This window comes from Gavia stellata, chromosome 24 (genome assembly GCF_030936135.1).
Source record: "Gavia stellata isolate bGavSte3 chromosome 24, bGavSte3.hap2, whole genome shotgun sequence".
NCBI lineage: Eukaryota > Metazoa > Chordata > Aves > Gaviiformes > Gaviidae > Gavia > Gavia stellata.
The window spans coordinates 11842497-11914585 of record NC_082617.1 but is presented as its reverse complement, the minus strand read 5'-3'; the positions used below and the strand labels follow the sequence as shown (position 1 = coordinate 11914585).

The following is a 72089-nucleotide window of genomic DNA, read 5'->3' as shown; positions in this document are numbered from 1 at the left end:
AGAGATCAATTAGCGAGTACAGAATAGAGAAGCAGTGTTGACTGCATTCTGCCTGTCCCTTGGGAAGAGCAGCTGTGCTTCAGAGTACAAGCAGCATAAGCCTGGAAGATTGTTATCCAGTGGGAGTGCTGATACGCAGGTTGGTTACTAACTGCAAGATGCACAATGCAGCAGAACTGAAAGGAAACAGGAAAACCTCCTTTTTCCTTTGACTTCCACATTTAAAATTTTCCAGCAATTTAAAAACATTTTAATTTTGCACACAATGAAACCTTATTACACTAAATTATATCTACAACAAATACACCATGCTGACTTCAAACATATAAATTATGAACGTTTGTTAGTACTCTTCCTATTGAAGTGCCCCATAGGAACTTATCCTTTAAAAATACTGCATACTGTTCACATATCCCATTCAGTCACTTATCAACATTGGGAAAAGTTTTTCTGTAAAGATTAATTGGGAATATGCAAAATAAATTAGAAGAAACCCTTACTGAATCTCAGAAAAGGTTTCCTGGCTTTTATTAGCAAAAGAAGAGAAACATCGTAAGTAACATTTAAGGATGATCAAAACACCTACCATCTTCAACATACCTTAGAAAAGCATGTTGCTTTTCCTTGAAAGAAAAATGCAGTACAGAGAGTGGAAATTCTTAAAGGGGGATGGGGGGCGAGGGGAAAGAAAGTAGTTTGCACCAGCTGTACTAAGTCCTGAAACCAGACAGATCATTATTCTTCTCTATGATGTGGACTGGTTTGGAATATGTTACCCAAAAAGTTACAGCAAGCATTTTTAAGCAAGCTCTATAAACCCTCAGTAGATCACCACTATCCCCCATTTCATATACAGGATGAACCAAAACACAAAAGACCTTGGAGATTTTACATGTCTTTCTTACACACCAAACTACAGTGACAGAGAAGGATAATAGCCCCAGCACCTTAACTTCCAGCTGCATATCTGAACTACCACACAAGTTAGAGAGGATAGTGTCCTTCCTTCCTGACACCTCCAGAGAAGCAGCAGTGTGTACCCTCTACTGCCCCAACGATGCACGACTCTTTCCAATTCACTTCAGACAGAGTTCTTGCACACGCTGCAATCTCCATTTTCTCTTTCACACAGAAGACTAACATAACGAATTTGGAATTACAGGAGTTAGGTGCCATCTCTGCATCTACCAAAAGCTACTGCTGCCTAATTTGTCTGGCTTGTGCTTCTATGCCAAAGTAAAAGGTGAAATAAAACATAAAAGAGATTTTTACAAATGTCAGGGGATAGGGAAAATGGTACTTAGTATTTTGGAATCACAGAAGACTACTGAAATTATTTATCCCATGCAATGCGATCTCATTTTGCCCAGATCTTGACTAAATTATTAGTTACTGGTCTCCGTCTCACACCCTGCAGTACAGACTACCTGGACCACAGAGCAGTGTCTTGAATAACAAAACTATCAAAATTTTAAGTTCTAACTTAACTTGTCTATTAGATCAAGCGATGTAAACAGAACTTCAGAAGAAAGTCTCCCCCCAGGAGATATCAGGAGCACTTATTTATGTATTTCAGTCCCCATTTCCCGTGACCCTCATGGTGTTCAGAAACAAATCAGATTAGCCACTTGTCTCTTGTCAAGGAAAGAGGACCCATTTGCAAGTCAGCAGGAACATCCCAACACTCAGTCTCAGTAAAATTGTTTCACAGCACCTTATTAGAGACTTGATGGGGGTCATGTAGCACTATCTGCAAAAGCTGACGACATCAAACACAGAACATTTTGGGACACGGAACAGGAAAATTTCAAAGATCAGCCCTACAGAACCATATATGTTAGGTTTTCTTAATTTTAAATATGAGCATTTTAAATACTATCCTGAAAAAGTTATCAGGAAACACAATGAATGATGATGACCACATGTTAATTCTCAATGCTACAAGATTTCTGTACCTACTAAATTTCACAGTCGTCTTGTTATCTTTCTCCTGTGACTACACCAGCACTCCAGGAATGGAAAGCCAAGGACAGTGACTCAGACTTCTGTGGTTCCTAGCAAAGGGCCCTAACTGCCGAATGTCTTTAGAACATAATTGCGGGGCTTTCCAGTAGGAAGATGCAACTGCGGACCGACATATAGCTGTATTCTCAGTACTGCATGAACTCCAGCTCTTTAGTATTTAAATCAGTACATAAATATTTCACATAGAACTTAGCCTCAAATAAGCCACCTGCCTGGTTACTACAATGTTACAACAATCTGCCTGCTTGCCTTAATTTGCAGGCAACTCTAATGCTATTTGTGTGATATACTATTCTGTAAGGCCTCCCAGAAGAAACCTGAGAGATCAATAGTCCTTAAATAAGTAATTAGAAGAGCTGAAATAATTTAGATCATCAAATAGCAAGTGGGATAAATAAAAACTCATAGCTCTGTGAACACCTGCATTTAATAGAATTTTTACATTTATTTGTTGAGTTAAATGATAGAAAGGCTGCACAACAAAGCATAAGAGGCAGAATTGATGAACAGCATCTATAGTGGAAAAGCAAAATAGGATAACAATACATACCTGCATTAAAATTATTTGGCGGCTTAATAAAAAAAACACAGAAACAAGATACATCAACAGCCTTCAACTTCCCATTCCTAATGCAAGACAGTTCAGGTCAAAAATTCAAAGGGAACTTTCCAATCTAAGGCATGAAGCAAAGACAACACACAGAATGAGGCATTTCTACACTCATAGACATGTTACGCTAAACATGAGAAAACGTATGTAAAATATACTCTCCCAAAAATACAGGTACATTTCTGTTCAAATGTCTCAGGTTTAATCTATGTTGCCACATCTACCCTAATCCAGTACAATACCCTGTCATACCCGGAGTAGGTACCTGCCTCCTGCCTTACCCTATTATAAAGGCCACTTGCTATCTTACTTTAAAATCCTTTACTGTCTGTCCTTGAGGAGGCCTCCAACCTGCAGCTCCTTCAGTCTTAGCATGGACATTAGTCTTCTATGTTTTCAAACATTTCATTCATTAATTTCTAGACTCCTACCGATCCCTAGGTATTACAGAATGGCTCCACCCTCCAGATCTGTATAGGCTCCTGCTTCCTCAAAATGGATTAGGGGAATAAAGTTTGCTACCTTCCTTACCATATTTGGTTTTAAGACTCTCTAAATTATAGCTGATTACAGCCTTCTGAAACTACTGCCCTAACTTGACCATTTTGGACTTGCACTTGGGCAAGCAAACACTGGGAGATTCTTTCCTGGTATATGGTCGTCACAAGGAAATCTGTTCTACCAAACACTTGGGCTGTCCAGGGGACCATCTTTACAGACTAGGCTCAATTTTCCCTTAAAGGGGAAATCTGATATACTTCAAAATTGATAGTCAGCATTTCAGTCTACGTATCTCATATGACACAGACATCCAAATCTTTCACAGTGTTTCAGCAGCACACACAACTCATTCGCTAGTCGCGGCTTACTGAAATCTCCAACTACTAAATATCCTACATTTAGATAACGTCTTGGCATACCAAAGTTTATGAAATTTTGAGGTACACACCTAATGTCTGGAATACGACCCGTATCTGTTGCAGATCTGTTTCCCATTTATCACTTTATATGGCAATACTAGTTAGTTAAGCAGCAGCATACTGGGTACACGGAGTAAAAAGTCTCAACTATTGAAAGGTTACTTCTAGTTTATGCAATGCAAGGAACACAGCACATTATTACAGAAGAGACAAAACAGATTTCGACGAGTAAGCCTTCTACTGCGATTCTGGTTAGAGGGACGTGCCAACACCCTTTTGGCAGATCTAGGTTTTAGTGTACTGGACCGTATCTGTTCGCTCTAAAACTTCAACTACCTTGAGATGAATAGACATCAGAATTACAACTCCTCTGACCCCATGTTGCGATACCGGGTTTGGGTACCAGTACATTCAGTAAACACTCGCACCAGCTTCAACAAGGTCAGTATTTTATCCCAAGCATTTTCCAAATGCCATTGAATTCTGGCTGTAGTCTCACAAAATTTTTTAATGAAGTTATAAAGCTACTTCATTATAACCAAAATTCTCATTATAGCAAGATTTTTTAGACCAGATTTCTGACCACAGTTCAAAGCATTTTATTGCTATCTAACAATTGCTATTATTCCTAAGAGTTCTCCACTTTCTGTTGATGAAAATGAATCTTGGTAAAGCTTCTTTTAAATTATTATTATTATGACTGTACTGCCAGCTGCACTCAGACAAACTCTGATTCAAGTTCTAGGCTTCAGGGTCATCAATAGACACTCAGCTATTGCTTCCATCAAAAAAATACAGATCGCCGTAGACAAAAACAGATATGGGAAGGAGAAAACATGCAGTTAAAAAAACCAAAGGAAAAAAAAAAACAAATACCACTGAAAACAAAAACTTTCTGTACCAGAAACAGATTGAAAACAGAAAGAATATTAGCATTTAGGAATGAAAAAGCCTATTCACTGTTGATGTTAAATACAACACCCGCAGAGATGGAAGCTGGGTTTATTTTCGATAGCAGCATAAACATTAAAGATAAGCCAAAAGCATTTAGAAAATATGGGTGCAGTACAAAGGCTCGTGTGATGAGAGATATTTTGCTTTTAATCTTGACCTGGAAAACCTCTTGTATGACAGAGCCTCTTTTCAGTGGAGTCACAGTCCTGCCTAGTTACTCTGCCTATTAGTGATAAAAAGGCCACCCAAGCTGTTTCTACTTTGGAATGATGGCAGGTTTTCAATCCTAAACTTGAAAAGGAAAAAAACCAAACCCTAATATCTATCTATGTAAGGACCTGCACTAAACTCCTGTCTTCCCTTATCTGGTCCAATCACACTCTTTTCTAGAACAATAACCCTTACGCCTGTATCATTGTTTTTCTAGAAAGGACATACATATTTCCCCAAATATTTATCTACTTGCCACTCGTATGTATGAAAATACTTATCTCATATTGATAGGAGATAAACATGCATCATAGCCTACCCACACAACGGAAAACCCAGCTAATCTCCAGATTGGTTCACTGTGTCTACAATCCCAGTAATATGTAAGTGCTAACCACATCAACCACAATCATTGTGAGGGTTAAGCGATCACAGGATCAATTCTCCAATGTGTATTATCAAGACTGAAAACTGTGGACACCACTGTGAAGTTCAGTCCTACTTTGGATGTCTGTTCATACAGCCCAGGCTTCCCTAGGGAGCAGAGTTGCAGACTCACTGTCAGTCTTTGGAACTTTATACCGTTAAATTGCAATGAGAAACCTGCTGCATAAGACACCGCCAACCCCACACGCTCAGCTACTACATGACTGTAGAACCTTCTTTCTGCCACCTTTCCTTGCACAGACCACACAGGCAGAGATGCCCTGTAACCAGCTGCAGTCCCTCATTCCCATGCGCACAACAGGTAAAAGCACTTCTGTTCACAAGAAAAGAAAAACATTAAAGTCCAGACGATTTATCAACACCCCATTTCCCAAAGGAGAGATGTTAAGGATCAGGAGACTTCAGATGATCATTTAGGTCCCCACCTTTATTAGAAATTTTAATTAAATGCTTATTGAAGGTTGGCAATATTATTTGTTTCCAGGCCTTCCTATTGCATAAGGAATGCTCTATCGGGTCAGATCAATGCTCCTGTGTAACCTGCTATTGTGTCTCTGAAAGCAGCAACGGGAGATACCACTTCGAGAAAGCCCGTGAGCTTTGCCACTTCCCATCGTCTGTTCTCTCTGTTTTTCCCCAGGGTCCACAATTGTTGCATTAGTGATGTTAGCAAGTATGAAGTTAGTAACTACTGCTACATCTCACTTCCCCTTCTGTAGGGACTGACATCATACCATCAACAAGAGTTTGTTAGATTCCACCAACCTGCAGAAAGACTTTGAGACAGAAATTAAAATTACTTCTTTTTTTCCTCCACACTGACAGGAGTGATCATGTGCCCTCTCCTACGTCAGTGATGAGCAGTATGGCAGCAGTCCTCTGAAGGAGTTAATTCTCTTTCCCGTTTGGGTAATGCAATCCCTATTTTGAAGAAAACATTAAATTAACTACAAAGTTTTAATTTCTCAGGAAACACTCCTGGGACACATGCGACAATGAAATAATCTCAGCAGAAAACATGTCGGCACATGCACAGTCACATTTTAAAGAAGCCTGTTTACTGCTATGAGCTTTGTTATGGCCACTAGTGGAAAAGTTGTAATTACACATTCAGCAGTTGCCAGATGGGGGTGAGAATACAACTAGTGGACTGAGGACAGTACAAGTCTACAAAACAATTTAGATGTTAGGATGGCCGAGGCTAGCTACGTTACTCTGCCCTAAACAGCACCTATAAAAGTAAGGTTAAATCACTTCTGTTTACAAATGGTTCAGGAAGCTGCTGATTTGGAGGTTCACTGTAGACAACTTCACTTGGGCCGGTTCTAGCCAAAGTAAGGAAGGGATGCAGTGACAGGGTCATACCAAAGGGACCGTAATGCTGAGCGCCAGTACAACGTACAGCAATTCACTTGCTAGCGTAAGGAACACTCTGTGCCATGACAGTCTGCAAAGCTAAGATACATCAAAAATGTGAAATCAGAAAATTAACAAGTAAAGCAGCACATATTGAGATATGCACTTTTTTTTTTAACCTAGACCTTTGTTGTTTTTAATAATTGATATAAAGTAGCAAATGACTCACTAATTGCACTTCTAAATTGTAACCCAACCTGGAATCAATCACACGTGGCATAACTTCTGTTCTTATTTGAAGCTAAATCCACCACAGTGCATACAGTAGCCTCTCTAATAATTGCATTAGTCATAACCTGAAAGTATTTCCCACTTACTTCGTTCCAGTTTTGCTTGCTTTTCAAGCTGATCCTCATCCCTATCGCTAAAAAGATCTCTGAAATGTTACCCCACAGAGCCTGCTCTGGGACTTGAAGAGCACTGTAGTACATTTCATGGTGTGATTCCTCCTCTTTCAGTGTCTAATTTTCCTCCAGCACCATTTTATCTCCTTTGCTCCAGTCCAAAGTCAAACAACTATCATTCAGGATTGCACCAGATATTAGCAAGTACTCTGTAAAACTCCTAGTGATGAGTTACGTACACAAAGAACTGCTAGATTTATGCGTGTCATCTTTTGTTTTGCAGCACAGATTCTAGATTTTTACCTATCCTCTACACTGGTAGATTGTCTCCCTTTTATGCCTGAGGTATACTTTTTTTAAAAACAAATACAAATCTTGTAAGCATTTTTTAGAATAAAACTCTTGGCTACATCATGCCACAGATTAAACAGCTAGTAGCTGTGGGCCAAACAAAAATGAAGGCAGAATGGAATGAAACGAAACAATAAAAGCTGGGATCAAATATACACAAAACGAGGTAAATTCTGACACCTAGAACGATGTGGGATGCTTGAGGAACAGCAAGATGGCTACCAAACATGAACTCAGTTAATAAACTTTTGCAGGATCCTTACTAGGAAACAGACATGTTAGAGCCCATGTTAAAGTAAAACTCAACAGTACTCGCACTCCCAGCCATGTGGTGAGAACTCAGGCGTCCCAGCATAAACAGGGTGCAAGGAGAGTTGCTTGGTTAAGACTTGGATACGCTTTCAGAAGATCAATACCCACACACAGTTACACCTACCACAAGCAATGCTTATCTACCCTAGCAAAGACTATTCTAGTACTGATATCATCTCACGTTTCTTCTCCCCCCACTGTGAATCTTCTGCCCACATCCTGCAGAGAAACAGATTCAATTAAAATCTGCCAAGTTTTCACTGTTGATTTCCCTTCCCGCACCCCCCAGACCACTCCCAGCAATTGACTACTCAAATATTTAGCCTTTGATTTTAATGCAGATTTGCAGAAACATTTTTATTGACTCTCGGTTTTAATACTTGCACAGTCACCCTGGAAAGACAGGGGATTTTAAAAAAAAAAGTTCAGCCTTTCTGAATGCAGCTTTAATCCGCTCAACATCTATTTTAATGCTGCTTATATTATAACCCTTTAACTTTCACCTTCTGCTCTCTATGTTGTTGGGGTTTTTTTGTAGAAGCCAGATGACATCATGACTTTCCACTTTGCTTTCTGTATCCCTTGGCATTCTACCTCCCTCCTTTTCTCATGACTTCTCTCCACACAAGCAAATACACCAAGAGAGAAGAGTGGCTCTGGACACTGTTTTATGTTGTCTAGAATTGTTTCCGACTTCATTCTTGTCATTAAAGATTAGTTGCTTTTTCGAACATCAAGATTTTCTTCAAAACACTTCACTTTTGCAGGTCATCTTCTTAGCTTATCACCTTTCTAAATCCAAGCCTCCTGTGTGGAAAGTATTCAAACGCTGACAAATTTCAAAGCATGCAAACAGCCACATTAAATGTGTGATTAGTCCCACTGAAATTAAAGTTAAGATTTAAAAGATGTAAAGTCAAACAAGTTCCTTTTCAAATTCTTCAGTTTTTTGTTATTTTTAAGTTCTCATGAAGCTTATGAGACTAATGTCACATGTAAAGATAGCTTTTTCTATAAAGATTTTTAAAATACACGCCTCATACAAAGTTCTTTTTTTCCAATTCAAAGTCTGTCCTCAGATACCTTTGCACAAATCCCATTAACTTTAGTACATCTCTAAAGGCAGAATTTGAAACCTGTAAAGAACTGGGTCACTGGACAATGGTAAGTCTCAAACAGAGATTTCTTTTCTGAGTTGTAACGAGAAAAAATACCTCTTCCCTCAGGCACTAAGTGAACATTCCCATTTGTCTGTAAACAATACCAAACACTTGAAATTTGATAGGTTACATTTCATCCCTGCTCACTTAGGATTTTTCCCTTTACTATAGCTAATAGCCATTTAGTCCTTAGCGTAGTATTTGTGGCTGATGCTAGATCATCCAAGTACACCATCCCGTAGGGCTGCCTCACTGCAGATTTCAGTGCCTAGTTCACTCTGAGCTTAAAACCAGTAGCTATTAACAACTTTTTGTAAAGGGTCCCTCTGTTTTTCTGGGGTTTTTTGGTCCCCAGGAAAACTGCTTTCACATGCTGGTCATATATGCTAGCTCCTGCCTTGCCTCTATTTTTTATGTAATACTGGTAATAAAATTTCTTTATCACATTTATAGAATATGGCATAATCGCGTATGAGATCTACAAGCAGGGAAATCAATCCAGAAACAGAGATTTTTTTTATTTTTTTTTTACACACTAATTCTACATTTATTGTGTCAGTAAACATCAGTGAAAGAGTCTTAGAAGACTTCAGTCACTGTGACTGTTCTCTGAATTAGCATCTCAGATCTGTATACTGTTCTCACATGATTGGTTTTATTCCATTATCTGCACTTGTTACAGCACAAAACCTACACAGTACTTAAAGTCAGACCATCCTAACCTAATCTGGCCAGTCAGGAGATAACAAAGAGACAGGACAAGCCACTATGCAGTATTCAGAAGTTAACTATGAGTTCCCTTTCCACACTCATTTTTCCTGGAAAGTTTAGATTTGCCGGAATCATTTAGACCATCAACTTATTGGAAAAAAAAATAATAAAAAAAACCCCTCCACATTACACACTAATGACATACACTTTGTATTTTCAAAGATACTATCACCCTTTAGATTTGCTTCTGCTCATGACTGTGAGGACAGCCTACTGGAATGAGCACAAGTCTTGGAGTTCTAATCCAGACTAGGCTACTTGTATGTGTGACCTCCGGCAAAGTGTTTCACCTAACTTAGACTCTGCATCTCTACAGCCTTTGTGATTCCCTCAGTTGTCTAGGGGATGCTGCTAACATTCAAGAATACATGTCTTAAATATTTCTATGGAAAGATCTGCAGGAAACACACATTATTTCCATCATAGTGATATATTTTTTAGAAAATATCTTTCTATGCCAGTATTTTGTCCCAAGAAAGAGCATAATTATTGTTAAATTACTTTAATTTTCATCAAGGTAACTCTAATTCCAAGTTGCTTTTGGCACAATTCAAGTCCCCATCTCTTATTGAGTATACTTAGAGCTATAAATTCAATTTTCTTCCTTTTTATCCATGGAGCCTGAAGACAGATATTAACTTTTTTTCCAAACCTCAGATGTTCTTTTCCTTGTTAAATTTATATCCTTGTACTGCAGCGCCAAAGCTCTTCCAATCCCCTGTAGTCTAAATTAATCCATCAATCCCCTTTCCTCTGTGTTGTTGCCCTTGGCAAATCATTAGCCCAAGGGAGAACTCAACAGAAAAATTCAAGATTTCATTAAGACCACAGCTGAAAATATCTTTCTTCTGCCTCTGCAAAAGCTTTGTTATCTGAGATGCCATCTCTGGCAGATTTTTCTCTCCCTACTACACTTCCAGCTACACTGCATAGCCACCACTTTTTCACAGCTGCCCTTACCCATTCCACTATCTCCTCCAGCAGCCTTCCGCTGGGCTATATTTGTACTGCATCTCTATTTGCTGTAATCAATTTCAAATAAAAATGTTCTCACATTAAGTCCTTGGACCAGTCCCTGATTTTCTAGCTATCATCTTCTTGCTCATTCTCAAGGCCTACACTAATATTTTAAGGCCACACAGGAGATTTAGCTAAACTCATTCAATGTTTTGAAATCCCTCGATTCTAGACCTGAAAGCAATAATTGAGATACCTCAGATTTTTTCTCCTTTCAATCCTTTAACATCATGAGATAAAAGTTTGTTACAAAAGTCAAGCTACGGCTGACTGTTCAGAATGAGGGTGACACTTTAGCCACAGGCTTGCAAAGAAGTATGCAAAATGTAAGTTTAATTTGAACAAGCTGGACCTCTCACTACATGTAAAGTTATTCATGCACACGTGTTTTCTACTTCCACTCTAATGCTGCAAATCGCTCTTTTGAATGACAGTTACTGTTTCACTTCACCACTGCAAATCTCCTGATCCTACTGCCTTTTGCCAAAGTTCCCTCATAGGCTGCTTCAGCACAGCATGTTGTGTAAAGATTATTTCGGCACAGAGCTCCCCAGTCACCTGTCTTTCATCTTTACAGCCTATATAAAATTAGTTTTGAAAAATGTAAAAAGTTATATTAAATATGATTGCCACAGACTTACACATTGAAAGCTGAGTTTGAAAAGGCACTTAACCTAGAAAACCTGGCAGAATTTTTTAAGCGCTCATGTGAAGAAATCGGCCATTTGAATGTTGAAGCAAAACCATAAAGGTTCTACAGAACACACATCCAAAGAAGAAAAAACCCACCAGACTCACCCCTCCCTCCTCGTACCTAAAGGTTCTGGCACGCTAGCACTCCTGTGAAGAGTGTGATGAACAATAGTGCTTGGAGCTCTCTCTTCAGCTTCACTGCAGTGCCCATCTGCTCTAGGACAGTCAGATGTTTGCGATTAGGAAGAATTATCACAGCGCAGCTGAAAGCTAATTTGAACCCATTTGTCTTGATTTCTAGAAGAGAAAGATGGAGATCACTGAATGCCATATTCCTTGTGCAGCCCGACCTGCCTAAACAGAACACAAAGCTGCCTTGATTTTAACGTCCTCAGACAACCACCGAGGATTCCGTACGGAGAACAACTACTCGCACAGAAACACTACTTCTCAGCTCAATTTTGGAAACTACTCTCTGTAGATTTCGCAGCGGGATGTAAAACCCCATCAAGGACGTGCACTGCCCTGGTACGGGGTGCCAGGGCCCTGCCTCACACCTCACCCGCGCCCCCTCCCCTCAGCCTTGCCCCATCCCTCCCTCCGGCCGCGCCCCGGGCCCAGCACCCCCTGCCCCTTCAGCCGGCGGGGACGGGTTTGCCTGTGGTGACTATTTACACTCACGGCCCTGGGCCGCCGCAAGCGGGGTCGGGTGACGGTGAAACCACACGCCCAGTCTCCGCCGAGGTGCCCCGGGGCGGCGGCGGCTCCTCCCCGCCCTGAGCGGAGACGGGGCAGGGACGGTCCTCCCCACACACACACCTGCCCGCCGCCAGGCCCGGCCGCCCCTCAGCCAGGGATGGGGAGGACCCTACCGCGCCGCTTACGCACTCTGCGCCCGACACGCTAGCACCTACGGCATTTGCGCAACGGGAGCCCTCTCAGGTGCAGCGCCCGCGTCGACGACGTTACGGAGAATTCGTAAGAAACACTAACCTCTTTGAGGGCCTTTACGTAAGTGACGTTCCTAGGTGCAGGCTCGGCCGCTCCTAACCCACGTAGCTGCAAGAGCTCGCTGAGCTGCAGAGAGCCCTCTCCCCGGGCGGCGGGTGGGATTACGCAGTTTACGCAAAGGGTAGCGGCTCCAGGTAGGAAACCGGACGGGCCGAGCCGAGAAGCTCTACGTCAATTCCGTAAGGCGGCGCTGGCCTGCCGCGAGGAGGGAGGAAACGGACGGTTCCGCGCCGCTACGGAATTGGCGCGGCGGCCCGGCATCCCCCTACGCAGCTGGCGTAAGGCTCTCTCTCAGGTGCAGGGAGGGGGCGGGCTCACGTTGCCCGGCAGCCCCAGCCTATGGGGGCGCTGGGCGCTGTCACGTGCCGGAGCCCCGCTCGCCGCTGCGGAGCCGGAGGAGCTGGACGGGGCCACGGAGCCGGGACGGGGCCGGGGGGCTGCGCCGGGGCCGGCGGCGAGCGGGGTGAGGCGGGCGAGCGGCGGGGCCGGCGGCGGGGCGGCGGCGGGGCGGCAGACAGCCCTCCCTGCGCGCCCCTGAGGGGAGGCGGGCGCCGGGCACCGCTCCTCCCACTGCACCGGGCACTGCGGGCAGGAGGCAAGGGCAGGACACGGCGCGGGGGGCGGCGCGGGGGGATGGGAGGCGGTGCGTGAGGGGCGGGGGGGGGGGGCGCTGCTGCGCGCGCGGAGGGGCGCGGCGGCCGTTGGGGCGGGGGGGGGGGGGGGTGGTCTCCGCGCCCTGAGGGGCCGCCAGCCCGCGGGCGGAGGCGGAGATGAGGGGCTCGGCGCCGCGGTGCGCGCAGGCGGCCGCCCTTCCGCCGGCCGCGCGGCGCGTACCTGTCCGCGGGCGCGCAGGTGCCGGCGGGCGGGCTGGAGCTGCGGCCGGGTCCGGACGGTGCGGCCCCGCGGGGGTGGGGCGGGAACTGGCTGGGCGTTGCGGTGCGCGGGGGTCCCCGGCCGGGCAGGGCGAGCGGTCCCGTCCCTGACAGGCGCCATCGCCCGCCCGCGCCGCGGCCAGGTGCCGTGAGGGGGGCGGCGCGAGCCGCGGCTCGCCAGCAAAAGTTTGCTGCCGCTCGGGGGTTGCGCGCGTCGCGCTGTCCGCTCCGCCCGCCCGGCGCTGCGAGCGGCCGTGCTCGGGACCCCCTCAGCGGGCGCGGTGCTCGGGGCACCCGCCTGCCTCTGGTACCTCTGCAGGCCTGCTGGGTTTGAGGGAAGCGTCGTCAGCGTTTTGGGTCTTTGGTGTTTTGTGTTTTTCTTTTATTTTCTCTTTCATTCTGGACTTGTTTTGCACCGGGTTTTGTTAACCATTAACCCACTAATTTTTCTGGAAGTGAGAGCTTAAAAGGGATAACCGGGGAGTCATATGCAGGCTAGTGAGTAGAGTAAAACTTGAGTTTTGAATCAGAACGGAAATACACATTCTCTAGCTAAATGTCTTATTATTTATTCACGTGGCTCTGAAAATGGTGCCGTGTGATTTACAGAAAGTAAGACGAAAATGCCCTGCTCCAGAGAGCGTGCATTCCAAACATCTCATGCACCGAATACGGCAGTACAAAAAACTTGTAAAATGGGGGGGGTCCTAGAGGTGTCTGAATTTTTTGTTTTCTTTAGTTGTATACTATAGTTTGTTAACATTTTTTTAACAGTTTTATCATACTTTGTCCTGAAAATGTAGACATTCTAAGTGTGGTTGAAGTAAAGAAAGACTGCAGTGGGCATTGTTGTCAGGAACATAAGGTATTTCAAATCTCCAGTTCGGAAAAAAGTTTGCTCAACTTTAACTTAAATTAAAATAGCTGGGCTATTTGACTTAAATTAAAATAGCTGTGTGTTCTAGGGAGCGTTTGAAACCTGGCCTTCTAGGGTAAAGACAGAAAATGAAAATAATTTCCTTCATTCATGCAGAATAATTTAACATCCTTGGAAAGAATGGAGAAGGAAAGACTGTTTGCAAAACTTGGTCTTATTTTATTTTTAAAGATATGGTAACCATTTTTGAGACCCAAGGGAAGCAACTGTGGAGGCAAAGAGGGCCTAATGTTTGCAGCAAGTAAGGAAGGTGGAAAAGTGCTGTCTATACTTGGAGGGGAGACCCTAAAAACAAACTCTTGGAGCAGAGGGGAGGAAGGCCTGACAGTGTCTCTATTATAGAGGTTGTATTGCTGTATTCCTTTCTCTGTGCAGGGTGGTTGCTCGTAGTCTCTGAAAAGCAAAAGTGTTTTCCAAGAATTTAAATAGTCCACCTCTTAGATGGGCCATCAAAAACTTGTAGAAGATAAGTTATAGTTGTTTCCTGCCAGTGTAGAGAGGAGGAAGAAATCAGTGTCAGCAGACTGCGGCTGGCTGTAGCTTCTACTAAATTCCTGGTCATTTCTAGGAAGTTGGACTCGCTGCTGGAAGTTCTTGGCATGTGTCATTTTCTTCTCTCTGGAATTTTCCAATCTTTTTCTTCTGCTTCATGTTGGTGTAGAATGAAGGCAGAGGTGGGAAAAAGAGTGGGTAAGGGTTGCTAATAGTAAGGTTTTAATGTTTTCAGTTTTCTGTTTCTCAGAATCTTGTCATTAAAGGTACAAGTCTAGCGGTGCTTTGGCATTCCTAGCAGAATCATTAGTCCTTGCTGATTTTCTTATGCCCGCTTTTGTAAAGGGATTTTATTGCGTAGGCTGTTCATCCAAACTAATCATTATTATTGAACTACTGACAATATTGTCATCTCTCCACAAAGAAGATGTGATGAAGTGCCAGTTTTGCTCCTAGTAGTTTCCAGGCTAACCACAAGGCAGAAATCTAGGACTTAATTTCTTGGGGAACTGGAGGAAGGTTCTATCTAGAAAGACTTGTATGTTGGGGGCTGAGGGAAACCCCAGGTGATAACTGGTGTGAATGTTGCTGAAGAAGTGACTGAATCCAGCCTTGTGGTTTGTCCTAGAAGAAGGAATTTCAGATACGATTGATTTCACACCAAAGGTTTGGAAGCAAATGGAAAGATATCAGAAGATGGCAAAAGGCATGCCATGCCTAAACATTAGAGAAGTAGTTTAAACCCCGGTGGATACGCAGACTTTGGCAACCCTTGTTTCTGAGTTGTAAGCAGTTTTTTCCATGGATGTTCATTCAGTAACATGATGCATAAGGTTGCAGAGCTCTCTTCTTTTGAAGCCCCTCAGTTAGTGTTCCTCAAAGGCCTGTGGGTGGACTGAGATTTTTTTTGAACTGTGAAATCCTGTTTGGAAATAAGAAAAAAAAAAAAGTAGTGTAAGAAGCTGCTTCATGTTGTGAAAAACCTCACTGTAGAATCATAAAAGCTGCACTTTTTCCACGTTGCTTTGGAAGCAGCTGAACTTTGTAACTTGGCATGTAAATAAGGCTCTTTGAAGAGCAGGTCCATGGCTGGAAAGAGGGGAGAGGAAAATGCCCTGGCTGGTTAACAAGCTTAGGAGTGTGTGAAAAGCCACTGTGAGCATGCTCGTTGAAGTATCCGTTAAAACATACAAGAGAAGTTTGCAGAGTCTTGTCCTTAACTGTGGTGATATACATACACCTAGAAGTGGCCAACACATCTAAGTGTAAATATGAAACAGTAGAAAAGTGACAGTTTGTGTATTTCTGTAGACTGGGCTGGGTGAGGGAGAGTACTGGGAGCAGTTGAGAAGAGGAAGGTACCCTGGAATGTGTTGGTCATTTGAGGGAGACGCTAGGTGAGTGAGAATGCAGGGGTTCAATCTGCACCTCGCTAGGCTAACTTCCAGCTCTTGGTGAGTTAGGATTTATGATAAGTCTCGCCGTGCCAACGGAGGTCTTTAGCATAGCATTTTGATTTCTGTAACTTCGTATTGAGGTTGGGGGAGGGAGGACTTTTCTGTTCTAACAACAAACACATGAGGAGCACTTGGCTGATGTAGTGTCCTGGATTTGCTATAAACTGAGCAATATTGGCAAGTAAAGATTGCTTTACTGCTGTATATGCTGCAGTGATGAAATCAAAAGGAAAATTCCTGTTTAAATCAACATGAAGAACAGTTACAGATTTAAATGTCAGAAAAATGCAAGTCTCAAACATTTCTGTAGAAATTATAGTTTGAGTACCTTTTTTGTACTTGCAGTGTGATTTGACAGGTCGAAACTTTGTACTTCATGTTTAACGAAACAGAAGCGTAAGCTGCCCTACCTGAAAATACTTGCTTATTTTTTTTTATTAAAAGTGAGAATGGATACAAGCTGCAAGACCAGAGACGGTATTTTTTCAGTTGTACTTCTGCATTTCTTGGCACTTGTGTAGTTTTTCCTTCTTATGTCCAAGTCTTTCACTGAGCAATGGTGACAGAAAACATAGGTAGTGGCACATACACTGTGTCAACTCACAGTAGGATAGTGTTCCTGTTTAACTTTTTTGAAAACCTTAATTCATGTCCCTTGAAGAAAAAGCATGCATAGGAATTCTTACGAATTATATGGCTGAGTTAACATAAACTTCTTGCACTTCGGGTTTTTGGACTTTATTTTGCAGCTAAATTGCCTTATGTTTCTGGTCCTCTCACTCTAAACATCATGGAATAGAAGAGGACTGAGAGAATTCTTGGGCCCCACTCCATGTTGGTCTGTTGCCTTGTATTCATACTTCTGCTTCGCAATGCATATACTGACCTTTCTGTTCATTTTCTATGCAGTATAGGAATGTAGACAAGGTGCTGGTTATAGGAGAAACGTAAGGCAAAATTCAGGGTATGTAATTTGTTCTGCTGTTACTGAAAGGTATGTAAAGCCTGGTACTGAGCTGCTCTGTCCCTCCTTCTCTGCTGGCTAAACCCAAGAGCTCTGAGACTAATCCGTGCAGCTGAGTGATGCTCCTGTATTACTGGGCCACCTGCACATTTGCTCATTGGCTTCTCAAGTAGTAAAGGCCGTGGGTTATTAAAACCCATGGCCATGTTGTTTTACTTAATTGATTTTTCTATAACTATGCAAAACATTATAACTCTTTTGTAGTAAAGTATTTTCATAACATGCTGGTAAATTAAAGGTATAAATGGATGTTGACGGGGAATAATCTTGTGAAATCCGATTGCTAACTCATTTTAGGGGATCTTTTGGATTGTGGAAACTTCAGTGATCCTGCCGCATGGGTTGATTTAAACTAGTTCTCTTATGTTGTGGTTTGGCATAGTATTTAAGAGCCTCAAGATGCTACTTGTGATTGACATAACAAAATGTAAATTATATGCTGTTTCACTAGGCTCTAATTTATCTGTCGTAAGGTTTGTGTACCAATAGTACTAAGCTTTTCCTTCAGTAACATTTCTCTTTCATGTAATATCTACATAGGGGAATTAAATTACTCTTAATTGTATGCTTAAAAATAAAATAAAATTGGGGTGTGTCTGACTGTCACAGTAAATTAACTTTTGCTGTTTCTTTTTGTGGATTTACTTTAAATTGACTATCGAAAAATTAAATGTTTGACTATCTGGTTGGGAAGAACACTCTTACTAGTGGGTAATCATGAGATGTCATAGAATTTGCAGAAATCTTAGAAAACATAATCGATTAAGATTTTAGACCTTAAACTTTGATGTGGTGGGTGCTGAAGAAGTGAAACAATGATTGAAGCAGGTGTTGGCATTTGGCTTGGCAGTAAATGAACTCAATGGTGAGAAGGTGATGTTGCCTCTTAGAAATCACCCTGTAATAGGAGCAGAAAAGGGCAAGTTGATTTTTAGAGGCCTTTGCTTGTCTATTTCCTCCGATTCTTGGGGGGGAGACACTTTCATTAAACACATTTCTTGTTTGACTTGTAATACAGCCAATTTGAGTGTTAGCATAGTGTTTTAAGTATTAGGCCTTGAAGTGCTTTTGGTATTCTCTGAGACACAGGTGTGATGTTACATGTGGAAATGCTTCTCCAAAGCTATTGGCTTGAGTTAAGACCCTGAACAGAATCTTCCCCTAATCATATTTCTCAGCTGCCTGCCCTCCTGGAAAGCATAAACAGACTACAGGTGTGTGTGTGTGAAGCCCAGACGCACAAGCTCTTTGAAGCTGGTTTGAAAACAAGTGTTGCGTGTTTCTAGAAATGAGCTTTGGCAAAGCAATCACCATGCAGGCTGAGGAGACTTGAGGCTTGGGAGCAGGATCTTCTAGGGCACGCAATGCTGCTAAGTTCCCCCAGTGAGATTTTGGCACAAAATGGTTTATCCTAGTGCCAATGATGTATTTTAAAGGGGGTGGGTCCTGTAAGAGTGGATTGTGATAAATCATGGTTAATCTTGGAGGAGGCATAAAAAATTTCATTACTTGTTGCAGGGCATTGGGTGGCTCTGTTTTTTGTTATGGTGTAGCAGCCAAAGCAATGTTACTGTGAGCCTGTTTAACACTTTCTGTAAACATGATCTCTCTCTTGAATGTCCTTATATTTGCTCCTTAAAAAGAGTGTACAAAATTCAGCAAGGAAGCAAGCCAGCATGCTGCACCCCACTGAATTTAGTTGCCATTGTTGAAATAGGTGACAGTCTTAAAATTGCTGGCTGGTATATACCTGAATAAAAGTGTTTAACTTAAATGGTCTTTTTACAGCCTGCTTAGCAAAACATTAAATTGTTGCACTAAACATATCACCTGGAGACTGGGTGAAAGCCTATAGTTAAGATAGTATAAATCAGCCCATTTAAAAAACAGATTACAGTTTGTATTATAAAGAAAAAAAAAGGCATATGAGTTCTCTGTCCTATGGGAGCCAGCTGTCAGGAGGGAAGCTGTACTGTGTTTCTGTTATAGTATGTAGCATGATCATAAAGGGTCCAACGGTGTAACTTTGTGTAGATAAGATGAATGGGATTGGGTTGCGGATGTTTTTGTTAACCATAGAAACAAATAACATGTTATTGGTGGATCTGAAAGTGCTGACTAATATGTGTTAACATTTAATCAATTTTGGAGTTGAATTTAAATATCAGCTATTTATGTGGTGTTAATTACCCAGTCCTGGGCATGGCGAGGAACTGGTGAGAAGTGCAGCCTGGCTATGGTGCTTCTGCAGCTCTGAGCCGATGGGGAGTGGTGGCAGTCAGCACAACCTGCATGGCTGGTTTTTCCAGCTACGCTGTGAGGAAGCTGTGTGATATTCTGGTAGGTGTGTATCTGGTGCTGAATCTGGGTGAAGACCTCAATTTTCCAGTATGAAAGCAAGAAGAAAAATTAGTCATTTATTCCTATATTTTGATACTGCTGTGCTGAAGGGGCAGCTCTTTGCATATGGAAACTTGCTCTTTTTCTCTGGTTATGGGGTGCTGCAGTTTGCTCTCTGACCCTCTATGCGCTTAATGCTTTCCTGCTTTCCTTATCTACTTTGCTTGATTTCCATATGATAATATGACAATTTTTGAATATTTGCTTTAATGGAAAAGACTCTGGAATAGAAGGGGGAGCTGTAGATGTACAACGTGTGTCTTCAGGGATTGAAGTACCAGAGAATACATGCAGCCACTGGAAAGCTGAGGTATGATGGGATGAGTAGAGAACATGGAGCTCCAGGGAAGATAGTTGAAAGGAAGGGGTTGCGAGGAATCCATAAAGGACGATATGGAGGACTATAAAGTTCTTGTAGAGAAAATTGAGGACTGGAAGGTACCCATAAAAATCTGGGAAGTGTTTAGCCTGGTAAATCATATATTGCAGTAGCTGTGCACGCCAGAGCCAAGCCTGGACTGACCGTACAGTAGATCAGTAAGAGAAATTTCAGGTTGGATTGTACTTTACTATGGAGGTAGATTCTAGAAATCTGACTGGCTAATTTTTTTCTTTTTATATAGAGACATAAAAAGTGTGCCTAGGTGGGGTCTTCTGTTAATGTAAATTAGCAATACTTCAGATGAATGTTAGTTATGTAACTCTTCGCCCTGAAACAAAGAGGAAAAAAAAATGTGTATGGTCATAGATTCTTAGTGATTGTCATCTTTCAAGAGCTAAAAGTGTTTAGTAAGCAGCTATTCAACAACCTAGTGCTTCATGATCTCTTGATTTGATGTCTAGATAATTGGACTTAACAAATAGATGAGGGCTTCTTTGTTTACCCAGTCACGCTGTCCAAGTCTTTAATCATATAAGAGACTTTAATCGGTTTCTTTAAAGTCATCAGCTGTGCCATTTGGATGACCTTAAAGAGGGGTGGGTGCATCGCTGGGCTTCTGTAGACTTGAAATGTAGTGTTTCTTATGCATGGTAACTGGGGATGTTGTGTTGTGTGCGTCACAATCAAGCCCAGAGTAATTGTCAGCATTCCTTCTAAGCCTGGAAACTGGTAAAAAGCCTAGTGAGTAAACTCCTCAACACATGGCACAGAGCAACATGAAGGTCTGGTGATTAAACTGAAAGTATCGATGAGGGGACCATTTGGCACCTTTTCAGGTTCTGCCACTGATTTACTGCACAATTTCATTTCTTCATGTCTGAAGTTCCCCTATGAAGACCTGAAATGTTTCCCTCTGTTACAAAACCTGCTATTTTAAAACCAGTAATAAATGTACTCTGGTAAATATGGTGACAAGTGTTCTAGAAAAGCCAGGAGGAAAGGCAAATACTGGGACGGTGGGGGGGAGACCAAGCTGATAACTTCTTTGCTTCTGGTGGGTGAGGGTGAAATTGGTGACTGCCAAAAATATGAGCTCAGAGAAGTAGCTTGTTCTGCTCTAAGCCCACATCTGTACACACCTCCTCATTTCTACAGATGGCCAGGAGGCTGAAGAGAGAACACAGTAGACTAAATTTGTGTAAGAGAAAAGAATCATGACTCCCACCTTGGAGGCGAACAAGAACCTCCTGTAACTGGGGTATTTCTGACAATTTTAAAAATTTGGTTGAATTTTCAGTCTTAGCAAATTATGTGAAACCTGACACTGTTCACAGTTGCTAAATACTTTCTTTTATATTACTTTGTATTAAAAGATGGTTGGCTGGAACTGTACTCTTTATTCCTTCAAAACTAGTCTCCTAAGGAATAAATTTGATCTAGAAGTCTTCTTTGCATGCTTATACTTTAACAACTTATAAGATACTTTTCCACTTTAGATTTCATAGTACTTCACGTTTTAGAACAACTACTGTCTAAATAGTGAGGGTACTATTTGAATCAATCATGATAAAAGGCATAAAAATAAAACCAAAATATTTTCGTCTTTATGTTTCTTTTCTCCTAACATTAGTGTGGGAATAAGATTGTCTTTTGCGGGTTGATTATTTCCATACAGTCTGCTTTATCTTTTGGGGGAATTCAGGCATTTTCCTTTTGTTAGCCCATGAGGTAAAGGATATTGTTTAAAGCAGGTAGCTGGCAGTCAGCATTATGTAAGTAGCGAACTCTTGACCAAACATGTTTTTGTGGATGTGGCCTCATGGTAATAAACCAATAATAAGAGCAGTTTACAAAGTGTATCTTTGGCAGTTCTGTGATTAACCCCTGTTCTTTGCAGATGGGTTGAATACTGAATGTTCCTGAATTGTGACTGTATATATTGCTCCCTTCCACCCCAAACACTGAAGAACCTGAAACTGGAGACTTCCTGACCCTTTTAAAAACAAATGAGCAGTGTTGTTTAACTTCTTGCTATGGGTCAGGAGCCTGAGCTTCATGCCAAGTTTCAGTGTGAAACAAAGTAAGACTGCAGAGTTAAGAAAAAACTCTTGCAAAGAGCGCTTATATGGAACTACTGCTAAAGCTATGACTGTTGAGGCACTGTGACTTACTAAGGCAGATTAAGGCCTGCCTTAAACATTCTTCAATAAATTACAGTTCTTAGCTGAAAAACTTAGCAAATGCATAGGTGCAATATTTTATGTTCCTTAATATGGATTCTGCATTAGTGTTAAAATAACCGCATGTTACAAATGGATCTGCTCTTTTCTGTGTAGTTGGGTAGTAACATACCTCTGTTTTGCTTCCTGTTGAGATGCTTCCAAGTGTGCTTTTAGTAACGCAACATAAGCGTAGTGTCATTGTCATAACAGCATTCCAGCCTCGGTGAGAAGTTGCAGCAGCACCATACAAAGATGCAGTTGGTCTCTCCCTTACAGGATGATGTCGGTAATCCTTCCAGCACCACGTGTACAAAACTTTCTGTGATGGCTGTGTTGAGTTCCATGAAATTTTGGAGGGGAACAAGTGTACTGAAAGAATGTTAAGGGTAAAGAGGATTCGGAAGAGTTTGCAGAGAATCAGGCAAATTAGTTGAGCTAAGCTGATTGGAATAAATGAGTTGCCCAGTGAGGTAAGAGTCCAGATGAAACTGTCAAATGTTCCTTCAGTATTTGGAGTATCCATTTACTGATGCTTCTGCAGTTACTGCAGGGTTTGCATATCATTGTACTGGTGCTTCTGTAGTTGCTGTAGAAACTGTTGGCTCAGGCTGTCTCCTTGCAGTTCTCCTTCAGAGGAAGGACTGCTCGACAAGACCTTGTCTGGGCATGGGACTCGGTGGTACGTTTATTGTTTTCTTTCACACTATGATCTGTAATCTTTATTTTAATATAAATCGCTTGGCTAGCTTCTTTTCTTTTGCATGTAAATGTTTGATCTGTGTGTGGTACTTGCAGTAAAGGAGTTCTCTTGTGCCAGAAGAACAAAGACCTGCTTTCTGTTTGCAGTGGGCTCTACTGATTTGCAGTAGTTGTGTGGTTTTACTGCCAGTTTTAGCAGGTGCACCTTGTCTCAATGAGTTCTCTTTGCCCTCATCACACAGTACAGTAGCAAGCCTCATGCACAGAATGTAGAAGTTTGAATTTTGGCTGAGAGCTGAGGAGTACAGGGATTTGCTGTACTTGCCCTCTCTTCCCTTTTCCTTGCGCTGTTTCCATTATTTGTGCTCCTCTCATGTTGCAGTTGGACTAGATGATCGTCATAGGTCCCTTCCAACTGAAAACATTCTAACAAAGTTTGGAATATCTCCTGAAAAGATTTTTTTGTGTGCATGTGTAGCATTTGTGTTGATAGATTAGATAGTAGTTCGATAATACACATGCACCAAATATAGTCTTAAGTTTTCTTCATACTTCAGAATGTTGGAACAGATCAGAAAACTTGACAGTCTTTATACTGTGAAAGGACTCTGTACTGTTCATACGTAGAAGTGTGCAGAGAGAAGGTTGTTGGTGTGGAAAAGATTGAAAAATGGGTTTTGGCCACTCTTGTTGAGAAAGAAAAATATCGTCGAAGTTTGTCACGAGGCTGCAAAAACTTGCTGTTCTCTTCCTTCCACGTAAAGAATGGGGAGGTTGGAGGGAGGGGGAGAGCAGGCAAAACTCATGCAGGGTTGGTTGGTGGGGCCTTCTGTGCTCTTCTTCCACATTGCAGTGCTTCCAGGCTGCTGTAGCGCAAAACTGGGTTTCCTCTCGCCAGTCTTTCTGTAGCAGTTGAGCACTGCAGCACAAGAACAGTTTGCAGGTATTCCAGCACAGAAGTGATTAAACAGGCTAGCTGTTAAGACTAATATGGGGGGAAGGAGAAGAGCCGGTAGCTTTTAGACCCCTCTGTGTTTCCTGTATAGGAGACAAAATTGCTTGGCTGGAGATCCAAATATCCAGAATGCATGAAGCCCAAGGGAAGCAGTGCATGTTTGTTACATGTGTGCATTTGCTTTTCTTTTGTTTGTTTCTTAGGAGCCTAAGAGAAGATGGGGTTAGAAGGAGGAAAAAGTAGCACCAATAGGGATGAGAAGTGGCCTTTTGGCAGAGTTGGGCTTGTTGGTAGGGATCATCATATTGAAGTACACACTCTGTAGTCTTCTTGTCGACAGATGTAGGATCAATGTGGCCATCCTGAATGAACTCACAGGAGTTATAAACTGCTATTAGATGGCTGGAGCTTAGTGTGGAGAAGATTGAAGTGGTACTGTTTGAGGTGTGAGATTTGGGTACAGTAGGGGAAGTGATGACATGGTCACTCCTGGTCATCTAGGAGTTGCCAATTCTTTTTCTGATCTGTAAGAGAGATGTTGTTAGACCCTCCATCCTTTTTGTTTGTTTTGGCATGTTTTAGATGGGTATCTAATATGTAGTGTGAAGGCTGGTTTTTTTGATTGTTTTTTTTTGTCAGGTTTTTTTGAGAGAGAGAAGAATGAACTCCCTTATCCCTCATAGTCTGCTCCTATGCCATGTAGAGCTTTAGAAATGCCAAGTGGTGAAGACAACTGCCTTTTTTTTTTCTTCAAAACCAAACGATATGCTAGAGTTTGGTGTCCAGTGTGAGATGCTTGATGCTGAGGAGTGGGCTGCTTTATAAAGTGGGGCTGCAAAGCTTCCCCTAATCTTGTAGAATGGCTCAGGTCCCTTGCTAGTGTCCTGAAATGTTCTTATTTTTCTGGCTCCTGTTCTTTCTGAGAACAGACTATGTGTTTCCTGCTGCCTAACAGAAGAGGGACTCCATTGTCCTCTTTTGAAAAAGACACAGAAGGTTCCCGAGTCCACGTCAGTTTGACTTTCAGAAGAGTGGAATGCTCAAAAAATTTGATGCCTGAAAATAGGACACCTTCTGAATTAGATTCCTGAGTTTAATCACATGATATTCAGATATTGAATTGCTAATTTGAATCTCATGAATCTACAGGTAATTGTTGTCAAGCATTTACTGTGACAGTTTGCTAGGCTGGCCTGTGAAGGATGGCTGTGGCCCAGTGAGGGAGAGATTGAATAGCAAAAGCAGCCAGCAATGCAGTGTCTGTTCAAATTAAACTAAAGAACCTAAGTAAAGCGTGGAAAGCTAAAAGTAGGGAAGAGAGCATGCTCCATGCTTGGTGTGTATAGTAAATGAAAAACTATGGAAAAGAAAGGAAACACTTTTCTGAGTCCTACCACTGATTTACTATGGCATTGGGCAAGTCACTTAAGTCATTGGGCAGTCTGGTCTCTGCTAAATGCAAACAGCATGACGTTTACACCTATTACAGCAATTGGAGAAGTAATATTTATGAAGTGTTGTGAAATTCTTGTGTGTGTAGCTGAGGTCTGATATTTTTTTGCTAATAAAAGCACGTTGGGGCTTGATACTGCAATCAAAATGGAAGAGACGGAGTAATGTTTCTTAGTGTCTGCTGTTAAGTCCAGCCTAAAGATTGCTATCTCCCACAGGTTAGCAATGGAAGGTTGGGTAGTACTGTCTGTTTACCGGTAGATGGAGAAGTAGTTTCCCAGATTTCTTTGGTTTGTAACCTCTGAGCTGTTTCATTCAATTTGCTGTTCATGGATGCAAAAAACCTTAGTCTCTTGATTGGCTGCAGAGACAGTGCTAGTGAACTTCCAGGGATTGCTAGTTGCTTCTACAAAAGTTTGGTGACACCTGCATATTTCGGTGAGTATCTAGTTGCAGTATTTAAGAATTGGATCAGAGAGTCGAGAAATGTGATATGTTCTCCCCGTGGTAAATGGGAAAAAAGTACCACAACCACTTTGAATTAATACAGTTATGTAAGTAGTGTTATTCAGCAAACTACGCTTATTCTCCAATGGAGATAACTTTGATTACTCTATTAGCTTTTAATTTTCATGGCAATATTCCAAGAGGAAAAAACACTACTTAAGTTTTGTTCTTAGCACAGAGAGAAATGGAATGTCTCTGTCACTTGTCTGAAACCATGTGTTGAAAGGCATGATGTTTTTTCCTAACAGTTTTGCAGAGTAATAGGACAGAATATGATTTGGATTACAGAAGACACATGCTGGGTCAGTTTAAAGTCTGCCAAGTTCTAATTTGCAATTTCTAGAAGACTTAGAACAGAAACATCTGAGTGCCTGCAGAAATCATCATTCTAAATTTAACTTGTGGATTTTGTCTCGGTAAAGCATGAAACAGTCTGGTAGTATTTGTCCACTGAATTGCAGGGACAGTCTTTTCTTGTGTTGAGAGTTCTGCACTGGTGGTTCTGGCATTATTTTCCTGGTCCTGCAGTATATGAGTTCTAAATGCTTTAGAGCAAAATGCTAAGTGAAAAAGTGTGAGCTAGGTTTGATTACTTCTTTTTGAGAGAAGCAAAAAGCCTTTGGAAGAATGTTCTTTCACCTTGCCATTATTTTCTTTAATGTATTTCTGCAGTTAACTAACGAACTAACTTTTAAAAACAGTTCTTATTGGCCTCTGAATGCTCTGTTGCAGTAAGTGTAGGAGTTTCCAAGTATCCTGAGAAGGCCCAATACAGAGACTTTTGTTTCCACAGTAGAGGAGCCATGCAAAATGAATAGAAGAAGTCATAAAACAGCAGAAGCAAGTTCTCTTTCAGTGCACAAAGCAACTCATCTATGTACTTCAAAAAAAAAAAAAGGGATTTTTCTCATTAACACAAAAGTTTCAATTTTTAGAGTTGAATTTTGTTAGAACTGTGGAATGAGCTAGATTGATGACACTATAATCTGACATTCTTTTGTCACTAAAAGTATAGTTTTAAACTGTAAAAACCAAGCAGGTTTCTTGTGTTGTCAAGAGCAGAGTTCAATGTTCATGTCCCTTTGGTTCTTGTTCTCCTTGCTGTGGTATCCTGTAATAATGATGGTGGTGTGACATAGACACAGATTTACATAGGTGGCTAAGCAGGCAGTAAAAACATGAAGACTCTAATCTAGCTTCCTCATAACTTTTCACTGAGAGATGAAAGGTTTTATATTCTATTGCCCAGCTTAGGAGAATACTGTCAATTTGTATAGGAGTTGGTTTTTAATTCTGGTTTTGATCTTGCCCTCTGCATCTTGAACTGTGCACTCCCTACCCTGACAGGTTGTGGCTTTCCAAGTGCACCTTCTTTTGAAAAATAAAATAAAATAAATCCCATCAATGTTGCTTTTAGGAACAGCAGGTTTCCTCTTATCGGGGGAACTGAAGTGGCTAGACACAAAATGCAGTTTATGGCCCAAAATAAACCAACTTAGATTGTTTTTCTTTATTGTTTCCCCTGATAGTAATTTTAAGTGTTACTTTTAGCAACTATAGTGTATGAAGTGAGCTTTGGGGGGAAAGTGAGATTTTTGTTGTTGTAAATCGATCTCCCTGCAAAGCTGAGAGCATTTTGAATGCTGCTATTGATTGCACAGTCTGTTTGCTTCCCTCAGAGAAAAACAGGTATGCACCCCCTTTTACTTTGGAGTTGCAGCAGCTTGCTATCACACGCTTCTGTTTCCTAACCTGGATGTCATGTTATTAACCTCAACAAATTCACTAAAAAGCAGGTTCTTGTGACCTGTGGCAAGCATGTTGCCTCCAGGACACTGGCGTTGGTCATAGGCTTACATTTTGCTCTTCAGAGATGTGTTGCTTAATGTTGACATGGAGAACAAGGTATGGTGTTGATTACTTGATCTAATGAAAACAGTGATGAATGGCAAAGACTAAGGAAGCCTTCTGTAAACAAATGAAGAACTAAAGGTGTCTTTCATGCTGTTGTGAGTAAAGTGGCACATTAGAGATGACATTGTTGTCTATGAAGGGAGATTAATCTAATTCATAGCCCTATATGAAATTTAAAGAAAAGAGACCAAACCAACAGAGCAGTGTCCATGTTCTTAAAATGACACCCCAGAGGGATTGGCAGATTTATGCTGACAGTTTCTTTTTTCCCCCAGATTTTATTATTTGAAATACAAATATTAAAAAAAGATTGAATGTAACTTCGCAAGTTCAAGATAAATTACTTACACAGTTGTGTTCTCCAAAGACATTGGAGGATATAGTGCTACAGACACCTGAACATAATTTTGCTAACTTTTTTTATTTCGGTATCATGTTAAAAATAAGCAAACAAAATCGGCTGTGTAATTCATTACACATCTCAGGAAGTTCCTAAGGATGAGACTGACAGAACTACACTGAGAAATTAATTTTGCAACCTAGCTTGTGGTCTTCAAACTGAACATTGCCACCACTGATGGTCCTTGCTAAATTTGTCTTTTTTTCCTTTTACATAGCTGTACTGTACTGTGCTAACTGGAGGGAAGAATAATAGATGAGTTTTGCAGCTGAAGTTGGCAGATCTGACAGCACATACATGCAGGGTAGATCTGCTGAGGCAAGAAGATGCTGGATTAAGCCAATTTAAAATATTTTTAGACCTTTACAGTTTTCCAGGGAAATAGGATTTTTTTATATATATTAGTTTTGTAAATCTCCAAATCTGTTTGTGGCTTTTTTCTTCCTCTTAGTCAAGCTAAGGCTTTCTGCTACAAAATCTTGTTCAAGACATAAATAGTGGACTTAAGTCACTAATGTCAGACCAACAGTTCTTTCTCTGCCGTCTAACACATTGATGTGGCGTTGTTTTTTTAGTTTCATTATGGATATTGTTGCTAGCTTTCATGCCTAAATAAACTAATTCAAATCTTTTGGTAGGATTATCACGCATTTGAAGTAAATAATTGCCTTCTGAGGCTGAAAATGACAGCCAGGATACTCTTCCCTAGAGAGATGTCCCCATTGCTTCTGTTGTAGGGGTTCCTGCACTATATTCTGAATCAAATTTGGTAGCTTCTGCCTGGCAGATAACACTATTTCTACCACTCTTCTTGCTCAAAATGCTTCCATTACCAACACTGATTCATTGGCTTTGAATACTGTTGGTTTTGGATCATGTGCTTTTTAGAAATGATTCTGCTAAAATCTCCCTTTCTCCTCTTTTTTGTGTGAATGACTTATAAAATCAATTTCAAGTCAGTCATGTGGAAGAAATTAATTCATTAAACTGCAGGTTGCATTTTGTTGTAGCTGAGGGTGCTGTGCCTGCTGAGGGCTGCAGCGAGCCCTTGTGGGTGGGACCGAAGACCCGGGGGGTGCAGCAAGCCAACAGGCAGTATTCTGCTCCTCTGGGCCGGTGAGACTGTATGGGTTGTATCCGCAGCACTGTGAAGGAGGAGTGTTTCAAAAGAGGAGGCTTTTGTTTCCGAAACAGCCCAAGATCATAGTTAACAGATTTTACTTCCGATGCTTCTGTGGCATTACACATTGTGACACTGAGCTTCAGACCTCCCTGGAAATAATAATGTAAGACACAGGAGAATAAGACAGAAACAAACTGAAAATAACAGGGTTGGATGGATGAGAGATGGCAAGAAAAAAAACCTTAATGAAGCTTTTAGTAACCTAGAATCTTTGACAAGATGTTCTTTGATGAAATAGCCAATTAAACAGGAAGTAAAAAATTAACCTGAACTTGTTCAGTAGTCGTAGTGGAACTAAAACATTGTAAAAGTCTGATGGAGGATGTGTATTGGCTGAGAGCGTAAGAGCTCTTTGCACAATACTTGCAGAGTCTAGTGGTCTTCTCGTGCAAATCCTTTTAAATCTTCTCTCTTTAATTAAAAAAAAGTCACTGAGGCAGCAAGACTGACATACTAGAAAATGCATTTAAGTGGAAAGTCATGAATGTTTAAACTGGCTGAAAGGCAGATGTGCAGAGTAGCCAGTGTGGATTTGCAATATTGAAAATGCCAGCTTTGTTACATACTGACATCAGGGAAGAAATTCTACGGGAGAAGCTGTTGCTTAAATTTAGCCATTAAGGGTTACTGGAATTTTAGAACGATAGCATTTATTCCTAAAAATTCTTAATAGTCTGAAATTGAAACTTTATGTAAACATTAGAAAAATGTGAAGCTCAAATACAGTATTTACACTGTATTACTTGTAAGAAAGAATTACTAAATTTGTTTCATTTATAACACAGGTTTAGGATCCACATTGCTTTTCTCTTTCATCTTAATAATTACCAAGGTGTGTATTGGCTTGAGACACAGAACAGGGAACAGCTAGTAGAGCAAACGTGTTTTGCTGTTGCCTCATGCAATTGATGAAAAGTGCAAACCACCAATACAGGCAGATCTGGTTTTAGTGTAGGACAGTTTGTTCTCCTTTCTCTCCCCTCCTCTCTCTTTATTACCAGCGTAGGAAGGGAATGCCATGATTTCCAGTTTGCAGGCTGGAGCACGTGCTGTTTGTGCCTTTTCTGTGAGTATGCCTTTGCCCGCACAGTTCTGTAGAAGACATATTCTTCCTGGTGGAAGAGTGGCATCTTGGTGGCCTTTCCCCCATCCTGGTCACGTGTGTCAAATGTTGTTAGTTGGTAGACTGCAGCTTAGGTCAACCTGCAGTCTATGGGATATGAATCATACATAGCAGGAGAGAAACTGGGGCACTGCAGCTATTTCAGTTAAGCTGAAGGGTGCTAGAGAAGGAATGTCCCTGTTCTTAATCTCTTAAACATTGTGACTGCTTCCCACTATGGTTCTGGAGCAAAGAGCCTCACAGGTAAGGAAGTGGACACAAATGATACGGACATGGACAGTGTCTAGGAGTTTGAAGGTCTATAAAGCTTTGGTGTTGGGATGTGAGTGCAGGACTGGGCTTGGGTGGTGAGAAGCCCAGCATGGCACTGAGCTGCACTGTGTGGTTGAGGAGGTAGAACTGTGATTCTCTTTTGGAGAATGTGATGTAATTTCAGGCATAGGTCCAGAATTTTGCTTAAACTAGCTCTGTCTCTGGAAAAATGACACTGCAGATGATGAGTGTCATTTCAGTGTAGTGTAATCCTTTTTATTAATTTAGTTAATTCTTCAACTGTAAATGAACGTAGTCTGTCAGATGATTTTGAGTGTGGATGTCAAGTTATGACTGCTTCACAAACAGGTGTGCACTGCAAAGTAGCATCAGGTTTCCATTGTCCACTTTAGCCAGAAGAGCAGGAATGCCTACGTTAGGATGTTGGAAGTCAGAAATCAGTTTAACATTTCACAGACATTGAGAATCCAGTGGTGGTTTCTGTCTTGTCTCAAATGAATACTTTGCTATTGATTATTTATGTACTATCTAATCTGTGATTTTTTTTTTTTTTTTTTTTTAAGATACCTGCCAAGAAGTTCTTCCTTTAAGATGTTTTGTTTTCTGTAGTGCTCAGTTTTACAGGCAATTCTGTTCTGGATGTTTCTGACTGGTTGAGCCGGAAATACATTAAACTATATTAATGTTCATGTGTCAATTTGTTATTTAAGTGTCAACAGCCAGTTTTAAATTTTTTTGCGCTTGGTCTGTCTGTACTCAGTCTTGCATCTTGATACCCATACCAAGAGATGAAGGGATTTTCAAAATTATTTCACCGGAGGGCCTTTGTAGCACTAGCTGTGGCTGGTGTGCTGGGTATTGTACAGGTGCCAGGGAACATGAGGCCATATGAGAATCTGGAGAGAGATACGTGTAAATAATAACCTTGAGGACTGTAACTGGCGTGCTGCTCTGAAGACCACTTAGTGAGTTTGCTGTGTCTTCCTGTCCTCAGTAGTGAATAGTACTTAAATCCTGAAGGAGAAGCATTTATATTCCTTCCAAAGCTAGCTATCTTTGTTATACATTATAATTTGATATCTGCAGTTATTTCTACTAATGTGTATATCTTCCTGAGATCAGATGGTGTGGTTCTGTATAAAATACAACATTTTCTTCTTCAAATGATTTTATATATGCTCACACTGTGCCTCTGTGTTCCTTTTTTAACCTTCCTGTTAGGCTAGTGATGATTTCCCCTTAGAGCATCTTTTCTTCACCCTCTTTCCAGGAGCTAAAAATATGAGGTATGCTCTGCACATCCCTGTTCCCTTTTTCCTTAATAAATTAATCTAGATTAACTGATTGTTTGGCTTTAATTCTTCAACTTCTTTAATTTCTTCACCAGCATGATTTATTTTGGCTGTTTTTTCATTCCTTGCTCTACCACCTGGAGGGGAATCCATGTGTTCACCCATTTTCTGTTGCAAGTGCTTTGTTGCATCTCTGAACCAAGGGTCGCCAAGTTCTCTGTCCATGCTTGTCTTCCTTGGCACAGCTGAATTCTGTCTAGGAGCTCTTCCGGCAGCTTCTTCCTCCACGGTGAGAAGTCGGCTGCTGCTTTCCTTGCACTGTGAGCATTGCCAGAGCTCTGGGCCCTGGAAGATGACTTTGATTCCTCCATTCTGGTGATCACAGGTGCTGTGATTCCAGACGTGTTCATCAAGTACGTGCCTACTCTGTCTTTGGCACTCGTTAAAGCTGGCTGTTGGGGCTACCTGACAGAGGCTACTCCCAAGAGATTTCTGAGCATAGGAGCCTTTTCTCAAAATGTTGTGGGAACTGAAGAGGAAGGAGTAATACTAGACTCGAGTATTTGTTGTATTAAGTGTAAGAATTTGCCGGAGGAAGTACCTTTCCAGCTTTTAACTGTAGCGTTGCTTTGCAGTTATTCATTTGGCTGGAAAATTCCAGGCTTCTTAAAGGCTAAACCAGATGCAACTTTGCCAGGAATTGCATTACTGGGAAAATAATAAGACTCCTATGAATATACAGTCTCTGGGTGAAATTGAATGCCAAGCATATTGTTGGAAGTAGTCTGAGTCTTATTAAATATGTATCCTGGTGTTACAATTGCACTTCTTTACAGAATGTTGCGAGCAGAAAGGATTTATCTTCATATGGTGAAGAATGAAGAAACTGGTTCTGTACAGTGTACAGGGAGTTTGGATTTAAAATAGTAAAATATCTGCACAAGTAGAAGGTCATGCTTTGCAGATTTCTCTGCCCTGTGCGCCTCACTGAATCCTCATGAATTGTATTTCTTATCTGCTCCCCTCAGTTTGTTGATACTTTTAACATGAGAGAAAACTATTTTGATATTTCTCTGTCAGTTATTTTGACATTAATCAACATTGCAGATCTTGTTTTGTTTGGCGTCCGGGTACATCATAAAAAGAGTTGCTGAAAGAGTTCAATTATAATATCAGCATCTCTGCCAAATGTATTGAGCTGTTCTGAAAAGCGGCTTGTCTTTTCTGACCCAGATACACAGTTTCCAACTGCGGGAGATGCTGCCAGAAAGACTCTTGGCAGAAGGCCAACAATAAAATTATACTGCAGAAAAACACAACATATTTTCAGCAGCACTTCATACGGTGTGACGAAAAATTACCTGTCTCCTGAATGCAAAGCAGAAGTTAAAATAAACTTGCAATTTAAAGTTGCAAGCCTCTTAATCTGACTTTCAAAAGCAACAAAAGGATATAAATTCCAGTTCTTTTCTGTTACTGTGTCTGATATACCTCAGGCTGCCTTAGATACTCACTGGTTTGTTAGTAGCAACCTTAGTTGTCCTTGCTGCTCTGTGAACATAAACTTTGAGTGATCTTAGGGTGCTGTAAACTGTAGTTCCCTTATGCCAGTATCTGCCCATGAGTAGATTAGGAGGGTGGAGGGTGTTACTAACGCTTCAGCTGAATATTGTTGGCATGTGCCTTCTTGATGTAGCATTTAAAACCAATTTTCAAGGCATTCTCCTTGGCCTGGCCAGGTGCTTAAACAGCAGCTCATTGAAGTGAGGGTTGGGAGGACTGGACTCTAGTGCCCCTGGTTTCCTCTCTTCTATTGCACTGGTAACAGTTCTGTACGAGGTACCGCTCTGTGCGATGAGGGGATACCAGGCTGCCAAACATAGTTCATGTCTCCTTTCTAGAAGCTTATGGTTCCCTGATTCTGGTGTTACATTTCAGTCCCCGTGGAGTGCAAGTACCTGTTTCTCCTGCTTTTTCACTTCTTTGTTCACAAGTACTCAAAGGTAGCTAAGCATATTCATTACTTCTGGCTGTTTAAATGTCTGTCTCTTGGGAACACAACTGCCAGATGCAGGAATATATCCTACTACAAAGGCCTCATCTGAAATTCTTTTCCTTGTTTGTCTTGTGCCAAAGCATAAACTTCCTCTGTGAAGTATGGGATGTTTAATGGAAACATTGTTAGACTGTCATGGTGTTTTAATAACATTCCTAATGTGTCAAATCCCCGGTGATTGTAAACCACGTTGCAGACTCTACTCAGCTCCTCTGTGATCTGGTTTGGAGATGGGATTTAGTCTTGTTTTACACTTTGGGCCACATGATGCAGAGATAAAGTGACTTTGTCAAGGTCGCCAAGGTCTTGGTAGTGCTAGTAGCTTTTCCTAGAAATTTTCTTGCAAGTGTGGGTGGCAGCCCCTGGGTAAGACAACCATGCATTTTAATATTGTGCTTTTTAGTCTGGGCATCCGCTGTTACTTCCCTGAGGATGCAGGGACAAATATCCTGCTATAGCCTGGTGGTAAAATGAGGCTGTTGGATTTATGGAATTGCTGCTCACTTCACATAATGCTTTCTGATGTGTTTGGTGCTGAGCTATGTTCTGCTGCCTTAGTCCATATGGTTGGAGCAGATTTGATTTTAGTTTTCCTTAATTTAATTCTGCATGCTGTCAAATGTACTTTGTTCTGTATATTGTGTCTGCACTTTTATAGTAAACTCCCTCCTGTTCAGTGGTTTTGTTGAAAATTTTCTCTCAAAGTCTGAACTATACGAGATTTTCACTCCTGTACATGTTTCTGTGAAATACTCTTAGGATGTTAATGACTTGAAAGACATCATTTATCAGCTTCAACTCAACTTTCAGGATTTTTTTTTTCCCAGCTTTCTGAGTTTTATAATAAAGATCCCTTCATAATCTAGCTGTATGTGCCCTGACCTCAGCCATTCACTGCTGAGAAAAAGGGGAGGTAAAATCGAACTCATAAATACCTTTGTCCAACAACTTTTACTTGTCACTGAAACTTGAATTTGTCTTGAAAACAAGATGGTTACTACCCGCTTAAGGCAGAGTATTGAGAGGTGTTGGTGGTTTTGCTTCATCTAGAAGCAGTAGAAGATTAACTCTCATCATAGCTGTGAAACATTTATTTTCGGTCTGGTTCAGATTTTCAAAGAAGACTGAAAAGCACTCAGCACATCCAGAATTGCACCCTGAGGTATGTCTGTTTCCAGAGCTTGTGAGGTAGTTTGTAGACTTGCCCTCTAGACAACAGTCTGCTCAGCAATTTACTGAAGCTATTTACAGAATTTGCTCAGCCAGTTATCATTGTCCATCTGCTTTCCAAACACTGTACAAGCTGATAAGCAACAGCTTGCAGTAGTCTTCGGAGGGAGGCCGGGCTGGAGTGTTGCTTGGAGTCTAGAGACATTGTACTGGGCATATGCTGAAGTCAGCAACACATTCCAGTGCCCTTCTCTCTGCCTGGAATTGCCAAGTTACAGTTACCAGAGAAGATAGCAAACTGAAAATGTGAAATGTAGGAGTCACTGGGAAGAAGAGTATATGAAGATAGCTGGAATTTAGTTTGAAGAGAGAACTAATTTGAAATAGATAGATGATCTGGAAGCATGTCTCAAAAGTCTCTCTAGCTTGCCATCTGCTGACTCAAAAAGCATATTATTATTACAGAAAAGCAAAACAAAAAGACCTCGTAAAGAGTCTGGTGGCTTCTGGAGATGGTGAAAGGCTATTGAGTGTGGAAGAGCTTATGACTAGCTCATAGAGTAAATAGTGCCAAAGCAGTAATCTTTGTTTATTTTTCCTCCCAGCTGCCCCTGCTTGGCTTTCAGGATCTCTTAAGAGAAGAATCTGGTCCTATGAAAGAACATCACCTTCCTTGATCGCTTCTGGGAAGCAATTTTGGTAGAGTGTTAATATACCTTGGTAGGGTATATAGCTTTTGCGATAAGAAGTGAGGTCCTTCAGGGTTTTCATTAGCTTGCTTTTCCCAAGTATTTTTAGTACGACTCTCTTGGGGTTTCTTCCTTGGCAATCTTTAGCTGCTGGAGCAGACAGGCCCCTGCACGGTATTCTTGTCTGGCTGCTTTTTGTTTTACCCAATTCTACATCCTAAATTCAGTGGTGTGAGATACAAACAACTATTAGGCACTTCCTGCCAAAGCTGTTGATCCTGTAAACCCGCTTCATTTCTTCTTAACTAGGAAAATAGTGAAGCAGGATTTGTTGTTGCCTTTCCCCTGGTATGTTCAAATCTCTATGGGATGCAACATTTTAATTATTCCCTGTGACACCCCTGAGGTTTAAGCATCTACAAGGCTTTCAAGTCATGTCGCCTATCCCTCTGTTGCCAAATATGCTTTTAATCTCTAACAATGTCAGGATTCTCTGACAGACAATATGCAACATATTGCTAGAGAAGGAGAATCGACATATAGGAGAAAAAGAAAACATTTGAGTGTGCATGTCAGTCTGCAGAAATTTACTGACTGGGTTTCCAGTTGCTTCAAAATGCTGCTGAAAAGCTGATGCAACAATATGTGCAGTGAAAGGAAAACAGGAATTTTCTGCAAGGACTAGAGTGCCTATGCTTTCCTCTCTCTCACATTACCTGCTCTGTAATTCTGCTCTTCTCTTGTCTTAGAGGGTGTTTATTTGCAGTTCCTTATGCTGCCAGTGCTGGTGTTTGTTTCCTAGTTTAGTACAAGAGGGCTGCTGTTGCAGGATCTTCTAAATGTTGTGTGCTGTGAAAAGCAGTGCAAGGGCAGAAAAGGCGGTGTGGATGATTTCAGCTGAACATTCTCACAAGTCTTACATCTTCAGTTTGCTATAATGCACTTGTCTTTTTTTAAATAAAAACTTACAATTATTGCCACCTGAAGTCTTAGTTCTTGTACAGCATCTGACACGTTCAGGATTGAGGGCTGCACTGGGGATTTCAACAGATAATTACTTTTTGATAATTAAATATAGTGTGTTTGATTCCTAACACGCATGCGACATAAAAATAGAGACTTCTTGAGCTGTTTTCATATAGAGCGTATTTGAGATGTTGGATTTCCCATCTTCCTCGTATCAGGAACTTAGATTGCCAGGTGGCTGACAAACCACACTGAGATAAGCTCTAACTGGCATGGGAAAGTCGTTACGTACGTGTGGGCACACTACAAAAAGTTGCTTTCCACAGTGACATCTGCTTTTTCAGGAATACATGGTTCGGTGACTGCCTCCCCATCTTGAAGCCTGCTTGCTTTAATCAATGGTTTGACTTCATGTGCTGCATTTCACACTTACTGGACTTAACACGCTGTTTCTTCTGGTTTCAAGTTGCTTCTCTCTTTTTGCAGGTGAATTACAGAAAGTGACTCCCAGAGCATCTTGGCTGTATGAACTCTTGAGCTGTCAAGGGACTGAGAGGCTTATGAAGAGGTTCTGTCAGGCAAAACAGTGCTTAGCAAAGACACCAAGGAGGAGGGAAAAGGAGAAAGGGAGGGAGAGAGAGCTGAAACACTAACAAACCATGGTAGGTATTTGTCATCTTTCTAAGGGTTGCTTTAAAAATATTCTCTACTGACAAATTATTCTCAGTGATAAAACCAGACTAAGGGGATTTTCTGACCTTGCACTAAATTAGAGATGGTACTGCATGCTTTGAGAAAAAGCAAGCAAGGCTTGATATATTGTCAGCCTCTTAAAACCAGAGAGTTGTCTTGTGAGCCTGCATTACATGAATTATTAAACATGAACGAAGGGGATGCTCATAAGGTTTTCTAATAAAACTGGCATTAGCAAGCTGTAGCAAACAGCATGGGTGACCTTGAACTTGCAGATTGCATAACCAAATGCTGATATTGCCCTTCAGCCTCTTCCTCAGAGAAGTGAGTGTTGATTATTCGTATTTGTGTGCGTGTGATTGAATGGGGTTCTATGCACACTTTGTTAATAGTGTAGGTGAAATGCATGTAGTCAAATATACTTGGTGTATATTGTTTAAGTGAGGAGCCATTTCTAATCTGCCTGGTATTGGTTGCAAATTGGGACACTTGATAAAGCAGCGTTGTCAATATACTGTATTTTAAATAGTGCCCCATTTTGCTCTTATTTTAGGGCTAAATGGTAATGAAGAATTGATCTTGTCAGTCCCTCTTCATTAGAAAAGAAAGCAAATGTCTTCTAATTTAGGAGTTACTAATTTGTTCCTGTTTGACTGTTCTTCCTAATTGATATTTCATGAGATAATAGATGGTGGGGGTGAATTAATAAATCCAGCTTGTCAGTTTTCACTGCTGAACTGCAGCTTCTTTCTGTATCCGTGTTGCGGACAAGCCACAAGAGGGACCTCCTGGAAGCATTTTGCAACCTATAAAAGTACTGGGTATAATACCAGACCTTGACTGATGAGTTTCTTTTTGCTACCTGAATTGTCCATCTGGGTAGGAGCACAAAAGTTAGGAAAGGAATGATGTCACATCGACCTTTGATGGAAGGGACCTGGGGAATGCAATGAGCCAGGAAATCATGACCAGTTCCTTAACAGGGATTCAACCCAGAGGCCTTTAAGATCCTTCGAAGGCCCTTTTTGTCCCTAAGAGTGCATACTGTTACAAAACCATGAAGTAGGGATGAAAACAAAACCTACTTAAGGTATTTAATATGTAGGAGGAACAGAGATTTTTGTTTGATGATTCCAAGTTCTGCGTGGCTTTCAGCAGTGATTGATGTGTCTGTAGAGAGCAAGACTTAGGGCTGCTGTAGCCAGTGGTCTGTGCTGTGATTGCAGCTGGTCTGGGTCACTGTTTAGATCAAGTAAGTCTCATCTGGATAGCGTGTGCCAAACCATAGCTTCCTAGCACAAGCTACCCAACCGCTTAAGTTTACCTTCCTCAACAACATCACGCAGGATTTTGAGTTTCACTGCAACTCATTTAATTGGCACTCTAATCTCTTCCTATTCTTTCAATCTTTTAAGAAATTATTTTGGTGTTTTATTACCAGTTTATCTCTACCCTCATCTTCATTCATGCCTTTGTAAATCCCTGTGCAGTTTGCTAAGCCTCTTGCAGCAGTGTGTATTGCCTATGACTTCATCTGCAGCAGTAACAAAACCATAAGGGAATGGCTATTTAATTGTCTTGTTCTAAAGTGTGTTGCCATTGTCTCTAGCATAAATTGAGGAGAGATGGCTGCACTCAGCACTTCCAGAATATGCAAAGTTCTATTTGGAGAGTATAAATGCTTTTACCAAATACAAATCTTCTCTGTGTTCTCCTTGTTTGCTCTCCTTTCCACATTCTTTACTGAGTCTGCTTTCACCCTGGAATACTTGTGTTCTAGATTTCCCTACCTTGAAATGAGGTTACCTTTTGGGATAAGGACCCTGGTTTTTCTCTTTGCTCTGAGCTATCCAGCTGCTGAAGCTTGACACAAGCCAACAAAGATTGCTGAAATTCAGGAACTCCTTAATTCCTGCAAGTATTCCAGGGTAGGGAAGCCCCTCTTTCTTTCAGTACTATTGCTCACAGCTTGTATCTCCATGAGATGTAGGTCCTTCAGGCAAGATCAGAGCCTAAGTGATTTCTCACTGACTTTGAAAGCTTAATATAAATAAACAAGCTAGTCAAAGGGTGAGGGAAATTGGAGGCACTTAATAGTGAAATGAGATCCAATTGCCCAAGATCCTAGATTGTCTGTGGCAAAGCTGGGAATGAAACTCAGGTGGTTTTTTTTTTTTTTGTGGGGGGGGGGGCGGCCCTGCTTCAGCAGTCTTATACTTAGCCAGGGAGACCATGCCCTCTTCTCAAAGAGAAGCTTGGGGGGGAAGGCAGGGAGAAGTGAGAAAAACAATGAAAATAAGGAAGAAGAAAAAAAAGAGGGGAGGGAAATTATGGAAGGACAAGATGTAGAAACTCCATTTCTAGCCATTGCAAACGGATTAATGCGTACTACAGGTGTTGACCCTATTTTGTATGCACCATAGCTGTATATGGGAGTACGGAGATTTGTCTAGTCCTAGACCTAAGGTCTCCCTTTTTCTGATTTGTGACTAGCGCACACAGTGTCACAACTTCCACTTATGATGGACATACCAGACAAAAGATGGAATTCAGTTTGCTTAATTTTTAGATGTCTGTAGCAGCTAATCTGATATAGTAGTCTAGACTTCTGTAGTCGCATGTGGGTGGGGAAATGTACTTCTAAAGCACAATTGATCTCGTCCTCAAGTAGACATATACATAAACTCTGCTCCACATATGCCTATTCCTCCTAGTAGCCAATAAAAGGATTCTAGAAGAGTTGAATTTAGGCATCAAATACTAGGTTCCGTAAAACCCACCCAAGTTCTTACATGTTTTACCAGCTTAATACTGATTTTGCACTGGTATTTCATTTCTTTCTTTTTTCTGTTTTTAAATTTATTTAAATAAAGATAAGAAATCACTCCTGCATGACTGTAAGCAATGGTCATCGTAAAACACTTTTCTACATCTGTCAGGGAGGATTCCCATTCAGGCAATGTCCTTCTTTGATAATCCAATAACTCTGTTCTTTTTCCCCCTCCCCTGTTTCCCACTTCATAACAGAGATCTATCCGATCTTTTGCTAATGATGACCGCCATGTTATGGTGAAACATTCAACCATTTATCCATCTCCAGAGGAACTTGAAGCTGTCCAGAACATGGTATCAACAGTAGAATGTGCCCTTAAACATGTCTCTGACTGGATGGATGAAAAGAACAAGTCTACGAAATGTGAGGGTGATGTGGAAGCAAAGGAGGAAGCTGCAGAAAGCAATGCCAAGTGAGTGAGTTGAGCCTCATAATGTGTTACTGTACTGCTCTGAATGGGTTCCTTTCCTTCTAAATAAGAGTCATAGTGTTACTTGGTTCTGTTGCATACGAATGTTCATAGGAGGAAGTGGATATATTTGGAGTTTTTGAGGTGGGAGAACGTAGGGTGAGTGCAGGGAATAGTAATAAGCCCAATGTGAGTAGCAGTTGCTCTCTATTTCATTATTTATTTTACTGTGATGTTGTGAAGTTGCATTTAGCAGACAAACTTTTCAGTAATTGTAAGTGAGTTTATGTCCCTGTAACACACAAATGCAAATCCACAGACATGTAGCTTAGGGGCTCCTTCAGTTTTAGACAGACAAAAAAGATTTTTATACATTTTTATTGTTTATCCAGCAAACTAACTTTTCTAAGGTTTCATTACCTTCTATTGTTGTTGCGGTTTAACTGCAGTAGGCAGCTAAGCGCCACACAGCCTTTCTCTCACTCCGCCCAGTGGGATGGGAGAGAGAATCAGAAGGGTAGAAGTGAGAAAACTCATTGATTAAGGTAAAGACAGTTTAATAGGTAAAGCAAAAGCCATGCGGGCAAGCAAAGCAAAATAAGAAATTCATTTGCCACTTCCCATCAGCAGGCAGGTGTTCAGCCATATCCAGGAAAGCAGGACTCCATCATGGGTAACGGTGACTTGGGAAGACAAACGCTGTAACTCCAGAAGTCCACCCCATTCCTCCTTCTTCCCCCAGCTTTTATTGCTGAGCATGACATCGTATGACCCCAAGGTCAGTTGGGGTCAGCTGTCCTGGCTGTGTCCTGGTAAATAATATATATGTTAAGTCATTTACATTTTGGGATGGTGGAAGTACAGTCTACTCTAGCAATAACAGATGGAAATACAGACCATGTATATTGTATACTTCTGGAGTAAGATACAGTTCAGTGCAGGTAAGGGAGGAAGATCTGACTCTGAATCAGGAAGACTGTATCAGTTTTTAAACTGAAAATATAGTTTACTGGCTTAGTATGAAAGAGACAGTGCTTACCATTGTATTTATCAGTTATTCCTAAATGCTTATTGGCATATGTCTGAAAATTCAAAAGTGAAATATTGCTTCCTATTTTATCATAATAATGCGATTCTTAGTTACTTCCAAGTCTCATAAATTTTTAGAGTAGCATTCAGGAAGTAAGGTATGAAGCCCTGCTGTGCCTCACTATCTGGATGTACTTCAATTGAGAAACAAGAAACGTGCTATATTAACTGAGGAAATTTGTATGGCTGGGAGGAGCAGAAGGCATTCATGATGTGATGTGGTTTCCCAACAGTGTTGTGGCTTCTACAGAAAATGCTTCAAGTATTAGTAGTGTTTTTCCACAGGTTTCTTTCTTAACGTTTAAGCCTCTCTTTGATTTTCTCAAAGATAAGGTTGTGGGCTTGGGAGCTACTGAAAGAAACTGCTTGCTCTGCATGAAGTTTAAATGCAGCACCACCTACTCAGGATACACTGATCCACATAGGAAATCTTCAGCAGCATGAAGACCGTTGTATGATAGCCTTGGAAAGATAGATAGATGAACGGTCCCTCATTTTGATGCCTGTGGCTTTCTGTGTTACCTAATAAATATTTAACAGATGCAAGTCTGATCACTGGCGGTTTTGTGTAAGGCCGAGCTGTGATATGTCACTTTTTTGGTGTGAAATGTATTCAAACAGAAATAGCAAAACATTTAAAATCATGAATATTTTTACATAAATTAACGTATAAATTCGTTTAAGACAGCGTGATTTTATTGACACCAGAGAATAATTGTAGTGGATTGATAGGCTGTTTCTCCACAGATTGACAATTACGTTTTGTCATCTTCTCAAGGAAGGTATTTAAGCTCAGTGTTTTGCTGAAGAACAGTCTGTCTTGATATGCAGTGTGCTGTATGTTTTGTAGGTGACTTCCTAGCATTACTGGTGACGTTTTTGGGTGTTTTCTGATGTGGGTAAAATAGGCACAGAATGGATTCTTAAAAAAAAAAAATTAAAAATCCAAGCCTGCAGTAAATGCTTTTGAGACAACTAGATAGCCTTGCTTTCACACGTGTGTGCAGGATTTTTCATGCTTGTGGTCTGTTATAAATTTAGAGTACAGTTTTTGTAAACATCAGTGTATTATTTATACATATAAAATAGTTTGTGTATTTATGCATTTGTTTGGGACAAATTATTTTACTAATCACTTTACAAGCTGAAAGGGGCTTACATTGTAGAAAAATATATAACTTAAAATACCTTTATACTAGTTACGAACTATATCTAAAGGAGTTGCATGTTTTCTCACATGTTTGCATCCAGATACTGTTAAAGTAGCACAGTTCCAGGGTGGAAGTTGAGATGATGTTTACTTTTGTAACTGTTTTTGTTAGTTTGCTTCTGGCTATTCCAAGGATAGTAACTAGTTTGAGATTGCTACTTCATTTTCTGTGTCATTCCTTCTTGTCTTCTCTTTATTGTTTAAGCACCTGTTCCTGCCTTTCCATTTAAAATATAAAGACAGTACAATTATTAGATGAAGATACTTCTGAGCGATTACCTTCGATCACAGTGTGACTGGTTTGGGGAGTTGGGTTTTCTTGGTTTGTTCTTGGGTTTTGGTTTTTTTTATATCCAGCCCATCCCTCTGGATGGTAAGAATGAATGTGAACAGGGCCTTTCCGGCTGAGGTGGTTTACCATCTTTACTGATTACGTGCTTTCTGTAGGTTTTATAACAGTGATATGCCACTAGTGAGATGCATTGTGTGGCAATAGCTGGCATTGAACTGTCAAAGATACATTTCTTGTGTTTTTCTTGATGTTTTTTAGCAACCCTAGTCTGCTAAACTGGTTTTTGTTGCAGGCTTTCTCTCAGTACTCAAAACTAAAGTGTTCTTATGTTGCTTTGAAAGTTATGTTTACTGTGGCTCTTAAATGTTCCCCTAAACTTTAGGTGGAGAGTAAGAACTAGTAGTCAGACCTCCATTACTATAGGTTTTAGTGATAAGACTTGTTGAAGGAATAGTGCCTGGAAGACGTTTTGAAATTAGAAGCTTTCCTGAAATGTCAGTTTGTAGTATGGGCTAAAACTTCAGAAGTTGGTTGTATAATTTCAAAGATAAAGGTTTGAATGTGTGGATCAGCTAAAAGGTATGTGGCCATGTTTAAAGTTGGTGTGTCACTAAAAGACAACTCGGACCACTTCCGAAAACAGGATTTCTGTCAGAGAGCTCCTCTAGATTAATTATTCTACTCTTTTGGTAGATCTGTAGATAGTGAATTTGGGCTTTTTTGAGCTTTGTGAAGCTTTGTGACTTGAGCTAGGCAACTTCTGCATTCACGTGAATTGCTAATGAGTGCTTCAGTTAATTTTTTTCATAGGAGCTATTTGCATAAAAGGAGTCTGTGCTTTTCATTTTCTCATCAGTGATACACCACTTTAGCACAGTCATCAGTCCCATCCGTTTATCTCCTCATTGTGATAGGATAAAGAACTATTTTGAATGTGTGAAAATACCATTTTAATTACTGAAAATTGTTTCATTTCCAGGGATCAAGGTGGTCGGACGTTGTGTGGTGTTATGAGGATTGGCTTGGTTGCAAAGGGCTTGCTGATAAAAGATGATATGGATCTGGAGCTGGTTCTCATGTGCAAAGAAAAACCCACAAAGACCTTGTTATGTATAGTTAAAGACAATCTCCCAGCTCAAATTCAGGTGAGTTAATTTAGGGTAGTCCCCTAATGATGGCTCATAGCACTGTATGGTGTACGTGGGTAAAGGCTGGAATTTGTTCCAGGAAGAAAGACAAGTTATACAGATTAAAGAAATGTACTTTTAATCTGGGATGACATCTAGGGTGTGTGACATGTTTAATGTGGTGACATGAAGTAGCTATTCACAAAATTTAACATCTTATTCCTGTTGTTGCCTAATCCCTATTTGTAATGTCAGGTTTCCTATGATGGCAGCTAACCTTTCTTATCTGGTAACTAACCCAGCTGATTTTTGCTCTCTGGTCCAACCACTAACATGAGCTAAATTGCAGTCCCGGAAACCGTCCCTGCTCGAGCATGTGAATCGGTCTGTATTGTTGTCCCCTGTCCCACCGCTTGAACCTTAAGTTCGACATTGCAGCTGCTTTGCTTCGCTTGGGCTGTTCCAAGATAAACGCCTCTGTACTTCTGAAGTGAGAACAAGTCTCACTTTAGGTGGTCACTCATTTTAGCTCATGTTAAACATGAGCTCATAATTCTTTTTATTTATGGCTATTTAATTCTGATGTTGGCATCCAGCAGGCAGCACTTACAGCTAATACTGGTCTCTTTAAAGCAACTGGGGATAATACCTTTTTGACAGAGTTCTGAGTCTGAATAATCGGTCCAGCTTCCAGACTGACATACACTGTTGTGGAGAAGCTGCCCTGAAGCACTGCGAGTGCCTCTCTCCAAACTATGTCCAAACTTGATATGCTTTTCTCTAGATGTGCTTTTCTGCCTTGTGTTTATTTCCACATAGAGAGTATGTGTTTTACCATTCTTGGCAGCTGTTTGTTCTCACTGTTCATTTGTTCACATAAAGGGCTTGTTTTAATGAGATAATGTGCCTGCAGATGTGGCTCTGTCCCTGGCTGAAAATGCTAAGGAACTATTGAGTAAAGAGTAAATTTTACTTGTTTGAAAATGATAGGGATGTATTGAGTAGTAAAGAGTAAATTTTACTTGTTTGTAGTGAGGCGTGAGATGAGAAGGGTTGAAAGTGATAAGAAAAGTTAGCATATGCTTCAAAAAAAGTGAGAACGGCAGAACAGACGTAATTAAAAGATGTGAAGACTGCAATAAATTCAAGGGACAAGTAGGTAAGATCCTGTGGGGAAGCATTGTGAGGGAAAGAATAACGGAGAACATGAGGTAAGAGGAATCTGACTCATGAAACAAGCGACAACTATCACGGGTATGAAAGACAACGAGAGGTTTGCAGACATATCAGGTACAGGAGGGAGAAGGAAGGTGTAGGCCCATTAGCGGACAAAAAGAGCAAATGAGGTACAGAGATGTTAACAGCTTCTGCTTTGCTTCTTTGAAGGCTAGTAGTAAGCAGATGCTTCAATGTTTTCATCCCAACAATAAAGGAGCTGGAGGAGTGCAGATTGCAGCAAGGAAAGAAGTTAGAATATATGTTAGATATGTTCTAACCAGTATGGTCCTGCTGAAACAAACTCACAAACGCAAGGAATAGCTTTAGGACTCTGAATCATCTGTGGTTATCTTTGCACTTCTGGAGGTTGAGAGAGGTCCCAAAGGACTACTGAAAGATCTGCAGGTACAGATCACTTGAGATATCTCGATAACTCAAGTTGACTTGAGTTAACTCAAGACATAATGCATGTTAATGAACAAATTATAAGGCAGTTTGTAGTACTATCTACAAAAGAAATCTAAGCAAGAAATAAAAAGTTTAGTGAAAACAATTTAAAAAATATGCAATTTATTGGTGTGCTGTCAAGAGAGGAAGGTGAGGTTTTCCAGGCATTGTCAGGGATCTCTCCTGGGGCTGGTGTTAATGAGTGAAGTGGGTGACAGTGGGGTTTTGCATCCAGTTTCAAGTGCTGGGTGGAAAGGGAGTGACAGAGATGGACAGACAAGTTGGAGAAAATCAGACAAGTGAGAATGTGCACCTAGGAAACAACATAATTAAAGTTACCGTGTTTGGAAAAAGTCAAGACTGAATGCAGGTGTAAGTTTTAAGACATTAATAGTTATTTATAAAGGGACAGTGATTCCGTATCTCACATAGCTGCCAAAAGTAGGATGAGAAGTAACTGGAACTGTAGCAAGGGGCAATTTTGTTGCAAAATAGGTCATCTAAATTATATGTGTGATTAAGAATCAGAATAGACTATTTGAAGAGGTGGTGAGACCTCTGTTACTAGGGCATCTGAAGAATATCTTAGGGTTGGTAAGAGATGGCCAAGGTATATTTGGTCATACCTCATGGCAGGTACATGGGTTAGGCGAGCTGGTGCGGCTCCTGCGCTGGAATCTGTCATCCATTTGCACTGAGGGTTATGGCTGTGTTGGTCATACTGCATATGAGAGCTTTTACATTTAGAGGCAGCATTACCGGAGAAGTGTGTACTAGTTAAGAACAAAAGTTGCTGGTGGTATTTTGCACACTAGCAGCTATGAAAGTCAGCTTCTGTATTCATTTAAAAAAAAAAAAAAAAAAAGTGATAATATAGTGGGACTACTTAGTATTCTCATTAAATTTGCTGCAGACCTTTTTTTTAAGCATGTTACTGTTTTTTTCTGTTTGTTTTTAATGAGGGAGGCAAGGCCTTGTTATTGCAATGTCTTGTAAGCGTCTCATTAGTTAAGAGGCATATGCACATACAGAGATTCTGCAGTTTTTCAGTTGATTGAGAGATTCTTGAAATCTTTCTTGGTGACTTTCAGAAACTTACAGAAGAGAAGTACCTCGTGGAGGAGCGTGTAAATGAGGCAGCTATTATTATTCATAACACAAAGGAGCCCAAGCTAACTTTGAAGGTGATACTTACATCCCCTCTCATTCGAGATGAAGCAGAGAAGAAGGAAGGAGGTACACAGAGCGTTTTAACTTGTTTTTAAGACTGTTCTATCTAAATGCCCTGACTGTGCAGCACAGGGTTAATTGGGAAGTAGGTGTTTAGTTAGTACACGATGCACAATTAGACTGGCTATTGCCACAATAGGTTACATTATTTGTGCCTTAAAAAGATAACAGTCACTTAATTTTCATGTAAATATGCATAGTTTTCATTTGCAAGCAATATTGCTACAGTGTTAACTTTGACATACGATTAGATCTTAGTTCTCCTTTCTTTCAGACTTGCTAGTCAATTCTTGAGTACCCCAGCGCTGCACAGTCTTGTTTTCAAATTAAGTCAGTCAAGTGGGATTGGTTCGTAGTATCTTGAAAAACTCATAAAATTGTTTCTCTTTTTACATTAAAAAAAAACCTTTCCTGCAAAGCTCGCAAATACATTGTCCTGGCCCTCAATTTTTATTAATTGATGATACATATGTGTATGTTTCTAGCTTTAAGAATTTCCTGACTGGGATACAGTTGAAGTTACAGTGCTGTAATACAGCACTTTTGCTTCTGAATTGAACATTGTACCTCATGTTTTTAGAGCAAAATAGATATAGAAAACTGTACCTTAGTTTCTTTCTGTTCCTTCTCCCTAACTGCCTGATGTCCAATATAGTTCTATGCCCCTTGTTAAAGGAATGGTGACTGGTAGTGTCATTGAGGTTGGAAACAAACCAAGAGAAATAGAGAAGAGCAAATGTAGCCATACACTGTTTTATTTTTAAAATCTTGTCAGTAATTTCTGCTTCCGCTTCCCAAACCTATCCCTAGAAACTTTGCCACTGGATGATGTCAGACCTTTGACCAACTGGCCACTCTCTGTCATGACAACTGAGGCAGCTGGGCCCATGTGGGCTAGGGAACTCCCTGTCGCTCTTTTCCCATTTCTAGACTTGCCACAAGTCCTTTGCTTCCTCCCTTCTCCCACATGAAATACCGACACAATGAGAAATGTTGGTCAGTTTCTCTTCATTTTCCTTTGAGGCGATGGCAGGAAGGATCCCCTTTCAAATGAAAAATAACACTTTGGCAGCAGTTGGATGCAGAAAAATCTTACAAAACAGATGAATGGCAAAGATTTCCTAATTGCAATGTCTGTTTAGTCTCAAATTAGTAACCATGCTCTTTTGCAAGACCATTAAAAATAAATTCTTCAACTTCCCATGAGATGCTGGGATCAGCCCTGTAGTTATTGCAGCTGATACGTGTTTGTGAGAAAGAGCACAAAGTGCAGAACGAATTTTAATGGCGAAAGATTTGTAAGATTCTCACACGGGGATACAGTTTTGCACAAAGGCTTCCACCCAAGTATTTTCTTGCAAAAAGTGATACCGTTGTGGCAGTAAACTCTAGGGACTCCTGAGTTCATCTCAAATTGAACGAGGATTTGAATTTTTATGCTTTCCTGTCTTTAAAATGTAGGTGTTCTATTTTGTTTTCAGTATCTTAAAATATTTTCCAAAATCTGTATTTTTTTTAATTTAAAATGGTTTTACTACCTCTCTTATAGTGGTGTTATGCTGTCATTTCTGAACAGCTGATGAGGGCAGTTAATAGGGTAATGGATCTTGTTTTAAAGCCCAGGTTCTTTTGACATTGATTTATCACAAGTGAACAGAGACATTTATCATATTGCTTTTCAAAGGTATGTGAAACATCACTCAGAAGTCACAAAGTAAATTGAAAGGTGGGAGGGATACTTTTTTCCATAATATTTCCAACCATATTTAGGTCACTTTCACTTAGAGTCAGACCAAAAAAGTTTCCTATCCAATATCAAGGGAAAATACTCAGAGAAACTGTCCAGTGGAAAATCTCTTGATCCCTGAAAAAAGTACTGCCATATTTTTTTTTTAATTCTCCTGAATAACAGCAACCAAATGCAAATACACTTTCTATGCAGTTTTAAAAACTGTTTTGAGTTTATTCCATACATCCTTTCGAATGAAGGAGCTCAAAATGCGTGTCAACTTGCCTTTCATCTCAGGAGTAAGATAGGCCGCTGGGTTCCAGGGCTGCCCTGGTTCCTCCTGGGGCCGCTCCGGGGAGCGGAGCCTGCGCGAAACTGACCAAGGTTTCAGCGGTCGGCGTGGTTAGCACTAATCTGTCCTCTAACCAAACCCGCAAGGTTAGGCGCGGCGGACCTCCTTCTCAGCGCTCCCATTTGTTCTGTAGGAATGCTGTGTGTGCCTTCATGCCCTGATGTCAGAATGTATCGAAAAACATTCCTGGATTTCTCTTCAGTCCCCACCTCTTGGAAAAGTGTTCATGTTTAAGATGTGGTGTTTGTCCTATTTGTTTTTGCTGCTTGTTAGCAAAAATAAATAGTGGACCAGTGTGTGTGTGCATTTCAGTGTTTCTCACAAACGGCTACCCATAAAGCTCTGCTTTCTCATGTCAACTTGAGAAGTGAAGCATCTAAAATTCCTGCATTTTATATCAGTTTAAAATTCAAACTTCTTAAGAAAATTAATTTTTAGTCATACCATCAAATATAAATTGGGCTTTCCAGACCAGAACCTTGTAGCTTCCAAATCAGTTGTTGTTACTGAGTGTGCAGTAACAGCAAGCTTATGTAATAATAAACAAGTTCATTTACCAAAGTGGGGCTGAAATCAACCTTGCTCCTTGAGCAACTCCTGCGTAAACAGTCTGCCTCTGCTGCTGCCTTTGCTGGGCAGGCACAGCCAGCGATGCTCCAAAGGTGCCAAGTGCCTTTGAAGGGGCAATGAGCTACAGATTTACCTTGCCTCTACGGAGAAGACAACGCTCCTCCTATGGCTGGCTGCAAATGAATGAAGTTGGCAGCTACTGTGTGAAGAGAATACATACAGCAAGTGGGGAGAGAATTGCTGAAGGATTGATTCTGTGTTGCATAGTGTGAGCTCATGTCAGGGCTTTATTATTAACTGTTTATTAAACTCCCTGTATCATTGCCCTTGTTAAAACCACGAGAAAAAAAGTAAAGCTTTGCGATCACATTTGAAAATTTTGATTGGGTCTCACTTTCCTGACTGGCAGAGCATGAAGAAACATGCCATTCTCCCGAGGGTGTCGAAAGGGAGCCTGCTGCAAGCCGCTCGCCCTCTTCACTGCCTGTTCTCTTCATCTTTCTGTTTAATAGAATCTTGCACCCAAAAGTTGGCTGACTGCAACATCTGCGAAAGGCGCTCAGGACACTAGTACTGAATTTGCAATTGGCAAAATTCTCCAAAATATTTGTAACTTGCCCCTTTGGAAATAGCCTTAACCCTGCAGGAAAAAGTACGATTCTAACTTGTTGAAACAAATTAAATCTTATGAGGTTTTGCGTTCACCTGAATGAAAGATGACACGTATTCTGTTTATGTTTTGTAGTTGAAAGGAAAAATGAATTTACTTTGTCAGTGGCTGCAATACATTTTATCAAAGCCCTGTACAATACTAAGTAGAAGTCCCTAGGCATTTAAAGATCCAGTTCATTGCAAAGAATTAGTGATTTTGCAGTCAGTCACCTTTGCCATTTCTAATGTTTTAAATAAGATTCTGATCATTCATTGACAGTAGTTGTTTTATACAATACATGAGCTTTAAGCAGATGTTTATATTGTCCACAACGAAGTTTATTTACAGAACTACATAGATGTACATTTAGCAATTGTGTGCCACAAAACATTACTCCTGAAAGTAATGAAACTGCAAAGGAAATTTAGAAGCAAATCTCGTGTTCCAGAGTGACCTTTTGTGCTCACAGAAATCCAATCCTCTGAGGCTTTGCAGCTTTTATTTGGAAAACAGGCAAGAGAAGTGATTAATCCCAGTTGATGAGGGCAATAAGAAACAATGCAAATATCTGCTGTGAAGTTCATTGGGGTTAGAAAATAAGCATATAGCACTTAAGTCTTCTGCTGACAGCTGAGCCAGCAGGTGCGAACTGCAGCTATGAACTGTCAGACAAGATACCTGGTTCTGTTCAGTTTTACACTGTTTTGGGGTTTTTTTTTTGGCTGTGGGCTCTTTTATCCATCATAACACGATGTGCTTTTACTAGAGTAACCTTCCCATAGAATGGCACAGGAGGTGAAGCAACTTGTACGTTAAAGATGCAGTTGCACGTGCAACCAATACTATCCAAAGTAACCTATGAAAGTGTACTTTGAGATGTTACTAATAAATTGTACTACAAACCGATGGTACTTTTTTTTCTCCTAACTTGTCCTCATATTTTAAATGTCTTGCTGGATTTTGTTTATCTAGCATAGTCTTCACTTTGGAAGGGATATTGTATTTTATTCAGACCTGCAGAGGTGTCCGTCAAGACCTGGAGAATTGACCATTATGAATAATGAAAATACTATATTTCCAAATTAATTATTTTGAAATAAAGAGTAGTTGTGTATTCATAGGAAAATAACATATTCAAGGTTTTAGTTGAGCTGTGGATTCATTTAGTTCTTCCAATATGTTCTTCTCATGTCAGCTAAAAATTGAACTCTTTCTAACCTGATTTCACAGATATGCCAAATCTGTCATTTGTGCAGAATCTGGATGCTAATAACTCCTTAGGATTAAAAAAAAATATATCAGGGAAGAAAGGACTGATGTGTAATGTTGCCCAATATAGAATTGGATGTGACTGCTCAATCAGTTTGTTGCATGCTGGATAAAAAAAAGAGAAAGGCGGGGGGGGGGGAGAAAAAAGTGTAAACCTGCACAGAAGGTATCAGTGTCTTGTCTCAAATCCTTCTTTGAATTTCCTCTGATTCAGTTGCTGTTGGGAAGAGAAGATTTTTACAAGAGGGGACTGCCTCCCTAATACGTTAATAATCTGGAAGTTACCAAACATACTCACTTTCACATATTCTGGTTATATGAAAGACTAATCAAACTGCAAAATATCTTACTAGCATTTCTTACATATTTCTTTCATTGAATTATATTGGCTAGTACTGTTCATGCAATAATATTTCAAATGTGTTCAATGTTTTTCTTTGGAATTCTCAACAATTGCATGGATGTAACTTCACTTTCTACCTATTACAATTTTTTTTTTATACCCCCCTCAAGAATATCTTCCTCTTGTCAAAAGAAGCTTGTCTCTTTGAAATTCTGTGCCATTTTTGTGCACTTGGAATAAAAGTCACAAAGAAGGGAAAGAGGGGAAAAAAAGCCCAATATAACCCAACCAAAAAAAAAAAAAAGTGCTATATAGCTATTTTCTGCCCTGAAATGTGTTCTACATTTTTAATAAGATCCCAGATTGTCTGTAGCAGTGGCCATCTTTATTATTACTATTATTTTACAAGGAATGAATGCCTTTGCTTCTGATGCACACGTGCACATTTACTACCTTTAATGGCTTGTTTAAATTAAATAACACAGTGCACTTAAATTCTGGGAGTCTTATTATCTCATTGAGATGCTGCCGCTCTTTTTGTATTGTGACAGAAACCCCTTGGTCAAATTGTATCTGTCTCTTTTTATCCCATTTTTACCAGTAGATAATGTTGCGATGAAAGATCCTCCGGACTTATTGGACAGGCAGAAATGCCTGGAGGCCTTGGCGTCTCTGCGGCACGCCAAATGGTTTCAGGTTGGCTATTTGTTCTTACCTTGTTGTTATTGTAGCCTTACGAGGTTTAATTTGAGACAGTTTTAATTTTAATGCCTCTTTAATTTCTGACTAGTCCCTAATAGAGCAAAGGTCTAGAATTCCGAATTCAGTGCTGTACTGTACAAGGGCAAACGTGACAGGTAGACAGCCAGCTGGTCTCGAGTTGTCATGAGGCTACAAAAGCAATCTTGATATTTTGCTTCCTTTTTTATATGTCTCTCTAAATTGGAAGTATTTTACTTTTATATAACTGTTTTTGTTTTGCATGAAGCTGATTAAGTATTAAGTAATAATAATTAAAAAATCTATCCCAGGACCCTGTGCATTTAAAAAGAAAAGCAAAATTGAAGGCCAGGTTTTTGCAGGTGTATTGGAATCATTTTGTTTGTTTTAGGCCAGGGCAAATGGACTAAAATCATGTGTAATTGTCCTTCGTATTCTGCGGGATTTGTGCAACAGAGTCCCCACATGGGCACCACTGAAAGGATGGGTAAGTACAGAAAGAGTTGAAGGCCATAAGGTCAGGTCTCGGATCTCCTGAGAATTGTAGCAGTGTCTGGATTGGAGAAAACGGTGCATTGTACGGAACTCCTCCTTAAACCCCGCTTCCTTTTACTCCCCACTAATCATTACCTGCGTAGAAAAGTGCTTATGGGAAGGAAAGAGAAGGCAAATATTTGTTCAGTCTTTAAGATGTACAGATACCACAGAAAGAGATGCAATGTTGTGGGGCCTTGCACATCCTCGTGGATTTGCGATAGGATCCCACTTGCTGCCTCCAAGTTCAGCTTTTCAAAAATACCCTGCTACTAAGACAGTGCTGCTCCTACCAGAGAACACCATTTCACATTAGCAGGTTTGGGGAGGGCCAAATGCTCTGCATATCCAGAGAGGAACACTTTGTAGGTCAATGGGCAATGGTTTCTCTCACATAGAACTGATAACCCTTTGAGAGGAGGACAATATTGACGTGACTTGGCTTTAGAAGGCTCCTCCTTTTAGACTTCCTGGGCAGTTAATGGAGAGCAGTTGTTTTCCTCAGAAGGTGACTCAGAGCAGGGAACAATTACATGTACCATGAACTCTCTCTGGGATGGTCGTCCCTGTCAGACCTGTAGTGGATTAAAAAATTAAGTAAGCCCATGTGAATACTCTTCCCCTCTACCCCTCCGTATTTAACTGGAGTTACAGTTACCCGTGTGTCCATACTAATCGTAATTTAATGTCTTCTAGCCACTCGAGCTTATATGTGAAAAATCTATAGGTACTTGTAATAGACCTTTGGGCGCTGGGGAAGCATTGCGACGAGTGATGGAGTGTTTGGCATCTGGAATTCTGCTTCCCGGTAAGGGACCAAATTAACTTCAGGAATGCAAAAGGTTGATCAGACAGCCTTAGCATTTTGCTCTTGCTGTATGATTAGATGAAGAATGCCTGCCTTGAACGCCTAACCTGCGGTGGAGCTAAACAATGGCTTCTTGTTTAAAATTAAAAGAAAAAAAAATTAAAGAAGGAAGTTGCATGTTTGTAACTGTTTGTCCAGTGCAGTAGAAGTTAATGGGGAATGTTAGGTTTCTTTATAAATTAACCCCTATATCATTAAGGGGTTGCAAACAAATGAATAGACCTAATGACCATCTGCTTTTTTATAGATTCATCAAAATCTGCATATCTATCCAAATTATTTGTTTTTTTAAACCTACTGCTTTTAGTTCATGCTACTACACGTAAGCAGTGTTAACCCTGATAAGTTCTGTCATCACTGCTGTGAAGGGAGTAAGATCTTGGGGATAGCTTGCTTTGTATGATGTTTGAATCCCTTACTGGAAAAGGTGTGCTTTCTATTTTGCTGAAGACGGAGACTAGCTGTTGCAATAGCTATCAGCCCTTGTTTACTCTCCATAATCTGCTCTGCCTCTTTCCCTCCTAGGAGGCCCTGGTCTGCATGACCCCTGTGAACGGGAGCCAACAGATGCTTTGTCCTATATGACAGTTCAGCAAAAAGAAGCCATTACGCACAGTGCTCAGGTAGAAAACTTGTACTTCTGAGGAGCTAGATACTCTAACAGTAAAGATTTCAACTCATTAATACAATTAATTCTCTGCTAGGATAGCTTATTTTAATGGTAGTCCTGACAGTTCTTCTGGTGCACTACCCTGGAAAGATTAAATGATAACTCAGGAGTGCAGGAGTTAAATGTGTATGAAATCTTGTCCTTACAAAAGGCAGTCTAATGTCTGTGCACGACTTGGATCCCACCTCAAGTGCTTATGGCACAGAGCACTTCAGTAGGCTCCCTGTCAATGTGCCCTGCACTTTGTATTACGGAAATTAATGAGTTTTAAATGTTCAGATATTAACATTTTCTGTAGCTGTCACAGAAGATAGCTGTAGAAGCTGTCTACTACTTCTGTGTCTACAAACTTATTTGGAAACTTAGATAACTGAGGTAAAGTAGTGCTGTGATGTAACTTATGTTTCTACTGTCACTTTATAGCATGCTCTCAGATTATCAGCCTTTGGTCAGATCTATAAGGTTTTGGAAATGGATCCCCTCCCATCAAATAAGTCATTTCAGAAATATTCCTGGTCAGTAACTGACAAAGAAGGTAGGTATTGTTTGCCTCAAAAATCACTAAATGGGGAGTAAACTAGGGGTTAATTTAGAATGGGTGAAATTTCTGAGTTATATGCTGTGAATGCAAGGTAAAGCCTCTTCTGTGTGTTAAAAGGTGGTTTGGTTTTGTTGTTTTTTCTTAATTTCATTGTTAGGAGAAAATCTGAAAGTTCTGTCCTCTAGAAGTACCAACAGAGAAGTAGCAGTACCACTAGAGTATAGCTGATGATTTTCTTTAAGCACAAAGCCCAAGAGTTCTTCCTAGAAAAAAAAATACATGTAATAAAAGTAAATTTCCATGTATATTTTTTGTAAAAGCAGTACTATTAGAATTCTTGCCTTAGACTAACTATAAAAGCAGTACTATTAGAATTCTTGCCTTAGACTAACTATAAAAAACAACACTGCAGAATTATACTACTTATATCACACATGATAATGGAAACAGACATCTTGCATGGCACAGTACAGTGAGTAATAAGCTAATGCTGGCTTGCGTGTAGCAATAAGAAACCTTTGGCTGTTGGTTGATTTCTTTTCATTATAAACATGCAAGGAACAGTATGGGACTAATCAGACTCCTGCTATGGAATTTTGTTTTTCTAATAGCATATCCATATTACAAGGAAATTTATACCCTAGGTACAGGCTCATCTGCTCTTAAGAGACCATTTGAAGATAGTATTGGGGATGATAAAGATCCAAATAAAAAGATGAAGCGTAATCTGAGGAAAAGTAAGTGCAACACATCTCCATTCTGTTTTGAAAGATCTGTTGTCCAGTGGGAGCTGGTTTAAAAGCTTCTCTGTGTTGGTGTGGAATAGCATGTGAAACAGCCTTTGGAACAAAAAATGTTGTCTCTATCACCCCACATTTGGAGTGTCAAACACATCTCTTACGTGCATCTGAATTTCCCCTGACGTGTTTTGCTAACTGAATGATTTGCATTTTTAAATGGGATTACCCATCAAGTTACAGTAAAATTTAAGTTGCCCAAGCAGCTGAGGTATTTTATTGATAATGTCCCTGTTCTGTGGGGTTTGTTTTTTTCCAAAATACTGCAGTGACTTGGCTGTCTGAAGATTTGCCTTTTTGCATTCTTTCTCTTCTTGAGCTGGTTCTTGGTCTCTCAAGACCTCCCACAAGAAAAATAAAATGCTTAATCTGCAAAACATCAACATTGTATATATGCACAGACTGGAAGTCTCTCAGCATTGCTGGGATCCAGTCAGTGCTGGGGGCTATTTTCATTGTGCTACTTTGGTGCCAGTTCTGGATCTGGTTCCTCACTACCTATAAAACCTGTTACTCCTTTTATCGCAGCCAGGAAGAATATAGCTAGCTGCAAAAGAATCGTGTTAACAATACAACAAAATGGGCAATTATAGTTGTTACCTGAAAATGGAATGGCTTATTAAAGACTTGACAGCGTTAGGGCTATCCTCAACCTCTGAGAGGCTGAGGGGTTGTTTTGCTCCTTTATACAGACAGCAGGCACTGAAATGCAAACTGTTACATTTTTCTGTTCATCTTGTTTTGTTCATCTCCCCTCTTTTTTTGTTTCTTTCTTTTCCCCCCTCCTCCCCTACCTCCCTTTCTACTATCTTGTACTAGTACTAGATAGTAAAGCAATAGATCTCATGAACGCTCTGATGAGGCTGAACCAAATCAGGCCAGGGCTTCAGTATAAGCTGCTGTCACAGTCTGGTCCAGTCCATGCCCCAGTCTTCACAATGTCTGTAGATGTTGATGGTACGACATATGAAGCATCAGGACCTTCTAAGAAAACAGCCAAGCTCCATGTGGCAGTGAAGGTAAGGCAGCCTGAAGTAATCTGCTAACCCCAGATCTTGGAACATGTAGTATGGAATATTATTAGAACTAGTAATATGCAACCTCAAAATTAAAAAAAAATTTGGATGAAGCTGAGCTACTACCTATGCGCTCTAAACACAGCTGGGCATGGTTCAAAGAGCATCACTGGTTTTATACTAGCGGAGGGGAGGGAGCTCTGCAGGTCAGCTCGTGTGACAATGGATTGAATGCGGTGTTTGAGTTCTGGACTGGAGGGGTTCAGTTTTGTTCTCCTTCCTCCTGTTAGTTTGAAAACGGCATGTTGGTGGCTCCCTCTTTCTGCCCTTCCTTCTCTGTGTCCATTCCTGGGTTGTGGGCTCCTGGAAACATGGCATTGTTTATTGTCTTCAGTGTCTGAAGAGTACCTTTGCACACTGGGATAAACAATGTACATAAAAGATTGGTCTCTAGTCAATTTTTCGGTAACACACTAGTATCATTCAGGTACTAGTGAACCTGCTGTTGCTTCTTGTAGGTGCTCTACACAACAGAGCTTAGGTCTGTCAAGCGGTGATAGGCTGGAACACCCAACACGAACATCCTTGTTGTGTTGTGTTGTGTGAGGACAGTTCAGACTGCTAAAGCAGACCAAGCCTGCTGGGTTTCTGGGAAGAAAAGTTTCCTACAGGCAATTCAAGTGAAAGAGAACCTCTCTTAATGGAACTGCACTTACGATAGGAACAAGCCCATCTGTCATTCTGCGCTTCGTTTTGTTTTGAACAAGAATTTCCTTTTCAGAAGCTTCATCTGGCAACTTTCTGCTTTCCTTTGATTTCAGTTTTGAAAATCCCATTGTCCCATGTGCTTTCAAGTTCAAAGCATCCAGAAGTATCTGAGGGAATGTGTTGTTCCTCCAGGAAACGTAGCTCTCTGCATGTGTGTCCTTCCAGACCTTCTGCCTCATTCTTATATTTTGCCTCCCTCTCTGTAGTTGTTTTGAAAAAAAAAAATAATACAAAACTTGCCCTGAAAAGCTGTGACTTCTCTGCCCTTGAACCTCTCTGTGTCAGCCACATTTGTGCTGGTGCCTACCCAGCTCTCTTTTCTCTAAGTTTACACACATACAAATCCTGGGCTACACTTCAAAACATCCCTGATTCAAGCCAAGAGGAAACGGCTGGCGTGGTAGCGACGAGCTTTTTTTTTTCTTTTTCCTTTTTTCTTAGCAGATCCAGGCCCTGCTTTCCCAGACTTATAAGAGGGAATTATGTGACCGTTTCAGTTTCTAGATCTGACCTTGTTAAAATTTAGAAGCCCTGAAAATGCAGTCAAATGTACCACGATTGTATGGGAGCTGAGCCTGGAGTTACCCATGCAGTTCTCAGTTCAGTGTTGGAACGTAGTGATTTTTGCAAACTTTGTTCTTGGGACTAAATTTTCAGGGGAGCTTCACTTTCTTTTCAGATTCTTTTGGGCCTGTGCCTGGTACCTCCGTACAAGTAGGTTAGGTAGCTGGTTAAAGAAGAAGCTGGCCTTGCTAGCAGAGGATGCTTTTGAAGGAACTGATGAATAGTACCTTAATCAGTAAAATTTCATTTGTTATATAGCTGCTGGTTGTAAGCAGCATGGAGGAAGCCTGGAGGTTGTGACGTGGTTCACTAAGAGGTAGGCTTACTGCAGAGAGACGGTTTGTTACTCTGCTAGCTGGGCGTCCCTTCACCTCACATCTTGGTTCAGGAATTTGCCCCCTGCACACCTGCTTTGGAAGCATCTACCCTCTGGTGCTCCTGACAGATGCAAGCAGGGGAGGTGATACCAGTCCTCTAGCTTCAGGGACACGTTTTCTGGACTACCTGGGTACCTACTGGCTGTCGCCTGTGGTTTCCTAGGAAACTCCAGAAGTACCGTCTTGTAGAAATACAACGCTTTAATTCTCATAAGATTGATTGTTTTGTTTGCCCCACAGTCAATCTCTTGATCTGTCCATTTATACAGAGAGAGGGGGAAAATGGTGTGCAAAACAGCTTCCTTATCATACAGTGTTGTGCAGTGGATCCACTTCGGAATTCTAATCTATTATTTTACAAGGAATTCTTGAGATGATGAATGATGCTCATGAGTAATTGCTATCTTTGAGACTAAAATTTGTTTGTGTTGATTCCACTTTTGGAAACGTGGAACTATTTTCTTTTGTGTTGTGATCAGCTTTGTGTTTGTTTCTGTACTGCTACCTATTTTACAGTTAATTTCATGTGGCTTTGGTAGGTTTTACAAGCGATGGGGTATCCAACTGGTTTTGATGCAGATGTGGAGTGTATGAGTTCTGATGAAAAATCAGATACCGAAGGTAAAAATGAAACAATGTCTTCGATCTCAAGCAATAATACTGGAAATTCCACAGCTGACACCTCCGCTACCCTAGAAGTGAGTATTGCATTAACGAGTACAGGTGATGCAGAGGTGTGGGTTTTGGTTTTCGGTTTTTTTTTTTTTTCTCTTCTCCCCGAAGAGGATGGCGTTTCAGTTAGGGAGGTGGATGAGGAATTAAGAGAGAGTTTCCAGTCTCAAATCTGCCATAGGCTTTGTGTCACTGTGGACAGATAACTGATCTTTGTGCCTCCTTTTGTCAAGTTTAAGGTGGGGTAGCTATCTTGTCCTCCTAAGACCATAAACTCTTTGAGACAGGTGTTGTCTCTTCTAGTTAGCTTATGTATGGTCTTACGATTGGGACAGCTCCATCTTGTTTGGTGCCACTGGGCTCTAGGAATGCAAATTCCATTATTTTTGTTTTGCAATAGTGGGTTTGTCAAAAAGATATACTTACATAGACAGTATTTTAAACTGATATACATGAAGACCAATGAAAATATAAAAATTCATTATGAGATGTTAAGAAATGTAAAACCTACTACCTCTATGCATATTGAATGGACTAGAAAATGCTGCATTGAAAATGCTCCAGTTTCAATATGATATACGTCAAGTTTGGCACTTGTAGCTGAAGTCAGGTGCTATAAGGAGCGTGCTGTGCTTGTTTCCTCACTGAAGTTGTGGGAAATAGAGTATTCCTCAAAGGACAAAATTCCAGTAACTTCAGTAACTTTGGCTGAATGTCCCCAGGAATCAAGCTGTGATGGGTCTGTAGTACATTAATTGGGTATGTTCTTAAAGTATTTCTGGTATTTGTTTCTTTTCACCATTGAGAGACCAGGAGATTTTAAACTCATGCTTAGATGTCATCCCTTCCACCCTTCTCTTGCTGATTTCCTTGACCAGTGTTTGTAATTGCCACCAGGGATTTGAGAGAAGCATCCTGTGTAAAGACTGAGTAACAGCTTTCATTTGTGAATTTGTTTGTCTGCCTGATAGCTCTGCGGCAAGCTCTCTGAGGGTTGTACTGATAAACCATTGTAGATCCCTGCTTTCTTTTTTGTTATAATGCTTTTTTCCAAGACTACGGGGGGGTTGTGCTGTAAATATAAGTAATTGTTCTGTACTTTGAATGCTTGACATGATGTTAAAACATGAATTTCTTCAGTTGGAAGCCACTTAATTTCCAGACAGTGCGTAATCATGGACAACTCAATTCACATATTTATTTAGTCCACTGAGATGTTTCCAAGGAAAGGAAATGGGGGTATTTTATACTCAACAAACTGACCTGTTAATTTTCCTTTAAAATTTATTCTATTTTATCACAAAATTGGGTAGTACCTTAAGATGACCGAGATATTTCCCAAGCTGCATGACTTTGCAGCTTTCACTTTACTTTCAAAGGGCAGGTCCTGTTTGCTTTGGAAAACATTGTTTTGATCCCTTAATCATCTTTTTCTTTATTAGTGAGTAGTCATTTTTATCTGTAGCTGAGTGTACTCTAACGCAGGCTGATATGCTGGTGCGCTGAGATCTCAGCTTTACCTTCCTTGCTTTCCAAACAGTTACAGATATCTGCTGAAACATGTGACCTGGGATATGAGACTTCTTCAGTCAGAGCTTCGTAGTGCCAGGATGTAATTAGATTGGGCAGCAGAGATGTGTGCAAGGTTGGGAGGGCTAATCTCTCCTTTCAGTGATAAAGCCTCCGATTTCAAGGAACTTGACACCATGGCCTCAGCTTCAGCTTTGGATACTCTCAGGGTTGAAATTCCAAGTGCAGCTGGTGTAATGTTCGGTTTGTAGACACCAGACCAGGCCACTGGGACAGTAGCTCTCACCAACAGAAATAAAGAGGGTGTCACTTCTTTTACAGTATTGTTTGTCCCCCTGCCATTCTTTAGAGAAGAGACTTTCCATCTGCTCTTCCAGCGCAGCACGTTACACTGAAGCCACGGCAGTGTTATCTTTGATACAGGTCTGGTCCTGGGAAGCCTGCCGAGGCCTGTGTGTTGGGAAGAACAAGCTATTGCAGAGGCTTGACACAGTGATAATGCTGCCATTCTCTAAGTGGCTGGCCATGTGGCACTGTAAGCCACAGTGCTGTAGATGTTTGCCTGCCTTTTGAAGAGATAAAGGCTCTAAAGCAACACCATAAATGTCTCTCTAGGTAAGAACTCAGGGTCCTATACTCACAGCAAGTGGCAAAAACCCGGTGATGGAGCTCAATGAAAAAAGAAGAGGTCTGAAGTATGAGCTCATCTCTGAGACAGGTGGAAGCCATGACAAGCGCTTTGTGATGGAGGTGAGTGAAGCGGAGTGACAGAGTTGATAGGTGGTTTTACGAACAGTGCTTCAGTCTTTGGAGTTGCTTGCTGCTATTTCAGATTTTTTGTATTTTGCTTTTTGCAATGCACATCTGTGGTGGTGATATTTTCAAGTTTTTGTATCTCTTATCGCTGTTGTGATGATTAGACTGTGGAGAGGAATGTCTTCTATGCTTTAGGAAAATACAATGAGAATTAAAACTGGATTCTCACAGCCCCAAACTACATCATGTCTTGACATGAGGAGGAGGAGGGAAGTAGAAGATCCACAGCTTGACAAAAATACCTGGTTTGCAAGTTTTGCAAACATACTTGGTAACCCCATGTCAGTGACCTCATCTGAATGTGCTATTGCCAGCTTACCAGGGGTATCTGGAATGACTGTAGCTGAGGGCAAACTCATTTGATTCCTTTATCTACTTGTGCTATCTCTGAAGTAGCACTGGGCTCTAAAGTGGTATGAGGTAGTAGCCCTGTTAAACAGTGTATGTATAGTGTAGGCAAAGATGCTGGTATATAAGGCATTGATAGAGATGAGGGGGGCCTCAAATGTTTCCTAAACCCCCTGTTTCCTAACGGTGTCATTCGTGAGAAGCTCAAGCATATTGGCTAAATTCAGTATCAAACAGATAATACTGGTCCTCTTTGAATTGCACTTGTAGTTTCCACGTTCCTAATAGCTGCAATACACTGGTTCACAGGATCGCTTAGGTATTCTTTATCAGCTTCATAATCTAGAAGCAATAGAAATTTGTCACATAAAACACTGAGGGGTTTTTTTTTACCACTGAAGTTCTTTACGGATGGCATATCATGACGAGTGGGTGCAGCATGGTATTCCCAAGGATAAATACTAGGCATAAACTCATGTCTCAATTTTCAGGTAGAAGTAGATGGGCAGAAGTTCAGAGGTGCAGGCCCAAATAAGAAAGTAGCAAAAGCAAGTGCTGCATTAGCAGCGCTTGAAAAACTGTTTTCTGGGCCTAACGCAGCGAACAACAAGAAAAAGAAGATTCTTCCTCAGGTAAGAATGGTTATTTGCTTTTTGGACCGCTCTGTTATTACAGCTCTGGGTTGTTTTGTGATACAGGAATTTCTACAGGAAGCAAGTGATTTCAGTCTCTTGTTTTACATACACATGTAAGGTTTCTATTTTTACTCTTCTATAACAATTATTGTAATATAACAATATAATCTGATAGTTGGGACTGTATTGTGGGAAATACAGCAGAAAAGGAGGCACAAAGAAAGAGGGGCTGATAAGCGGGAGGAGGTACCATAAGGTCAGCGGTTCAAGCAGTGGTGATGTGGAAGTCTCTTAGCGTGCTCCTTCATCACGTGAGATGCGTAGACTTAGGGGATAAGTCATTTATAGCCAGGTAAAGGCCTTAACTCTAGATTCTGGAGCAAGCTGAGATTTTTGCACCTTTTCAACTTTTCAGATGAACTGTTTTGTTTGGTGAGGAAGACTTGTATAATAAAAAGCTCAGTCTTGTCCATTAGGTTTAACAGCCACAATGATATCTCAAATCTATTAAGGCTGAACAGAGCAGAAACTAATCAACAGTGTTCTTTCCCCAGACTACAGTGTGAACTGAGTCCTGAGGATTACGGTTTCTGTCTCTCTTGTGCAAACACATTAGAATTAGGATTTTCTTGTTTCACGCTGGAGCAGAATGTATCATAAAATACACTTACAAAAGATAAGCCAACGCTTATTTTTGTTTTTGTTCTGTAACTAATAAGCCCTCTCGATCTCACTAAGACCTTTGGTTAGGAGTATTTCAGTTTCCATTACTGTGTTGAAAGTCTAGTAAGTGAGAAAACACTGCCTCATGGGATAATGTTCCACATGCAGTTAAGATATGAAAATGACCTCTGGTTCAGGCACTTCCTAGATTCTGCTTTTTCTTTTTTTGTTGTTGTTCATGTGTTCTCTTTTCAGTAGGTCAATCACAGAATCACTAAGGTTGGAAAAGACCTGTAAGATCATCAAGTTCAACCTAAAAAAAAAAAAACCCACCCCCCAAAAAAACAAACAAACAAAAAAAACCAAACAAAACACACAACACACCAAAAACCAACCCACCCAACACCACACAATGATGGCAATAACTGCCAAACTTGTCTTTGAAATAGCTGGATTTGCATGATTTTATTGTTTTCAGGGGGCAGTCAGGGCGTCTGGTACAGCAGAGCTGTGCTCTGATGCGCTGGGCAACACCAGCTGCTGTAGCTCCTTGCTGTTCTTCTGCTTGTAGGTGGTGACAATGGGAAAAGGAAGGTAGCATTCTAGTAAAGTTAGGTTAGAACAGTCCAGTGTTGCCATGAGGTGGTTATTTGTCTTTGGGGTGAAACCCTGGCCCTGCTGAAGTTACGTGGGTTCCGAATGGTAGGAGAGAAGCAAAGACAGTGTTGTAGATCAAGGAGAGGAAGCTTTTAAGGAGGTGGGAAAGACAGAAGCAAGGCACAGCAAAGGGTCAGAAGCCACCGGCATTCGTTCGTGCCCACGCGACCAAAACTGAGGTGAATAATGCAGAGTCTGACCATGCCAACTGCCAGGTCTGAGTGAAGACGTGCTGGGCTCAGTGTGCACTGCTGTGCACTGCAGTCGGTGACCTGGCAGGGGTCTTGCTTGGTTTCTGTCAGTCAGGTTCTTTAGGACAGTACTTCTCCAGTCTGTATTCCGCCTTTAACGAGACTGGCGCATCAAGCATGTTTAAAGAGATTTTTAAAAGGTGGTGATTTAATGCAGATGGCCTAGTACTTCCAGCAACATTTTCACTTTCTGAATTGCTGTTTTTTATTACTCTGGGCAGACTAAAGGGGTTGTCAATACAGCTGTTTCTGCAGCGGTCCAGGCTGTTCGAGGCAGAGGACGAGGTGCTTTAACACGAGGGGCATTTGTTGGGGCAGCTGCTGCTACTGGATACATAACACCAGGTAAGGCACGACACTAACAGCTAATAGTTTAATTTTTGTCTGCTGGGGTGTTCTTTTCCACATGTGTCAGTCACTTATGCAAGTGACTTCTTCAGCTTTAATCATCTTGAGATGAAGCAGAAAGGAGAATTCATGGGGCTTTAAATAAATCAAAGAGCTGAAAAACTGGCAGGACCTGTCCTTTATGAGTGTACAACTTGAAGCTCAGCGTGCAGAGAGCAGTTATGGGCATAATGGCTTTCCTGGCTTTATTATTTTATGTTGTCTTTGTAGTTTGGTGCCATGGCACAACTCCCAAAACTCTCTTCCTAGCTAAGAACCTCCTGGATCATGTGCCTTTTATCATTAGGAGTGGCTTTCCCAAGAAACCCTTGTGCAGGTTAAGTTGGCAGGCTCGGGAGTCACTATGCTCCCAGAAACTTTGTACGGGACTTGCGCATGTGAGCACAGCATCTGTTAGTAGTTTCTGCAGTGTCCAAAAAACAAAAATAAAAGAATTTCCATTCAAACTCTGGCTGATGTTAATTCATCATCCCTGCTGCATTGTTCTGATTAGCAGAAATATCTTTTGAAATCCAAGGGCCTCTGGTTCACGTTTACCCTTGGTGCTTACTGTACAGAGCAGGTGAGTTACTGGTCAGGATAGCTCATTGCTAATTCCTTAGGGCAGGTTTGGAAGCATCAAAAGCGAAACTGTTCCAGCTTGAAGAGCTGAAGTGCTGAGCTATTACTGGCTGGTACAAAATAACGTAGGGTTTTTTGTTGTGCTGCTTTGTTTTTAATGAGACAGGCACATAGAGTGTAAGGTGTTAAAATGTAAACGCAAGAAAATTTTAACAAAATGCTAATTTTCTCATTCCCCTTACTTTTCAAAGTGTGTTGTTCTTTGTTACTCTCTACGACATGGCTGAGGCTTGCAGGTGACACGTGAAGGGAATCTAGGCATTGTTTCTACTTGGAATAAGAATCACAAATTGGTAAGAATGAGATGCTGGAGATTCCTTAGTCAAAGCAAATCCAATAGCTTCCAAAAAAAACCCCTTATATTCCTCATGCTCAGGTTTTCAGATTACAGCATGAGCTCTAATTATACCCTTCAGCAGTTCACACATGCTAATAGCATAGCCCTGTTGTTTGGTAGACTTGCTTCCTGGCACAGTCGACAGCATGTCGTCTTCATTGTTCTTGTATGTTGATGTAATTATAAATATTAAAAACCAGTAATTTATTTTTAATGGCTGTTAACACTGTTTTTGGAACTGTCTTTCTGCCTGAGGAGTCATTTATGAGACACTTTAACCTGCCAGGGGCATGCTTCTTGCCAGTGTGGAATTACTCCAGAAATAGGTTTAATTTCCCAGTCGCTGCAGTTGTTAAGCTTTTATTGGCCTTGGCCCTCACAGATTATTTCTCTTCATCCCCTATTCTTCTCAGAAATCTCTTGCTTTTTGTGATGGACACAAGAGATCCCACGAGGAAAAAACCTGTAAAGCCTTCACGAACTCTGAGATGTAGTAACCAAGATTGGTGTTACCACTGTTGCTTTTTGTCTCACTCGAGAGTCACGCTTAGCTCTTGGGAAAAAAAGATACTGTTCTCTGTTTGCCTCTAGGTGTTCAGATGCCCTCTGTGAAACTTTCTTTTGTCTCTTAGAAATGGGAGAGAAAGCAAAATTCACAGGAGCTTTACTGATGGTGATGTGGTATCTGCCACAGGCATCCAGCATTCCCCTCTTTATAATGGAAGTTAAGGAAAATGACTGTTCTCTGCATTAGTCTGTAGTTGTATTTTAGGAAGACCGTAATCAAATACGGGATGTCTGGATCATGCTAACTCTGCGCTCTGACAGTACAGACTTGAGGGCTTCAGCTGAAGGAAAATGCTAAGGAAATGAAATACGGAATTTAACTCTCTGATGCTGAGGCTTAAGAAAGTCACTGGGTAGCTTGTTCTTCAAGCCACCATGTAGAAGGATTTTAGGGTTTTCAGCAATGTTGAGATGTAGTGTGAGTTTGTTTTTTCTGTGGTCCTGCTTCATGTACCAGCAAGGGCCCCCTCCCTGTGTGTTGGAGTGCCGATACTGTAGGAAATGAAACCCGTCCCTTATCTGTTTATGTTGCAGGCTATGGAGCACCGTATGGGTATAGTACAGCTGCACCGGCTTACGGTATGTATAGCTCAATAATTAACAAATTAGAAATGGTACAGAAACTGTTGTGGGAGTCCAAATGTGGCAGTCCAAGGAGAAATTCAAAGAGATTAAAGCTCTTAAACCATGACAACAACACTTTTATGCCATAACCTTGTGGTTCTTTTTTGGTTGGAGTAGCTTTTTTGCCTATGCTTTGCCTGATTTGTGGAAGGACTGCTTGTTCTAATTGCCTGTTCCCTTTCATACTGAAACTGAATTGAAGTAGTTTTCTTACTTTTTACAGCCAATCTGTGCTCCATTCAAAGACTACCGAAGGGCCTATTTCAGCATCTCTGACCCATATTTACCTAAATGGGATTACAGTATCATTGGCGAAATGTTTGTCCCCAAGTGTAAATGGCTTGTGGGCAACGATCCCTTAATGCTGTCAACTCCCTGACACCCGCCCCTCCCACGCCCCGCAGGCTAAAACTGCTGCTTGGGACAAGCAGAAGGGTTTTTGTGGAGCTTGTACCATTCGTTAGCAATCAGATTGCAAGGAAGCTAGGACATGGTAATTTGCCACAATGCTTTTAACTAAGAAACATAGTGATACTAGGCTGGCAAAGCACTGGTTTCGTGAAGGTTGTAAAATGAACTAATAGTCAGAGAGCTGCGATGGAAGGGTTTTTCTTAACTCAGCTTCTCCCTACCCACTGGCTTTTTTTTATGCTAGACTAACAATGCATACCTCTAACCGGCCCTTTTGGTTACTTTGAATGAGGTTTATGTGGCAATGGGAGCAAAGCAGTTTGGAGTCGGTGATATGTCCTGGCACGCAAGTGAGCCCACCAGAACCAGTCCCGCTCTCCTCTCCTGGCACAGGAACTTGGGGGGGGGGAGCCTGCTGCTCGCATGGCGAGTACATTTCAAGGCCTGCAGTTTTCATACGGGAAACTAAGCCTGCGATTTGCTATTAATTTTCTAGCTTTTTAGCATTTGCAATACTTGTTCCTCTCAAATTTGTATAGCTTGGGCAATACCAACTCCCCTGATAGCATTATAAGAGTTAAAAGTATTTTGAAACGTTGATTTCATTACTTCCTTTTAGAGGTATGAGCTATAAACAGTGGAGGAGTGCTGCTGCTTTACTGAAAATGTTCGCTTTGCTTGACTAAGAGCAGCTGGTCCTGTTGTGTACTCCCGCAGTGGAGAGGGGAAGGAGAATGGGCCCACGGGCTGCACTTACACCGCGGCGTTCTCCCTTCCAAAGTGAAGCAAACCTCGCTGGTTGTAGAACTCCCGCCCTGTTGCCTGGCCAGGCGCTTTGACAGAACGGCAGCTGGCAGCAGCGCTGTCCCGCTGAGTGCGTTCTCTGTGTTGTCTTTTGTGTTGCGTGACACAAGGAACAGCTACGTATTTTCTCAAGGAAAAATGGAAGGAAGTTTAGTTTAGGGCTTACTTCACGGTAAGGGATTTTTAAAAAATCCCTTTGGTTCCTTCCAAGCGCTGGTCACAGACTGTATGTAAGATGAGGGGTAGCTGCGTGTATGTATTTTTACAAGCAGGGACGTGCAGTGACAGAAGAGGAATCCTTTCCCTGCTGAAGAAAGGAATACAATTGTTACCAACTTTCCTTGCAGCTTTTCTTGCTCTTCCCATTCATTCAGTTTTGTGTTTTTTCTCACAACGCCTGTTTTGGGACCTGGATTTTAATCACTTAGCTGTGTGTATGTGACATATCACTGACTTCAAAGCAGTGTGGAATTGAATGCCCCCATTTTTCACATAAAGAGTTTCTGTTATTAATGTCTTATGATTGTGATGCGAAGTACTGGGATAATGCTTTTTGGCTGTAAGGTAAACATGTCTCTTTGCCTTTGTAAGCTGTTGCATGTTGGGAAACTTCACTTTGATCATCTGGTGCTCTGGAATACCTGCTGTTGCTGCTTTGTGATTTCTAAATGGATACATAGGTTAAATACTAGAATTCAAATAGGAAAGATTAAAAAACCCAAACAAATATTTAATTGTGCAGAAGTTTGCGAGGCCACAAGAACTCTGTAATAATCATGAAATCAGGCAGATATTAATCTTTCCAGATTTGCCACTTCAATACAGGAGAGGAAATGCAGAATAACGAAGCAGATGCAGAATTTACTGTAGGTGCTTGATTTTTGGCTGACCTACCTGGATGCTTATCAAAACTGCTGACCAGTTTCCCCGTGAGTTCTCTTTCATGCACAGCCATGCCTGCCTAGAATATCCGCGATTGTAACTGGCCTGTGAAATTAACTCAGACCATAGAACGAGATAGTAGCGATTAATTATCATAAAGATGATGAAGTAGAGCTTCAAGGCCAAATACACACTCTGCTTTTGAGAATATAGCTCACTTTAATTTTACCAAACACCAGGACAAAAATAAAAGCAAACTTGAGGCCAACCATCTGTTTGAAATAGCGCAAAGTGTTGAAGTGTGACTGTTTATGGGACTCTGCACCCTAAAATCCCATTGACTGACTGATCTGGAAATGGTTAATGAGAACACTGCTGTAAGCTCTTATCTGACTTTCTTGGATCACTGAACTTATTTGGAGTCCTCTCCCTTTCTTCTCTCTGTAGGTTTACCCAAGAGAATGGTTCTGTTACCAGTTATGAAATTCCCAACTTATCCTGTTCCCCACTACTCATTCTTTTAGCAAATGGCAGAAGCTAATTCCTATTGATTGAACAACACAGTACAGTACAGAATGTTAGAAGAAAAAAAGCCTTTTTATCCTGTTTTCTTTGAACACATACTTGAGCAAAGTCATTTGTAAAGAAACATCTTTTTCCTACTTTTTGATTTTAACAAAATGCAAATTTAGTTCTCTAAAACTTGAAAAAAATGTTCTGTGAAATGTTACCTCATTTTCAAATAACTTATACCAGCCTTCTGTTATAGGGAAGAACTAGAAGCTTAAATCTTACGTTTTAAATGAAGTATCCGATTATGTAAAATTAAATTTGTGAAGGATGTATAGAATATAAAACACTGATCACAAATAAACTGTTTTGTTGTAACACAAGAGTACTGCCTGTTTCCTAATGCAGTCACACAGATTCAGTTAATGACCTGTACTTGTTGTAGGGTTATTAAATGCAGGGCATAGTTCTTTAAAAAATAAAAAGTAAAAAAATAAAAAAAAACCAAACTCACACAATAGAAACTTTACAGTTAACATTTAACTTTGTAAATATTATGGTGTGTAATAAACTTAGTAAAATATGGGTTAAAATACTGTTTTATCTTATTTTTTATAGTTAAGCATCAGTACCTGAGTTTCCTTATAATCTTTAAGATCAGCATACTGTAACTGTGATTTTAGACACAGGCTTAATTATACAAGAAGGCTTTTCACTCGTACGCAAAATACTGAAAACCAAATGAAACAAAGGGAATTAACCTTAGGCTGCCTGTCTCTCTCTGCATTAGGTTACATTCTGTGAAACAAGTATTAAACACAGGACGTTCCCACAGGAGGACTCTTGTTATGTACGTAGTTACAGGGACACACAGTTAAGTCTGTATTGCCCAGAGAAAGGACGACAATAATGTTACAGTCAGGTTCTTTAGAGCTCAAAAGCTGCTTGTTTTCCTTTCTTTTCTGTTTTTACAAAAGGAAAAAAAAAAAAAAAAAAATTGCACTTGTTCTTGTGGCCTTCTTCACTTTTAAGATTGTCTGCCCACCCTCGATTTTCCATCCACCATTTCTACAGAAAGCATTTTAGTTGTCAATCTTCTATTAAAACAAAGGGTTCTCCTTTTCCCCCTTATAAGAATCTAAAGCAGCAACAAGGTCCCCATGAAAACTTGCTATTTAATTGTCCCAGTTCTTGTTGAGTGCTGCTGTGAAAAGTGACACACTTCAGCCATAGGCCAGTACTTTCTAAGAGTTGGTGCTCAAACCGAAAGAATCCTTTCTGCCGAGGAGCGCGTGCACCTGTCTGAAATTCCAGGACAGGCCCCAGCTCCACGCCGCCTCCGCGTATTGTGACTTCTGCATAAAATCTGCTGTGGGCTCTAACGAGGGATGCGAGCAGTCTTTATTAAGGTATCACCCCACAAAATAAGCAGCGTTGTTGGTTGCTCTTCTCTACTCAGACCTCACCCGTTGCTTTTCAGTAGGTTTGCTTTAGTTCATGCTCGTTCACAGATTGCCTGTGTGCGCTCTCTTCTCCAGCAGACTCTGCTGAGGCAGGGGGAGCTTTATATACAACGAGGGTGTAAGAACGGTGCTTAAAGCAACGTGAAGTTCCTCCTCCCCTACGCCCCCCGTTACAGGGAAAGAAATCTCGAAAAAGCATAAGGGGTGGCTTATGTAACAAGCTGCTTTTCTTGGAATTAACTGCAGCTGTTAAGCTAAGTATTTGTGCTTAGGAATGTGTTTATATCTTAAATGGTTTTTCTTCTGCCGTAGCTCTCGCTTTCGTTTGGTGTTGGTGGTACTTTAATAAAAAATGTAGGTCTCTTGACACGTAGTGGTGAGCCTGCTGTTGTCATCCACGTGTTAGTGTTGAAACGAAGAGCAGGGTCGCGGGGGTGTAGTCAAATTGAGTGGCGCTTCTAAATCACTGATACGTTTTGCTGGCCTATGGATGAAAGGAAGCCATCACGGAGCAGAAAAAGCATGGCTGATAAGAGCCCATTTTTGTTAACCAAATATTCATTAAAGGAATCTTTCCTCTGCACACATTTATTTTTTTTTCCCTCTCTTTTGGAGTTCCCCTGATTGGCAAATGTTTGTAGTTTTTTTTTTTTAATCCCCAGCTTTGTAAAATTTCAAACAAAATATTCTCTGAACCAATTCTACATGATGAACATTCGTAAGCCAAGTAACTTGTTCTTATTTCAAAAACAAGGAGGGCGCTATGCTCTTTTCCAACATGATGGCAGTCATTTCAGATGATTGATAGAAGTCATTTTTTATTTTTGTCATTTGTTGGGAGTTACTAACCACATTGTAAACTTGCC

At 40.8% G+C, this 72089-nt stretch overlaps 1 protein-coding gene across 1 annotated transcript; it reads left to right on the top strand.

Annotated features, from left to right (window-relative positions):
* Positions 1 to 12693: 12693 nt before the first annotated feature.
* STRBP (spermatid perinuclear RNA binding protein) lies at positions 12694 to 70167 on the top strand. Its single transcript, XM_059828677.1, has 18 exons — positions 12694 to 12704; positions 37193 to 37368; positions 40427 to 40644; positions 44212 to 44377; positions 47116 to 47260; positions 52774 to 52865; positions 53281 to 53376; positions 54120 to 54231; positions 54817 to 54914; positions 55385 to 55496; positions 56147 to 56239; positions 57119 to 57318; positions 59564 to 59722; positions 61842 to 61976; positions 62882 to 63022; positions 64818 to 64941; positions 67064 to 67108; positions 69698 to 70167. Exons 2-18 carry the CDS (start codon positions 37366 to 37368, stop codon positions 69772 to 69774), a joined length of 2016 nt encoding a protein of 671 aa, XP_059684660.1. The 5' UTR covers positions 12694 to 12704; positions 37193 to 37365; the 3' UTR covers positions 69775 to 70167.
* The last annotated feature ends 1922 nt before the right edge of the window (positions 70168 to 72089 follow it).

Excerpts from the sequence above, each read along its gene's own strand:
- STRBP (XM_059828677.1), top strand. Across the intron at positions 40,645-44,211 it reads GCTGCAGAAAGCAATGCCAA|GGATCAAGGTGGTCGGACGT; the intron begins GTGAGTGAGTTG and ends TTTCATTTCCAG. Across the intron at positions 53,377-54,119 it reads GGGCACCACTGAAAGGATGG|CCACTCGAGCTTATATGTGA; the intron begins GTAAGTACAGAA and ends AATGTCTTCTAG.